Source organism: Telmatherina bonti, assembly GCF_933228915.1.
Source record: "Telmatherina bonti genome assembly, chromosome: 12".
Lineage (NCBI taxonomy): Eukaryota > Metazoa > Chordata > Actinopteri > Atheriniformes > Telmatherinidae > Telmatherina > Telmatherina bonti.
Window position 1 is genome coordinate 3,340,582 of NC_136610.1, and position 72,089 is coordinate 3,412,670.

The following is a 72,089-nucleotide window of genomic DNA, read 5'->3' on the forward strand; positions in this document are numbered from 1 at the left end:
ACGTCTCCAGTAACTCCAGTAACGTCTCCAGTAACGTCTCTAGTAACTCCAGTAACGTCTCCAGTAACTACAGTAACGTCTCTAGTAACTCCAGTAACATCTCCAGAAACGTCTCCAGTAACTCCAGTAACGTCTCTAGTAACTCCAGTAACGTCTCCAGTAACTCCAGTAACGTCTCCAGTAACTCCAGTAACATCTCCAGAAACGTCTCCAGTAACTCTAGTAACTCCAGTAACATCTCCAGTAACGTCTCCAGTAACTACAGTAACGTCTCTAGTAACTCCAGTAACGTCTCTAGTAACTCCAGTAACGTCTCCAGTAACTACAGTAACGTCTCTAGTAACTCCAGTAACATCTCCAGAAACGTCTCCAGTAACTCCAGTAACGTCTCCAGTAACTCCAGTAACGTCTCCAGTAACTCCAGTAACGTCTCTAGTAACTCCAGTAACGTCTCCAGTAACTCCAGTAACGTCTCTAGTAACTCCAGTAACGTCTCCAGTAACTCCAGTAACGTCTCCAGTAACTCCAGTAACATCTCCAGAAACGTCTCCAGTAACTCCAGTAACGTCTCCAGTAACTCCAGTAACATCTCCAGAAACGTCTCCAGTAACGTCTCTAGTAACTCCAGTAACGTCTCCAGTAACTCCAGTAACGTCTCCAGTAACATCTCCAGTAACTCCAGTAACGTCTCCAGTAACTCCAGTAACGTCTCCAGTAACTCCACTAACGTCTCCAGAAACGTCTCCAGTAACTCCAGTAACGTCTCCAGTAACGTCTCCAGTAACTCCAGTAACGTCTCTAGTAACTCCAGTAACGTCTCCAGTAACTCCAGTAACGTCTCTAGTAACTCCAGTAACATCTCCAGAAACGTCTCCAGTAACTCTAGTAACTCCAGTAACATCTCCAGTAACTCCAGTAACGTCTCTAGTAACTCCAGTAACGTCTCCAGTAACTACAGTAACGTCTCTAGTAACTCCAGTAACATCTCCAGAAACGTCTCCAGTAACTCCAGTAACGTCTCCAGTAACTCCAGTAACGTCTCCAGTAACTCCAGTAACGTCTCCAGAAACGTCTCCAGTAACTCCAGTAACGTCTCTAGTAACTCCAGTAACGTCTCCAGTAACTCCAGTAACGTCTCCAGTAACTCCAGTAACATCTCCAGAAACGTCTCCAGTAACTCTAGTAACTCCAGTAACATCTCCAGTAACTCCAGTAACGTCTCCAGTAACTACAGTAACGTCTCTAGTAACTCCAGTAACGTCTCCAGTAACGTCTCCAGTAACTACAGTAACGTCTCTAGTAACTCCAGTAACGTCTCCAGTAACTACAGTAACGTCTCTAGTAACTCCAGTAACATCTCCAGAAACGTCTCCAGTAACTCCAGTAACGTCTCCAGTAACTCCAGTAACGTCTCCAGTAACTCCAGTAACGTCTCTAGTAACTCCAGTAACGTCTCCAGTAACTCCAGTAACATCTCCAGAAACGTCTCCAGTAACTCCAGTAACGTCTCTAGTAACTCCAGTAACGTCTCCAGTAACTCCAGTAACGTCTCCAGTAACTCCAGTAACGTCTCCAGAAACGTCTCCAGTAACTCCAGTAACGTCTCCAGTAACTCCAGTAACGTCTCCAGTAACTCCAGTAACATCTCCAGAAACGTCTCCAGTAACGTCTCTAGTAACTCCAGTAACGTCTCCAGTAACTCCAGTAACGTCTCCAGTAACATCTCCAGTAACTCCAGTAACGTCTCCAGTAACTCCAGTAACGTCTCCAGTAACATCTCCAGTAACTCCAGTAACGTCTCCAGTAACATCTCCAGTAACTCCAGTAACGTCTCCAGTAACTCCAGTAACGTCTCCAGTAACTCCAGTAACATCTCCAGTAACTCCAGTAACATCTCCAGTAACTCCAGTAACGTCTCCAGTAACTCCAGTAACGTCTCTAGTAACTCCAGTAAGAGTTGCTAGATTTGTCGCTGGTCACTTTTAACAAACAAAAGTCGCCTTGGGGGTTTGCGAAGTCACCAGATTTAGCCAGAAAGCTGCCAAGTTTTTTCCTACCAGCCGGCATCTGCGTCACGTGGCGTAAGGATCCGCCGTTGTCGTTTGTTGAGGGAGAAAGAGGGAGCGCTTGTTTTGATGCAGGTGATGTCCCAGTTGGAAATGCCGTACATTCGTGGTCTTTTTTTTTTTTTTTTTTTTTTTAATTGTTGTCATTTGAAAATGAGATTGTAGGACTCGAGATCATAATTTTTTAATAATTAATTGTGCAGCTCTAGTCAATATGCTTGGGCAGCACTTCACAACAAGCTGTTGAAGAGAGCCATTGATTTGAATCAGGTGTATTGGAAGAAAACATCTAATTAATGCAAGAACACAGCCCTTGAGGACCAAAGCCAGACACTCCTGATGTAACAGAACAATACGTTTTAGAAACATTTGAGAGCAAAGTTTGAGAAAGCAACTGAACATGATAATTTTCTTTCTTTTGATGTCTTTTTTCGTTTGGTCTTGTGGCCTCATTTACTCTGCTGCTACTCTACTGTCATTCTATTAATGTTAAGCCTGCCCTGATTTGGGTGATAATATTTATTAAACTACATATGGAAACAACTTTTCGCTCTGTAACAATGTAATTAACAACTCGCTGCCAAGTTTCTCATTAAATATAAAATAACCAGGCTCATTGAACAAAAAAGCCAGCAGTATTCCCACCCCCTCTGAAGACTATGCTTTACATGAAGTATGAATGGGCCAGCCCGACAAGACTAATAATAATAATAATAACAATAATAATCATTTTAAGATAGCATACGGTTAACTGCAGGGTACTTGTAGGCAGGGTAACCCTACTTTTCCTGAACATCACTTTTGTTTCACATTTATGTTATTTTCATAATTTTGTTGTTGTCTATGTTGGATGGAATTACTTTTGTTTTACTTCTATTAGTATGTTATATTTACTTCTCTTCGTATATCCTTAATGTCAGTAATGTTATATTAGTGTTTTTAATGTTGCTCAACATTTTTAATTTAATTTATTATTTATTTATTAGTATAGATTTTTTATTTATTTATCATGTTTTAAATTAACTTTTCGTTTTAGTTGACTTTTATTTGAACTTTTATATGATTATAACAGCTCTGCCTTTCGCCCAAAAGACTGCTGGGATAGGCTCCAGCTACCCAGCGACCCTGAATCGGACTAAGCGGTTAGGATGATGAATGAATGAGTGATTATAACAGACTCATGTAAGTAAATTACATATTTATATCAAACTCAGGTTCAGATAGTTACTTTGCCATCTGTCCATGTTTGTGTGCGAACACACACTCAAATTTCTAACTTTAATCACTCAATACTGATCATATGACCAGAGGTGGACCGGCACAAAGAAGTGTCCTGGGAACATTGTACCTGACTGGCCCACTCAGGAGCCGGGGGAGCAGATGATGAAGCTGAATGATGGTGAAGGTGTGCAGTATTTGTCCTCCTCATTGCTATGATTAACTTCACTCCAGGTAAGACAGATTCACAATCTTAGGAAGGCACTTAACAAAACAATATATGTGACACATTAAATAGTACAATTTACTAGTTGTACACAGTTATTATGTATTCATCATACACATTTTTTTTATTCATATCTCTAGATTATTTATTCTTATATGTGATGTATATGCCTTTGCCTTGTCAAGTGTTTATTGCCCGCTCTCCTCCCTGTCACTTTCACTCTGTTGGGATGGTGACAAGAGATATGACAATAGATATTTCCCTCAAGTTTGGAGAATTCACATAAAAAAAAAAGCAATATAGCTACAGAAATTTGTGGTTAAACAGACAAGTAGACACAGGTAAAAGTAAAACATACTTGAGAATCAACTGTACTTGGTTGAACTCAAGTACACAGGGGTCTCTAAAGCAGGTTTAATAAAAGTGAGCTTACTTTATTTGAGTCACTAATAAGTTGATTTTTTTCTGCACATGACTGCATAATCTGTATCCCTCTTAGTTAACAGTAAATGTGTTAGAAATGTTCACATTTACATAACATGTACATTGACGTGTTGTTTGATAGCTACGTTTTCTAGCTTTACAGCGTACATAGTTATAGCATGAGACAGGTCACGCTTGGTTATGGAGTTGTTCCCAGGCCAAGTTCATATGCTGTGCAGAAAACACTGTAATACTCTTTGTGGAATAAGTTTCCATGTTCTTTGAAAACATGTGATCAAACTAGCCTAGTGTTATTCTGTCCATGGATTTATAAATGACCATTGGACATAATAATCTCCAGGTTTCCTGGACCTGGGAACATTCGGGGCTGAGCCCACAGCTTCGTAGAGGAATCTCTGTGAACCAACGCAATAAAAAATGCTTTTTATTTAAGCTTAATAATCTGTTCTGTCTTCTCTGTCCTGGTTCTTTTTAAGATTTGCCAGATTTGTTTTCTTTTATCATAATTAATAACACCAAAAGCTCATCTTAAGAGGGAACTGACCTTTGCAACATATGCTCAAAAACACAGTTTAATAATGAAATATGCTACTCAATGTTTTAAATGTATTCAATTAATCCTTTCTGGATGGTTGGATATTATGTCTACATGCAAATATTTGTGTATATGATAAATCTAGAATGCAAACGTATTAAAAACATTTTATTCTTAGAGTAAATCTTGGAAATGCAAAGCGACAGGACAGGTCACTCAGTTATATGATAGTTAAGCATTCAAAGTGAATCACATTATTAAATTAAATGTTGACTATTTCTATCAGGAAGCCTCATCTTAACAAACAAAAAGAAAAATCCTCTCACACTGCATGGCAGGACCTGTGTCCAACTGGACAGGTAAACAGTAAATACCATTATAATAAAGCAGACCTGCAGGTAAACAGTAAATAACATTATAATAAAGCAGACCTGCAGGTAAACAGTAAATAACATTATAATAAAGCAGAGACCTGCAGGTAAACAGTAAATAACATTATAATAAAGCAGACCTGCAGGTAAACAGTAAATAACATTATAATAAAGCAGAGACCTGCAGGTAAACAGTAAATAACATTATAATAAAGCAGAGACCTGCAGGTAAACAGTAAATAACATTATAATAAAGCAGACCTGCAGGTAAACAGTAAATAACATTATAATAAAGCAGAGACCTGCAGGTAAACAGTAAATAACATTATAATAAAGAAGACCTGCAGGTAAACAGTAAATAACATTATAATAAAGCAGAGACCTGCAGGTAAACAGTAAATAACATTATAATAAAGCGGACCTGCAGGTAAACAGTAAATAACATTATAATAAAGCAGACCTGCAGGTAAACAGTAAATAACATTATAATAAAGCAGACCTGCAGGTAAACAGTAAATACCATTATAATAAAGCAGACCTGCAGGTAAACAGTAAATAACATTATAATAAAGCAGAGACCTGCAGGTAAACAGTAAATAACATTATAATAAAGCAGACCTGCAGGTAAACAGTAAATAACATTATAATAAAGCAGAGACCTGCAGGTAAACAGTAAATAACATTATAATAAAGCAGACCTGCAGGTAAACAGTAAATAACATTATAATAAAGCAGATACCTGCAGGTAAACAGTAAATAACATTATAATAAAGCAGACCTGCAGGTAAACAGTAAATAACATTATAATAAAGCAGACCTGCAGGTAAACAGTAAATAACATTATAATAAAGCAGACCTGCAGGTAAACAGTAAATAACATTATAATAAAGCAGACCTGCAGGTAAACAGTAAATAACATTATAATAAAGCAGACCTGCAGGTAAACAGTAAATAACATTATAATAAAGCAGAGACCTGCAGGTAAACAGTAAATAACATTATAATAAAGCAGACCTGCAGGTAAACAGTAAATAATATTATAATAAAGCAGACCTGCAGGTAAACAGTAAATAATATTATAATAAAGCAGACCTGCAGGTAAACAGTAAATAACATTATAATAAAGCAGAGACCTGCAGGTAAACAGTAAATAACATTATAATAAAGCAGAGACCTGCAGGTAAACAGTAAATAACATTATAATAACGCAGAGACCTGCAGGTAAACAGTAAATAACATTATAATACAGCTGAGACCTGCAGGTAAACAGTAAATAACATTATAATAAAGCAGAGACCTGCAGGTAAACAGTAAATAACATTATAATAAAGAAGACCTGCAGGTAAACAGTAAATAACATTATAATAAAGCAGACCTGCAGGTAAACAGTAAATAACATTATAATAAAGCAGACCTGCAGGTAAACAGTAAATAACATTATAATAAAGCAGAGACCTGCAGGTAAACAGTAAATAACATTATAATAAAGAAGACCTGCAGGTAAACAGTAAATAACATTATAATAAAGCAGACCTGCAGGTAAACAGTAAATAACATTATAATAAAGCAGACCTGCAGGTAAACAGTAAATAACATTATAATAAAGCAGAGACCTGCAGGTAAACAGTAAATAACATTATAATAAAGCAGACCTGCAGGTAAACAGTAAATAACATTATAATAAAGCAGAAACCTGCAGGTAAACAGTAAATAACATTATAATAAAGCAGACCTGCAGGTAAACAGTAAATAACATTATAATAAAGCAGAGACCTGCAGGTAAACAGTAAATAACATTATAATAAAGCAGAGACCTGCAGGTAAACAGTAAATAACATTATAATAAAGCAGAGACCTGCAGGTAAACAGTAAATAACATCATAATAAAGAAGACCTGCAGGTAAACAGTAAATAACATTATAATAAAGAAGACCTGCAGGTAAACAGTAAATAACATTATAATAAAGCAGAAACCTGCAGGTAAACAGTAAATAACATTATAATAAAGCAGACCTGCAGGTAAACAGTAAATAACATTATAATAAAGCAGACCTGCAGGTAAACAGTAAATAACATTATAATAAAGCAGACCTGCAGGTAAACAGTAAATAACATTATAATAAAGCAGACCTGCAGGTAAACAGTAAATAACATTATAATAAAGCAGACCTGCAGGTAAACAGTAAATAACATTATAATAAAGCAGAGACCTGCAGGTAAACAGTAAATAACATTATAATAAAGCAGACCTGCAGGTAAACAGTAAATAATATTATAATAAAGCAGACCTGCAGGTAAACAGTAAATAATATTATAATAAAGCAGACCTGCAGGTAAACAGTAAATAACATTATAATAAAGCAGAGACCTGCAGGTAAACAGTAAATAACATTATAATAAAGCAGAGACCTGCAGGTAAACAGTAAATAACATTATAATAAAGCAGAGACCTGCAGGTAAACAGTAAATAACATTATAATACAGCTGAGACCTGCAGGTAAACAGTAAATAACATTATAATAAAGCAGAGACCTGCAGGTAAACAGTAAATAACATTATAATAAAGAAGACCTGCAGGTAAACAGTAAATAACATTATAATAAAGCAGACCTGCAGGTAAACAGTAAATAACATTATAATAAAGCAGACCTGCAGGTAAACAGTAAATAACATTATAATAAAGCAGAGACCTGCAGGTAAACAGTAAATAACATTATAATAAAGAAGACCTGCAGGTAAACAGTAAATAACATTATAATAAAGCAGACCTGCAGGTAAACAGTAAATAACATTATAATAAAGCAGACCTGCAGGTAAACAGTAAATAACATTATAATAAAGCAGAGACCTGCAGGTAAACAGTAAATAACATTATAATAAAGCAGACCTGCAGGTAAACAGTAAATAACATTATAATAAAGCAGAAACCTGCAGGTAAACAGTAAATAACATTATAATAAAGCAGACCTGCAGGTAAACAGTAAATAACATTATAATAAAGCAGAGACCTGCAGGTAAACAGTAAATAACATTATAATAAAGCAGAGACCTGCAGGTAAACAGTAAATAACATTATAATAAAGCAGAGACCTGCAGGTAAACAGTAAATAACATCATAATAAAGAAGACCTGCAGGTAAACAGTAAATAACATTATAATAAAGAAGACCTGCAGGTAAACAGTAAATAACATTATAATAAAGCAGAAACCTGCAGGTAAACAGTAAATAACATTATAATAAAGCAGACCTGCAGGTAAACAGTAAATAACATTATAATAAAGCAGAGACCTGCAGGTAAACAGTAAATAACATTATAATAAAGCAGAGACCTGCAGGTAAACAGTAAATAACATTATAATAACGCAGAGACCTGCAGGTAAACAGTAAATAACATTATAATACAGCTGAGACCTGCAGGTAAACAGTAAATAACATTATAATAAAGCAGAGACCTGCAGGTAAACAGTAAATAACATTATAATAAAGAAGACCTGCAGGTAAACAGTAAATAACATTATAATAAAGCGGACCTGCAGGTAAACAGTAAATAACATTATAATAAAGCAGACCTGCAGGTAAACAGTAAATAACATTATAATAAAGCAGAGACCTGCAGGTAAACAAATGAGTAAATATGATAATAAAGTTGTTTGTTTTCTATCTACATCTGAACTGAAGTTGCATCTAGAAACAAAACTTCCACACTGATGTTAAAGTTGTTTTCATCTGCAGCAACACGACGCACGCACGTGCACACGCGCCCGTGCACGCTCCCAGCAGCTCCTCCTCCTCCTTCGTGGTTTTGGGAAATTCGGGACGTTTTCCAGTCTCACACACACTTTCCACCGGATTTAATGCAAATGTGTGTAACAGAAAAATACCAGGCTAACAGTTTAGCATAACTAGCTTAACCTAGGAAGTATCATTAATGTCAGGAATTATCTGCCTCATGTTCATGTTATTTTGAAGACATACAGGTTTAAATGTTTGTTTACCTGCTTCATGTGTTGCCCAGAGACTGGCTCTCCGCTGGCAGCTAAGAGTTGCTTCTTCTCCTCTCTAAAAATAAAATATGTATTTTAACCGCTGATGAGTTCAGGTTAGGACTAAAACTCCGGGCTGTCAGCCAATAAAACACGGAGGTTTTCCCGCTTCCATAAATCTCTTCTGTGATTGGTCACACCTGTGTTGCATTCACTGAAGCCAGGAAATTACAAAGCTGTCTTCTTATTAACGTCATACGGCGGCACAGTTAATGTAAGCTTATTTCTTCTGGGCTGAAAATCATTCAGGGGTTGATGAGAAATGTCCGGGGCTCGACCCCGCAATGCCCAGGCCAAGCGACGCCAGGACCCCAGGAAGACTACCTGATGCCTCGTCACCACGTCATGGGGATCCTGGACAGACGGACGGATGGATGGATGGAAAGAAAGAAAGAAAATGAAGAGATAGAACAACTGCATGTTCTTAATACTGAGTAAATATAGCCTAAACTTTATAAAACGAGAATAATAAGACTACAGACAAATATAGGTAAGATAGGCAAAACTATAGAATAATAGACTAATGTACATAATTCCCTTATAGAAAACTCTCAATCTATATATCACCCAACAGTACATACACAAAAGAATAAATATAACATGAAGTGTAATGTTAAAGTCTGCATTTCAGTTTTTAAGATAACAGTAGTGAGCTAAATGCTATCCTTCAGTGAAAGACTAAGAAGATTGTTAGATTTCAGCCATGATTTAAAAAAAAAAAAGGCTAATGGGCACCGACTGGGCCTGGTCCACACACAATAATGATGTTTTAAAACCAAACTATCCTAAATACTTTGTGCTAAAAGTTAGCAAGCTTGACAAATAATGTCATAACAGTAACCTAGTTAACCAGCATCCTTTTCCAGTCGTGTCCACCAGACGTCGATGTGCCGAGGATGAGCATGATGTAGTTGCAGAAAATACATTTGACAGTGTCAAACACTTGGCTGCATCTGCTTGTAGTGCGTTGCTTGCCTTTTTTTTTTTTTCTTAACTTTTTGCACGCCCCCTCCACCCTGACAAAGATCAAAGATACTTTATTTATCCCCGAGGGGAAATTCAAGGTTCAAGCCAGCAAGGTTTGACATCCAGACATGTAACATTTATGACAAGTTTACAGAACCAAACTGAAGCTCAGGCCCTGCAGCCAGTTTTACCGGCGCCGCCTTATAAATGAAGAAACGATGACATGAGGAAGGATAGGTGGGTGTTGGAAAAAAAGAAGTATCTCTACACTTCACCTAAAGGGGGAAGGATAAAGATGCAACACAAAAACACACCTCTAAGCATAAGCACATATTCAGACTATAAACAATACACAATATGGGAGGGGGGATGGGGGGTCTCACAGACAGCCAAGTGAGGTCGCAGCCAACCAAGCAGCGCGCCCATCCAACTAGCCGTCTGTCAGTGGAGGGAGGGGCGAGGTCCGGAGAAGGCGGTGAAAGACAGGAGATTGTCTGTAACAGTAGTGTGAATGTGTGTGTGTGTTCAGAGAGTAAGTCTGTGAATTTTCCCCAGTTCATCTGTTCCACCTGATGTAAACGCGGCCTTGAGAGCGGAAAAGGGAGGGGGGTTAGGAGGGGACTGAGCATCAGACAGCATTTACATTCCAGTATATAGTCTATATATATATATATATATATATATATATATATATATATATATATATATATATATATATATATATATATATACTATATCTAGTACAGTCCATCACAGATCTTCCAAAATTTGGGACACACCAGGAAAATGCACACACCAAACAGCAGAAACCCAGTTATCATAAATCCAATTGTGTAGAAATCCTCCACAGAAAGAAGCAGCAGGCATTCCATCAGGACTTTCCCTTCGCAGCAGGTCAGAGTGGGAACGGGAGGGAGAGAGAAAGTGTCCGTCCTCTCCCAGAGCAGGAAGTGCTCCATTTCTGCACTGCTGATAGATCCATGGGGGCCTGTACCGCTTGGTTTGTCTTTGGTTGTGATTGGCCAACAGCCTCATGACCTTTGTGTGTGTAACTGGCTTAAAAGTAAGTGATTCCGTTTGACTATTGTACGTTCACTTCATTTGATAATAGAAGATGTTTGAACCGTACTTGGAAAAATGACTATTAGTTAATGTTTACTTCCAGCTTTTTAATTTACACATTAATCTGTAAAATAATTCTGTTTATTCTTTATCTTACATTATAATATGTACATGTATACATTTAGTATACATAATATAATGCACATATGCACGTTTATTTCAGTTTGGTGTATTGTTGCACGTGAAAGATATCAAAGCTTTATTGTTTTGTCTGATGCACATGGAAAGATCCTGTGTGTCTGCTGGTTGTATTCGGCCACTAGATGGCAGTTTTGGATCGCATTAGTGGAAGGAAAGCAAAGTCAGGTTGAGATGCAGATTTGAGAGTTTATGAGAATATGTTCCCTGCCACACGATGCAAGTTCATATTCTAAACATATTTGATATTATTGTAAATATTTCTTATTTATCTTAATTTCAGACCACATGCACACATACTTAACAAGTTGATGTACACATAATTTGTATCTGACTATGCTCTGCTGTGCTGTAATAAGTCTTAGTAAAGTAAAACATGAGAACGCATAAACCTTGTGATTCCTCATTTTCTGACCAATACACCAGGGGTACACCCATTTCCAGTACAGTCCATCCTAATATTATAGTCTTAGCCTGAACTGTTCAACAATAAAGGACTTCATACTTATACTGTAACCACTTTAAATCTGCAGATATTCAGACATTGTTTGTGTTGGACATCCACACTGTTCTAAAGTTTCACTCCACAAACGCACAAATGTTTGCAAGTGGTTTGAATTTTAGCTGACATATTTATACCCTCTCAAATTCTGAGAATTCCCCTGAATTATACACATTTTTGTAGATTACTAGACAATAATTTATTTATGAATGAATCTCCATATTATTTTGATACATATTATTTTGACATATTGTTGGATTTTAAACTGTTGTGGACCTTTGCTGAATTCTGATTGGCTGGAAAAAGATGAAGGTAAGTATTATAGTCCCTCTCCTGTTCAATAAGAGCTGTGAGGTTCACATCTGGATTTTTTTGTTTGTTCTGGGTTTGTTTTAAGTAAATCTTTAGTTTTTCAGATTTAGTAAAGAAGATGTCATATTTCCTTCTGTGTGATTTCTTTTTTTTTTTTTTTTTTTTTAAGTTTCAGCTGCAGTTTTGTTTCACTTGTTTCAAATATTTCTTCTGTTTGTTCATGTGTTTGCTGTGCTGACCATCATCTTCCCCAAGGTATTCTGCTGTTTTACCAGAACATGTTAATGAAATAACAAATAAGCTGTTTAGGGAATCTCCTCAGTTCCTGAATTTATGTTATTTCCTTTTTTTCCTGTAGCAAGAAGGTTCAGGAACCCTTCGGTAGGTAATCTCACAGCATCGGTCCCGGGGCTTGTTCCAGAAAGGAGGTTTAACAAACTCTGAGTCCACTCAGAATCTATGGGTTAACCCAAGGGCGTAACTTTGGGTTCGCACTCTTTGCCTGTTTTTACACTTGTTTAATTATTCACATTTGCAAAACGTGTCCAGGTAATTTGGAGGGTTTGTATAAGAAATGTATTGTGGTTACTGTGATTTATTCCATTCTAGATTGTGCCGTCTGCTGGCAGCAAATTGTAGTAGCTCTGACTTGCTATCTTGATTTTTTTAAAAGCAGAAAGTCTTCTCACATAAATATTACCTCATATTTTTTCTGAGGATTTCATGCCGGTTCGGAGGGTGTGCTGCAAGGAAGATTTTTTTTGCATATTTTCGCTCTTTCAAAACTTGTTATGATGCGTCTCCATGGCAACGAAAGACTTGTTTACAATCGGGATCAACTGATTAAACTCTCCCAAATCAGGATTATCAGCGAAACAACACATCAAATCCCGAGGGAGAGTTGAAAAGAAAGAGAAGAGGATGCAGAGGGGGAGTCAGACAGAGGAGAAAGAGATGGAGATTTAAACTGTTTCTCCCGACCGTCGTCATGGGTAATGTGAGATCGCTTGCTAACAAAACGGACGAGCTTGAGATGCTAACAAGGTCTCAGAAAGAATACAGAGAGTGCAGTATTATGTGCTTCACCGAGACATGGCTCCATGAACACATCCCTGACTGTAATGTGTCTGTACCGGGCTTTAAAACGGTCCATGCAGACCGCAGTAGACAACACAGCGGAAAGCTAAAGGGTGGTGGAATTGCAGTGCTGGTTAACCAGCGTTGGTGTCATCCTGGACATGTTACTGTCAAGGAGAAGATATGCACAAGGGACATGGAACTGTTAGCTGTGAGCTTCCATCCATATTATTTACCCAGAGAGTTTACCTGTGTTATTCTGGTAGCAGTTTATATAATACCTGGTACCGCACCAGACACAGCCTGTGACGTCATCAGCTCCATCGTTGCTCGGCTACAAACACAGCATCCAAACTCATTCATGGTGATCTCTGAAGACTTCAAATACGTCTTCGTCTCTGCAACTCTTCCAACATTCCAGCAGTTTGTCAGCTGCTCCACCAGAGAAAATAAGATGTTGGACTTATTTTATGCAAATATGAATAATGGATACAGTTGTTCTGCCCTGCCTCCTTTAGGAAGATCTGACCATAATCTGGTTCTTCTCACCTCCACCTACAAGCCCATCGTTCAGCAGCAACCAGTCATCACAAAGACTATCAAAATCTGGTCTGCTGAAGCCGAAGATGCTCTTAGAGGAGGCTTTGAGGCTACAGACTGGAACGTCCTCTGTGAACCTCATGGAGACGACATCAACGCCATGACTGAGTGTGTGACAGATTACATAAACTTCTGTGTGGACAGCATCGTCCCAACAAGAACAGTGAGGTGCTTCCCCAATAACAAACCCTGGATCACCAGTGACCTGAAAAAGCTGCTGAACATCAAAAAGAAAGCCTTCAGGGATGGAGACAGGGAGTTATTGAGGGCAACACAAAAACAACTTAAAACACAAACTAAGAAGTGCAAGGAGGACTACAGGAAGAAGTTAGAAAGTCAGCTCCAGCAGAATAACCTGAGGGATGTGTGGTCTGGAATGAAGAAGATCACCGGCTTCAAGTTAAAGGAGGACCAGCCTGATGGAGGTCTGGACAGAGCTAATGAGCTGAACATATTCTTCAACAGGTTCAGTTCACCCCCTACCTCCAGCCCAACAGACCACACACCCTCCATAAGCCCACTGCTTTCCTGTCACGCCTCCAATCTGTCACCCTGCAGCTCAGTCATGGACCAGAACACAGCTTCATCTCCCTCCACATCAGGACATCCTGAGACCTCCACCTTGTTTGTCTCCTGCAATCAGGTTAAGAAGCAACTTGAGAAACTGCACCAGAACAAGGCTGCAGGTCCAGATGGTGTCAGTCCCAGAGTTCTCAAGACCTGCTCAAAACAACTATGTCCGATTCTCCAGCACCTTTTCAACACCAGTCTGAGACAAAATAGAGTCCCAGTGCTGTGGAAAACCTCCTACCTTGTTCCAGTGCCTAAAAAAACCCAACCAGCTGAACCAAGTGACTACAGACCAGTTGCCCTGACATCTCACATCATGAAAGTCCTGGAGAGACTCTTACTGGCTCACCTCAACAAGCAAGTAAACACCTTTCAGGACCCATTCCAGTTTGCATATCGTAATGGACTTGGGGTTGAAGATGCCATCATATACCTGCTCCAGAGAGCACACTCTCATCTGGACCATTCAGGCAGCACTCTGAGGGTCATGTTCTTTCATTTCTCAGTGCTTTTAATACCATTCAGCCTGCTTTGTTATGTGAGAAGCTCCATAAATTCCAGGTGGATACCTCCACAACCACCTGGATCTATGACTACCTCACAAACAGACCCCAGTTTGTGAGACTGAAAGGTTGTGTGTCTGAGATGGAGGTCAGCAGCACTGGTGCACCACAAGGAACTGTACTCTGGCCATTCCTCTTCACTCTGTACACCTCAGACTTCCAGTACAACTCTGAGTCCTGTCATCTGCAGAAATACTCTGATGACTCTGCAGTTGTGGGGTGTATCAGGGATGGACAAGAAGCAGAGTACAGAGAACTGGTCAGTCAGTTTGTTAAATGGTGCGGTGACAATCATCTCATATTAAATAGCAGCAAAACAAAAGAGATGATTGTTGACTTCAGGAGGAAGAAGAATAAACAAAGCACTGTTTCCATCCTGGGAGAGGAGGTGGAGGTGGTGGAGGAATACAAGTATCTTGGAGTTCAGCTGGACAACAAACTGGACTGGAAATGCAACACTGACTACATCTACAAGAAAGGTCAGAGCAGACTGTACTTCTTAAGGAAGCTGAGATGGTTTAACGTCTGCACCAAGATGTTGCATATCTTCTATAAGTCTGTTGTGGAGAGTGCAGTCAGCTTTGCAGCATCTGCTGGGGTAGTAGCATCAGAACCAGAGACTTGAAGAGAATCAACAAACTGATCCAGAAAGCTGCTTCTGTGCTTGGAGTAACTCTGGAGCCGCTGGAGCTGATTGTCCAAAGAAGAATGCTGCACAAGCTGATGAAGATGATGGAGGATTCTTCACACCCTCTCCACAACACAGTGATGAAACAACAAAGTGTGTTCAGTGAGAGGCTTCTTCAGGTCCCATGTAAGACTGAAAGATACAGAAGATCATTCCTGCCAGCAGCCATCAGCCTCAACAAGACATCCTCAACATTAATTTTTCCAGATAAAGGAAGAGGAAGAGGATGGTGAGGAGACACTGTCTGCTGGGATCTAGAGAAAACCAATTTCTACCATCAGACATATGTGAAGACTTTCCTGAAGACTCTGAACACTATTGTCCTTCTCAAAATGTTCTGTGTTACCAATGTTACAAAGAAAAGTCTTGTTTACAAAAGGAATGATCACAGTGTAAAATACAAATGTTTGTGATGTAGTTGTGGCGTGAGCCAAAGGAGAACCTTGAACCACAGGCCCAAATCAATACACCACGGTACACGGATTCATTACAAAGATACAACAATGTTTCATTTAACAATTCAATAAAAGTATTTTTTTTTTAAAAAACACCCTTTTTGTACACAGGCACAATTAGCTCGGCTTGGGTAGAAAAGAAAGTCGGTGTTTGGCCACCTCCCGACGAAAAGACTCAAAGTAATCATCTCTGCTGGGTCCTCGTTTGGCTGGATCATTCTGTCACGGTGGCGGTGAAGGTGTGGACCCAAACACAGAGATGCTGTGATTAACTGATTTAATCAAAACCGAAAAACTCAGGGGACAAACACAAGGACCCAGCAACTCAAGACGAAAAAAGTGAGGGGTATAAATACACAGAACACAACGAGACTCAGGAGAAACAAATTAACTGAATAAACCCTGCTGAACTACTGAACACAGACAAAGGAACAACCTACAAAATAAAACAGGAAACCAGGAACAAAGGACACAGGAAAACATAACCTCATGACAAGTGGGAGGAGGAAAATAAACCAAGCTGGGTTGGTTTCAGCATTTTCTCAAAATGTATATACAGAAAATATATATGATTTCCAACATACTGAACTGTAGATAAACGAAAGGTGAGAGGATGTGTGAGCTGGGTTTATAAACCCATCTATCCATTATTGTGATGAGCAATGATGGAATTGTCAGCATACTTAATATGCTACAGTAACTACCTGAAGGAGCATGTCTTTTTATGACCTTCATTATGTTGTAAATCTAAAGCAGTCCGTTGCTGCTGTGGAACATTTTAACACGAAGCACATCAACTCCAACATAAAGCCTCACTTGTAAAAGCTGAAATGTTTGGCATGAGAAGAGACAGGAAAATATCTGTGATTTAGTGGGATGTAAAAAAAAAGGTGGCATCTTTTCCCATCACTATACAATCCTTAAAGTAGCTATATTATGCACATTTCAGTAAAATAGTTTTAATATGCAAGTCTCCAGAAGGGCAGATGTGCTGCGTTTCCTGCAGCACATCTGTTTTTGTCAGCTGCTTGTTGACCAGTTGTCTAAAGGTTAAAGGTAATAAAGTAATATAGTGAGTGATTGATGCTTAGTGAGCTCAGTTTAGCCTCGGAGGAGAGAATGATTGTTTTCTGTGGTCTGCCCAGCAACTAGGAGGAGTTAGGCATGGTTTATAATCGGGTGTTACTTCAGCATCTGCAGAGAGAGTTCTCTCTCCAAGCTCCAGCACGTGCTTGTATTAGTTTATAATAAAATGCTCATTGTAAGAAGACAGTTGACTCTTAGATGTATTACAACTTCTCAAGACCAGAGTATTTTCCACCACAGTTTTTGTATTGATCCTCTCAGATCAGCCTCTGCCAGAAACAAACGAACAGAGAAAACTCCGCCCTATGCCTGCGTCTGATTGGTCAACTGCTAGGAGTAGTTGTCGGGAGCGCACATCGGCTGTTTTCCTCCCAGAGACACGGACAGAACTGGTAAACAAACCATAGTAGCTACTCAATAATGCTACCACCAAACAAACAAAGGTAATGATGCTATTTGCTAACACTTTCATGCATTTCTAGCTACAGTTGCTAAGCTAATCTCTTGTGTGGTAAAACACTGGCTGTTTGAACGTCTGCACTATTCCCTGACCCAGCAGGCAACTCCAGTCCTCGAAGGCTGCAGTCCTACAAGTCTTGGGAGTTTCCCTGCTCTAACTCAGCTGCTGCAAATCAGTGGTTAATTATCAGACTAGTGCAGCTGGATGTCAAGCTCTGCAGCAGTCTGCTAATTAAGTCTGATGTAAGTCAGCTGTGTTGCAGCAGGGAAACTCCCAACACTCGTAGGACTGCGGCCCTCGAGGACCGGAGTTGCCCACCCCTGCCCTAACCCCTCAATATATAGTGTAACACTATATAGCAGACTATTTAGTGAACTCATTCTGGTGGTAATTCGGACTAGAAGATAAAGAAGACTTTATTCTTCCCACAGATCACATGACTACAGGCTGTCACCACGGTGTTCCAAATCCAATCTGAACTCCTGTGTAAATATATTATTACTAGATATTGTTTTTCATTCTTTGTTGCACATTTTTTCAACAAATATGGATAAAAAAATGAAAGATCAACAGATTTTCTTTTTACCTGCTTTGACATTTATTCTTTGAGCTCCTGCCTGCAGTTCATTGTGATTCATATTGACCTGTCCGGTGACCATGCTCACTACTTGTCAAGATGCATCATGGGTAATTTTGAGTGGCCTCTTATACTGAGCACTGAGGTCTTCTGGAACTGGAACCTTCTTCAGCTCCTCGACAGATGCCTCATCAGTTCACTCACATATCCTAAAAATAAATAGTTTGTAATGCTGAGTGCACTTTGTTTACTCATTTTTTCCACAACAATATAACTTATAAAAGTAAAAGTTTTATAATATATTTAAATAATATAAAGTATTATAAGTATTTCTTTTTTAAAACATTATTTTACTCATTACAGCGTTTGTCAGTGAAATCTATGATAAAATATTCATTTATTACCAAAATGTAGGTTCAGTTTATACAGATTTGGCAACTGGCAAGACACACCCAATAAAGGAGTGGTTCTGCAGGTGGAGACCACAGACCACTTCTCAGTTCCGATGCTTTCTGGATGATGTTTTGGTCTGAATGCTGGCGGTGCTTTCACTCTAGTGGTAGCATGAGACGGAGTCTACAACCCACACAAGTGGCTCAGGTAGTGCAGCTCATCCAGGATGGCACATCAATGCCAGCTGTGGTAAGAAGGTTTGCTGTGTCTGTCAGCGTCGTGTCCAGACCATGGAGGCGCTACCAGGAAACAGGCCAGTACATCAGGAGACGTGGAGGAGGCCGTGGGAGGGCAACTATCCAGCAGCAGGACCGCTACCTCCTTCTTTGTGCAAGGAGGAACAGGAGGAGCACTGCCAGAGCCCTGCAGAATGAGCTCCAGCAGGCCACAAATGTGCATGTGTCTGCTCCAACAGTCAGAAACAGACTCCATGAGGGTGGTATGAGGGCCCGACGTCCACAGGTGGGGGTTGTGCTTCCAGTCCAACACCATGCAGGACGTTTGGCGTTTGCCAGAGAAACACCAAGATTGGTAAATTCTCCACTGGCGCCCTGAGCTCTTCACAGATGGAAGCAGGTTCACACTGAGCACATGTGACAGACGTGACAGAGTCTGGAGACGCCGTGGAGAACGTTCTGCTGCCTGCAACATCCTCCAGCAGGACCGGTTTGGCAGTGGGTCAGTAATGGTGTGGGGGGGCATTTCTTTGGAGGGCCGCACAGCCCTCCATGTGCTCGCCAGAGGTAGCCTGACTGCCATTAGGTACCGAGATGAGATCCTCAGACCCCTTGTGGGACCATATGCTGGTGCGGTTGGTCCTGGGTTCCTCCTAATGCAAGACAATGCTAGACCTCATGTAGCTGGAGTGAGTCAGCAGTTCCTGCAACACGAAGACATTGATATTATGGACCGGCCCGCCCGTTCCCCAGACCTGGATCCAGCTGAGCACATCTGGGACATCATGTCTCCATCCACCAACGCCAAGTTGCACCACAGACTGTCCAGGAGTTGGCGGATGCTTTAGTCCAGGTCTGGGAGGAGATCCCTCAGGAGAACATCCGCCGCCTCATCAGGAGCATGCCCAGGCGTTGTAGGGAGGTCATACAGGCACGCGGAGGCCACACACACCACTGAGCCTCATTCTGACTTGTTTAAAGGACATTACATCAAAGTTGGATCAGCCTGTAGTCTGTTTTTCCACTTTCATTTGGAGTAGAACTCCAAATCCAGACCTCCATGGGTCGATATGTTTGGTTTTCATTGATAATTTTTGTGTGATCTTGTTGTCAGCACATTCAGCTATGGAAAGAACAAAGTATTTTATAAAAATATTTCATTCATTCAGATCTACAACGTGGTACTTTAGTGTTCCCTTTATTATTTTTTTTTAGCAGTGTACATATGTATATACACTAAAATAACAATAAACTAGTCAGTAACCTTAAAAGAAAAAAAGCAGAAAAAAATAAAAAAGAAGACAAAAACCAGAAATAATGAACTCTATTTTGCCAAAGGCTAAACAGGTGGGTTGTAAAATGAGTTTTAAAATTTAAAGGCTATTTGCAGACTGTACATACAGTGGTAATGCGTTCCATAATATAGGACCCAAAACTGCAAGGGCTCTGGAGGGTTGATGAAGCTTAACAAGGTCTGATAAAAACTACGGTGTCAAGCCATTCAGAGACTTAAAAACCAACAAAAGAATCTTAAAATCAATTCTAAAACTAACCGGCAGCTAGTGAAGAGAGGACAGCACTGGCATTATGTGCTCACATTTCTTTGTCCCGGTTTGGAGACGAGTGGCTGCATTCTGAACAAGCTGCAGACCAACTTCAGACTGGCTGATACCAGCATACGGGGAGTTACATGGCTCCAACCGCCAAGTGATAAAAGCATGGATAACTTTTTCCAGATCATCATCAGACAAGGTGTAACTTTCGCTAGTAGCTAAAGCTGAAAGAAGCCAGCCTTAACCACTGAGCTGATTGTTCTTGCTTGTCCAATTTAAGGGCCCCATAACACCAAGATATCTGGCCTGTAATCTTATATGGGGTGCTAATGGGCCAAATGAAGTGGAAAGAACCCAGACTAACTTGTGGCAACCAAACCGGGCAATCTCTGTTTTATTTTTCTATAATTCTAAGAAATTTATGTCCATCTATGTCCTAATGGCGCTCATTCAATTTAACACAGCATTAAGAGATTCATTAGAATGGACATTTAATGGCATGCTTCCTAAATACTGACCCAAGGGACAGAGAGAAAAAAGCAGAGGGCTCAAGACTGACTCCTGGGGAACCCTGTAGGTCAGCGGGGCCACTGATAAAGTAAACTGCCCCCGCTGCACACAGAAAGACCTGTCAGTGACGTACAATTGAAACCAGTCTAAAGCAGAGCCTTTAATACTTACACAGTGGTCAAACGTGACAGAAGAATAGAATGATCTACTGTGTCAAACGCCGCTGTGAGGTCTAAAGGAATTAAAAAGGCCCAGTTACCAGAAGCAAGGTATAAAAGAATGTCATTAAAAACCTTGAAAAGAGCCATTTTAGAACTGTGAAAACCTTAAAACCAGACTGAAACATTTCACCAATGTTGGCCTGTTTCAAACCTTCTTAGGGTTGGTTAAAACCAACTTTCTCTAAAAGCTTGGAAATAAAAGGTTTGAAATTGGCCTAAATTAGACAAAACCAGGGGATTCAAACTACATGGCATGCTAAAGAGAGGACGGCACGCGTTTAAGAACCAAGACACAAGTATAAAAGAAACAATAAAAGACCTAAGTGAGCTGAAAACCTTTTATAACAGATTAGATAGGAGGCTGTCAGATGACCACATTGCTAAAAAAAAGAAAAAAAGACAATCATTGCTGACAATAAAGAAGCCTACCTTATGTCAAATTATGCAAAAGAATGATTTATGACCCCTGTCATCCAATGAGAAGCTGCCAAGTCACAAGTGGGCGTGGCTTAATGAACCAGAAGTCTCACCCTCTCCTGTGATCCGATGAGAAGCTGTCATAAGTGGGCGTATCTATGCTGTCCCTGGACCACGTGATGTCCGGAAATGACGTATGTCCGTACGCGGCGTTGCTCCTCCCCCTTCTCTATTTTCCACGCATGTGCTTGGCATTCACCCGGACATGTCCGGACGTGTCTTCTGGATGTACATCATGTCAGGGCGGCGTGCCTCAACATGTTAGGAGCATGTCCGAACGAGTCTAGAGGTATAATGAGGGGTGGGGGGTAAAAGAACCCAGAATTTTTACTGGGGTGGAAAAGGAAAAGAAAAAAAAAATGGAGCAGCAGCAGACAAGAGAATCAGCTCTTTGGACCTACAATATGGCAAATGAAGAGAATCGAATCAGGCTGAATGCTACATCGCCGCCGTCTGTGATTAGCGAGACGGCAGTGACCGTCTATGAGGACAACGGTTTAATTCCTCGAGCTCCTGCGAAAAGTATTGTGTGTGTCCAGCGGGTCCAGCTGCATTCATTCAAATCTCTGCGGGATGAATGGTCTCTTTCTGCATACGTAGTGCGTGGAAGCTGGGGGTATGTATTCAAGTATGAAACTGGTGAGATCTGTCTGTACCAGGTGTGCGATGGAGAAAGTTCTGGGCCTTTATGGATTGTCGCTTCATTGACATCAGGAGACTGGGCTGTCTTAAAAATGGTGGTGCCGCGCAGCAGCTCAGAGATTGAGCGGGATTCTCTGGTAGAAGAAGAAGAAGAAGAGGCTGACTGGGCATTCGCTACTCCGTCCAAACGACCGAGAAGGGAATTATTTCCAGAGAGACAGAGAATCCCTCGTTACTCCGGGGAGCGCACGGGTCAAGAGGACTTTGTTTTGGAGTCTTTCAATTCAGAATGCGGTGTTTTTAGACTGGTGTTTTAGACCCTGCGCCAGAGGCGCCTGACACCCATGCTCTTGAAGCCGACCTCTGCAGCCACCGTGAATGACACCGGGGATGAGGTGGAGAGTCCTCCAGAGTCGGCTCCGTCGAGTGAGATGGAGCACCAGAAGCCACACCAGCCCTCCGCGGAGGATGAGCCCTACGCGGAGGACCTGAGGGGCGCTTTGGAGGATTCAGTCTCCACGGATGAGGGGTATGAGGACTCCCAGCAGGCGGGTCCTCTGGCTACGTGGCTGAGTGAGTCAGTACTCACACCGCCGACTTCCCCGACCCCGTCCGAGGGGAGCACGGATGGCGACGATGATGAGCCGGACGGATGGGTGTTTTCATCCTTCATTAAAGCTGTGAAAACAGCAGTACTCCATCTGCTCACGATGACCCTTCACAAGTTTCGCCGAGCTAACTGCTACGGTTGCGAGATCAATCATCCTAGCCAGAGAGAGCATCCTTGTCCAGAGGCGGTGGAGGACGACTACTACCGAGACAACTTTCACGGCATCATAAGAGGGCTATGCACTCCTCGTTTCATTCCATCCAGCATCTGTTGACCCTTCGCAACATTAATTCTGATGACGGCAGAGTAAAAACTGCAGCGGAGACTATTTTATATGAACTGAGATCGGTGAAGAAGATTGAGGACCTTTACAGCATGTTAGACGGTCTGATTGAGCAGGATCCTGTCAAAATAGGACAGCTCTTAATGTTGAGTGAGTATTGGAAAAGTTAATAAAGAAGGTGGAAAAATATGGGAAATTACTGGAGGAAACTAACTAAATATGCGTGGGAGTGCGTCATTGACTATCGGCTCATGGAAGTTTTGGAGCAAGTCATCGAAAACAGAGTTTTAACTCAAAAAGGTGCGGAGAAGTTTACCGTTAAAGTTAGAAACTCAAAGACTGGAAAAGATTTTACACCAAGTCCGTTCTCACTCTATCCTGACACCCTGGGAGACGATTGTACAATGTACCGCGTGTATCGATGCATCTGGGATGTCAGAGACTTTTGAAAACATTGTCAGGGAATGGACAAGAGTTTGTTTTGTTGTATCACCTATTCTTTTATTTACCCTTTATGCTTTGTTTGTCGATGTGATGTGTTACTGTGTGAAAAACAACGTGACTGTAAATATCACGTCTGAATTGAAAAGTTTACAGCATACTATTCATCGTCACTTGGAAGACGCCATTATAGAGCAAGTCTTCACCATCATTTCTGCTTAGGTTTTTTGTGTGGTTTTTTTATTATGATGTTGAATGGGGAAAAAAAAACAAATAAAGAAATGGCATAAAGAAGAGCTCTCCTGACTTTTTTCTTTTATTCAGTAAAAACTTAGAGGACAGGATGGTTAAGGAGAAAAGGATCATGAAAAAAATGTATTACAACCCTGCGCATCCAGGCAGCTTCGGAGGAATAGAACGACTTAGACGGGGTGTGCAAGATGAAACGGGAGAAAAAGTTGGAATTGATATTGTCAGAGATTTCCTATCCGAACAAGACGCTTACACTCTGCATAAACCGGCCAGAATCCATTTTACCAGAAATATCGTTTTTGTCCCACGGGCTTTGAACCAATTTCAAGCAGATCTTTGCGATATGTGTGCCTTAGCCGAACATAACGACAATTTTAATTATTTATTAACGGTCATAGATGTGTTTTCAAAAAAGGCTTACGTACGTGTCTTGAAGAGGAAAACAGCGGTGGAGGTGATGAGAGCTTTTGAATCTGTATTTGAAGAAAGCGGCGTACCTAAAAAGTTAGACGGATTCTGGTAAAGAATTTTTCAACAAAAGTTTTGTTGAAGAAACACGGAATTACACATTTTGCCACAGCTAGCGATCTCAAAGCATCGGTGGTTGAACAATTCAATCGCACTTTGAAAGGAAGAATGTGGAAATATTTTACCGCCAACAACACCAAACGTTACATAGACATCCCATGCAGGTGACTGATGAGACCGCCTCTGTACGGAGCGAGCTATGCTAAAAAAGCTAGCAAGATGAAATTCAGGAAGGGAGATCTGGTTGGAATATCAAAGCTGAGAGGAGTGTTTGATAAAAAATATGAGTTTTACGGATGAGGTTTTTTCGGTAGTAGAGTGCATTCCACGCACCTCGCGGGTGTACAAACTCCAAGATTACAACGGAGAGTCCATCGATGGGTCCTTTTATGAAGCCAAGCTGCAGAAAGTAAAGATGGGTAATGACAGAACATATCAGGTAGAAGAGGTTTTAAAACGGCGAACGATCGGGGGTGAGAAACAAGTTTTAGTACGATGGAAAAACTGGCCGGAGAAATTCAATAGCTGGGTTAAAACCTCAGACCTGACGAATGCCTAAAAAAACCAGCGTACGTTGAGGTTCATGCATTCAGCAATATGGATCTATTACATCAGGACGGATTCCACGTGACGCTGCCGTCCAACGCTTCTAAGGACGTGTTTAAAGATAACACTAGTTCTAGCTATACGGTCGATTTAGCAAAACTCATTGAGCTGAGTGGTGAGTGGCTCGTACCACACGTGGTATAATCTCCAACCAGATGCAGCAGTTTTTGAGCTCATGAAAGTGTCGGAAGATGATAAGATGGAGAAAGGTTCCCGAAAATCACAAACGCAACCGCAAACGTTGGTGAGCGTAAAATTTAGCCGAGGAGGGTATTACGCACGGCAAAAAGAGCTGCTGGAAAGCCTCGGGAATTATGAGCTATAAAAGTGGATCCGTGGTACATCGGTCTCCTGGCGCAATCCAGACCGTAAGATTCCCATCAGACACCCTTCAGCGTTTTGGTACAGACTAGAAATGGTACGTGCTGACCCTGTGCGTTTATGAATGTTTCAAAGTCGTAAAAAATCAGATTAGTGTCCTGCCTCTTATCCTGGGTTAGTGGTTGAATGTAACACTGATGCACATCAAGGTCTGACTTAGCCGCTAATTTTTCGCCGCATATGTTGCATTTCAGTTTAGGTGTGAGAAGCCTTCCCTTTGGCCACGCGGTACGTGGTGTGACATTTTTTGCAGCTTTTTATCAGCAGTTTGAGCAGAGGAGCAGGGTTTAGTTTGCTTATGCCGCAAAAAACAGGCATGTGTACGACATACTCTGTTACAATCCGTACAAAATTCAGATGCCTCCTCTTCCTGAGTGCAGGAAGAAACGTTGCATACCGAGCAAAACCCTGGACAGGTGTGCGTATGAGTTTTTGTAAGATTTATAGCAAAAGTGGCAAATGTATTTACCCCCTATAAATCCTCCAATATTTTTAATCCCGTAATAATGCTTCTGTGCGAGAAAAAGAAACAACGGTTTTGTTCGGTCCGGGAAATCTGTTTGAAATTTAGATAAGGGACGCTGATCGTTTGTTCTGTAAAATATTACAATTTTACGCTGGACAATGTCCTCAAATCTACGAATGTCGCTGAAGTTGACGGGCGAATTAGCATTCAGACCTGCCTGAAGCTGCTGTTCTGTACCAAACGATGCAGCCTGCTGATCTGTGCAATGGGGGGAGATCAGAAAGGCTAAGCATTGTGATTTGTATCATTGATCAGTTTATTGAATGAAATCTGTGTATTCCCCGCAAGAACAAAGAGGCTGAACCACCTACATCTTGGTAGGGTCAGTTGCAAATTTTCCAGAAACATTTTATTATGACTAATTTTTTCCTCATGCTGTTGGTGTGGTCACCGTCACAGTGACACTCTGACCTACTTCTTTCTCATTACTCTCTTTCCCCTTGGTAGGAAAGTATAATGTTATGTCTCAGTGCTCCCCCATCCCATGGGACTATAACCAATCTGTAAAGTGCTGTCCCCTCGCTGAACCTCTTCGCTCTCCATGCCACCCCTCAAACTCCTGACCTGTCACCTCCCCATTATCTCCCAGCAACCAGTGTGCAGGGTAGTTACTAAAAAAAAGTATTTAATTACTTCTGAAATTGGTCATGATATTACTAGTTACTGTCTTTAAAAAATAACATCACTTCTTATGACTTTATCTTTTCTGAATTTACCTTGTAGATATGAAGCATGCACCAATCAGACACGAGCAGCCTGCAGAAGAAATATGCCTCATTGAAAAAAAAAACCAAACAGGATGAAGGAAGCCATGATAAGATCATGCTGCACTGATAAATGCCAGTAGAAATTACAAAAAATGTTAGGGGGAAGTGGGGGAAGATGGTAACAGCAGAGTAGGTTGTGTTTGACATGGCTCCGGCTTAGCCATGACCGTAACAATTCCATCCTTTACAGACAACATCTGAGTTTTTTTTCTTTTCCCTACAAAGGACACAGAACAAAATGTTAGGCTGATAAAACTTATAGATGAAGTGTAGATGGTGACTAACCTGCGGAAATTTAAACATACTGGCAGCAATGCTACTAGACTCAACACCTCTACAAATTGAGAGTACGTTACTATCTTCCCCGATTACACTGGCTACACAGAGCCAGAGCATTTACAGAGATTGAGGGGCTCCTCCGCAGTTGCAAAGGAGTCCATTATGGTTCACTATTCATCAAACATAGAGGTACGGACAAGGAGTTAACGCACAGGTGTCAAACTCCAGTCCTCGAGGGCCGCTATCCTGCAGGTTTTTGTTGTCTCCATGCTCCAACACACCTGCCCAACATTCATAAACAGGTTGACAAGAAGCTGCTGGATCCATTTGATTTGAATCAGCTGTGTTGGTAGAGGGAAACAACAAAAACCTGCCGGATACCGGCCCTCGAGGACTGGAGTTTGACACCCCTGAGTTAACGGATCCTGGGAAAGCTATGGACTATGTGAAAAAGAAGATTATTTTAACTTCAGATGAAGGGAATTGACTTTAGAGCCTTCATACCTCTATACTGTTATGTTCTGGTAGTAATTTTTTTCTTTGGCTCAACCTTTGTTTCTCTATTACCTGGAAGTATCAAAGTTTAGTTAACCATAGAGGCACTAATTTTATTTTATTGAGATGTTTGTGTAAATTGTGTATGGGTTTTGTGTGTCCAAAGTCGCTCCTCAAGGGTGGGTGTTCTGCAGGTTTTCCATGTCTTCCTGTTCCAACACACCTGGCTTCCATTAAATGAATCCATCAACCAATAAAGTGTGTTGGAGTAGGAATACATAGAAAACCTGCAGAGATGTTGAGGACTGGAGCTGGACACCCCTGGTTTAAGTGAATGATATTAATTCACAGATTATATTCCAGATATGACAGATGCTCTATCCAAAGAGGACTAACTGCCGTCTCCTCTAATAAGACCAGGTTTCACCCAGAAAGCTTTCCAGCAGGACTTTGCATTACAGCTTGGTATGTATAGCGTAATTGTGTGGTAATTTAATGGTAATACAGATTAAATAATTGCAATATTTGTTCATACTCCATAATTGCCAGTAGTAATAACCAGGTAATATTCTCGTACATCACAGTAACAACAGACTAAACCTGAAATTAAATGGTAATAAGTCTCCTATAACCTACAGAAATTAAATGAAATGAAATTAAATGAAAAATAAAGGGAAATTCAATATTGTAGTATATAATAATAATTAACTAGAGGAGGTCTTGTTCCGGAGGCTGATGGCTGCTGGCAGGAATGATCTTCTGTATCTTTCAGTCTTACATGGGACCTGAAGAAGCCTCTCACTGAACACACTTTGTTGTTTCATCACTGTGTTGTGGAGAGGGTGTGAAGAATCCTCCATCATCTTCATCAGCTTGTGCAGCATTCTTCTTTGGACAATCAGCTCCAGTGGCTCCAGAGTTACTCCAAGCACAGAAGCAGCTTTCTGGATCAGTTTGTTATATGTTGTTAAATAGGAAAGTAACAAATTTAATGTGAAAGTGAAACTATTTGGTAGGACTATATTAATATCATGGTAATTACCTGGTAGCTTTCTGGTAGTTTTCCCATTTAAAATACAGAAATAGCAACTCCCTCCTGAACCTTTTTTTTTTTTTTTTTCTAGTGTGAGTTTCCGAGTTTCATACCATAGCAGTGCAAGAAGTGACATATTTGAAACTGAAAACAGGACAAAATCCACATGGGTTGTTGTTAATTGGAGGTTTGAAATATTTTTTATGCAGACAGCAGTTTTCAGATCTCATGTTACAAGGTTTCAGAAGATTTTTTCAAACTAATATTGTGGGATATATACATTTACATATTTAAAACTGAACATATTGAATTAAAAACAGCAAGGGTCCAACAAGAGATTTGAATCTTTGAATATTGGAGACTGAAACTCCAAGTTGCACTTATGAAAACCTGAAAATTCAATTGCAATCCCCCGCTTCTTGCCTGATGATTTCTGGAAAATATCTAATGAGGCTAACCTGTTAATGTCAGTTTGGGTCATACCTATGATCCTCTTCCATTCAGCTCTGTTCTCATTCCCTCAATCACACTCCTGTCCCCCCACCTATCCATCCCTCCCTCTTTTATCCATCCTCTCTTTCATCCTTAATTGCATCTCAACTCTTTATTATCTCTCTTCAAGTTATTCATTTCTTTATTTTTCAGGAACCATCTTAAGTCGGCTTGGCTCATTGAAAGAACCCCTATTTAGACCCCTATTAACGTTTAAAATACATTACAGTGAGTCAAATCTAAACCTAATGTAGTAATGGAGACAATGAGAGGAAGGCGTAGATAGCTGTACTATACATGTCTTCAGACCATGGTCTGGGTGAATACTCGATTCTGATTGGTTGCAGGGGTTAAAAAGTGATACACCAGTTAAAAACAGTTCTGTCAAATAATAATTCTAAATCATTCTGCTGGCTTGAACGCCAGTTGGCAACAGAAATGTTAGCGACAAATGGACAAAACAGAAAGCATAAAGAATATCTGGAAAGACTATGCCAGACATTCATTTGTAACTAATGGTTACAAATGAATGTATCTTATCTGTCAGTTTTTAAGGCTTTTTTTTTTTTTAGGTTATTTTGGACCATCGGTTGAACCATAACCAGAGTAAAAAAGGAGGAAAGGAAAAAAGTCTTCCAATCCTCCCTATCTCTCAGTACTGTGTTATGTGGATGTTCTACCGAGATCGTTAGTTGAAATCAGCCACTGCAGATAAAATATCTATTATCTATATTGTGCGTTTGTTTCTCTGCATTAATGCTCCAGCAATTACGCCAATTTCACAGCGATGTGGTGGTGGTGTCCATTATCAGAAATTAATGAACGATGCGGAGGTGTGAACCTTACTTGATATACTTTGGCAGGAGAGATATGGAATCAGATTTGTTCCTTAATCTCCAACCAAAACTTTTTAAAACTCAAGCAAGAAAAAAAAACAAACAATTAAAACCAAACTTTCTCAAACTTAAGTAAAATAAAAAATCTCAAAATAAAAAACTATCAATCAGCAAAAAAAAAAAAAAAAAATCCGAAGTTACAGTTGTGAAAAATGAAATGGATATTGACTGAACCGGTCGGTACGTTCAGTGTTCAGCTGCCGGCCGGTCTGCACCCAGATAAGCACACACATTTTAACCACACGGAATTTCACGAAGCTGCGCTTTTTATTGAGGTTTTATTTACCGTCAAGTGTTTTTCTAAATTAGCTTAGATTTCCCGTTTTAGCCAGGAGTGTGAAAAATGTCGTTATGTCAACATGATAGATCTCTGGTTGATGCAACCACTGATGTGGGCTGCTGTGTAACTGTACAGATAAATAACATGAAGTCAGATATCTTGTATCACTGATCAGGCTTCCTGCTGACTAATATAGACTTGTGTTTTATATATTCCAGTATTACTTACCATCTATTATGTTGGTCTAATTGTTTCTGTTAAGCTGCACATGCCAACAGAAATAGACAGCAAGATATTATTACTGTGCTTAGAAATTAAAATTTCTCTTTTCAGGTCCTTAGGTGCTGAGAAGGATAAAGCAGGTCCAAACTCCTCCGTGTCTGACCCAGCATCCTGGCGTGGAACCAGTCTGTTCAATGCTTTTTCATTACAAAATGCAGGAAATATTTATAAGCAGGATTATGTACATTTACCTGTTGGAGGGAATGACAGGCAAGTTTCTCTTCAATACCCAAAAATTCAGAAATAAAGCTAATCAAATGGCAAATAACTGTAAAAGGTGATTATATATGTTCTTGCCATTTCATATAACATATAACAAATAGTAACTTTGCTGCAGTCACTTAGGACAATAGCAACTGAATTAAAGTAAATACACAACTTTACCATATACACATTTATGCATCTGACTTCTGAATATAAAATGTAAAGCTGAAGTAAAAAAAAAAACCACAGCTATTTAAAACACAATATCTTTATTAGTGTACAGAAATAAAACCAATGCTCATTTTTAATGTAATAAAATAAAAATGATTATTTTCACTCTTAGTTATTGATTCTGTTAAGACAGTAGCTGAGTTTTCTGGGTTTTATGTGAACTCTCGTGGTTCTGGAGCCGGATGAGCAAGCCTCCACAGCACTCTTCATCATCATCATCTTCCTCCAGACTGGCTTAGATGTTACCTTCACTGCTGTCGTCTGGGTTCCTTTTCTGCATAGAACCAGATATTGACTTTAGAACAAGCAATAAAAGTGCCTCTTAGCTCCCATTAAGAATGTATATGTGTTTGATTTATTATCATTTTTTGTATGTAAAATTAATCAGACGACAAACCTGTATTTCTGAAGAGAGGGTGGAAAGTCCTTGATGACAGCTGTGTTCCAGTTGTTGCCTGCATTGTAGGGTCAGTCTGCTCCAACATCAACTTTTAGACATCAGTAGACCGCTGGTGCTGCGCATGGCGTGAGATGTGCTGGACTAAAATCTGCAAATACAAGTTATAAAAATATCAGATCATCACATAAATAGATTGTAGGTGTAAATAGCTGCAGTTTAAGAGTAATCAAGTATTGTAATACAAATAGATCAAATAAAACTTTATAAAGCATTTTCATGTCAAAGGCAACAAAAAGTGCTTTGCATACTTTTATTTTTAAAAAGCTGATTAAATAAATCAGGTTTTCACACTGAAATATTAACATAGAATATCAAAAACACTCATTTTATTTCACACAGTTATACACAGACACAATTTCCCCTAACCTCTGTGTCTTCACTGCATGTAGATAAAATAAAACATATCTTTCAGATCCATCATACCAGGAGTCAGACCTCCACATCCACAGAGGCTGCAGCTGCAGATATTAATCCTGCACAGCTCCCGTTTTACAAACCGGACGTGAACATGTCAGAAATAAAAAGTTTGCATTCTGGTTCGGTGAATAAATACGAGGATTGGAAATAAAATATGCTCCCTGCTGATATCCTATTGGTGCCAATAACAGACTACATGATGGTCACCTTGTTAAATAATCATTATGATTATTACAGCTGCATGTCATGTTGGGTAGAGCAAGCTCCATCCATCATGAGTACTTACTGTGTGGTAGCAGGCGTGAAAAATTATAAATAGAGATTAAATATTAAATAAAAAATAAATATTTACAAACATTTACGTGGCAGAGCACAGGATAGATAGAAGAAAATAAAACCTGGGGCTCATTTATACGCCGCAGGAGGTTAAACCTTCTGGCTCGTCCCGTTAGCATTGCCGTTAGCATTAGCATTATCACAACAAAGCAGAACTTTATAGCACTAGTGACACTTACCGACTGCATTGATGCTGAGCCTCTTAAAGTTGCCCCTCTTTCCAACCGGGTTGATGCCGTCTTCCTTTGGTATTTTCCCAAATGTCCGCAGCCGGCAGAGATACAGGTGCATTATCAGCAAAAAATAATGTAATCCATCTGTCCCTGGTAGTTTGGTCCGCTGATGAAGGGAGAGAAAAAAACCTGCCGATGTTGGTTTTGCTAACAGACAACCGAGCAGTGGACATGATCTCTGCTCGCACGTCTTCACACAGCTTTTTGCTAATAGCAACTGAGGCAGGTCCAGCAGGTGTATTTAGGCTGGAAAAGAGGCAGGTTAATGCAAATAGCTCCCCGGGATGTCGAAATCCCGGGGAGAAAATAAAAAAAATGTGTTTGAGAGACTTCAGTGTTGTGGGCAGATCTGCTGCAAACAAAGCGTCCAGACGTATAAAACCGGCCGTCTTCTACAGAAAGGCTTCCGGGGATGTTACCACTTCCGCCCAACACTAATACGTACGTTTTAAGTCGAAAAAAGTGCAATTTCCGGGTGATGACTCCTTTAAGGCTGCACTACATAAGAGGAAAAAAATAATAAATATAAATGGCAAATGGACACTTCAATAAGTTAATGTCACTTCTCTTTAGTTTACTACAACTAATGTGCTCCCTCAAACAACACAGTGACAAATGCTTACCTTAATTATTGAAGAAGTAAAATCCCACTTTGAGGCCGCTGTCCTAAATCCTTGCTGGAGTCCGCCGTCTACAGAGAGCCACATGCGGTCAGAAGCATAGGGTTTGAACATCCGGGCTACAGCCGTGTCACTCCAAAACTCACCAGCCAATCGGATTGTGCTCCCGAAAGAGCCCGCCCATGAAAGGTTTGTGTCAGAAATGAAACTAAGAAATCGAGAATCAAAACCAAAGTGTGTAAAGTACAATCATAATAGCGAGAAGGGAGAAAGAGGAAGAGGAAACTGCAAACAAAACTACTCAATTTAACCAAATAAAAGCCTAATAGTTTTCAGCATGATTGATACTTTATTTTGAGATTATTTATTTTGCTGAAGTTTGAGAAAGTTTTGGTTTTAATTGTTTTTTGCTTGAGTTTTAAAATGTTTTGTTTGGAGATTAAAGAACAAATCTGATTCCATAGGGAGACAGGTAAGGAAAAGTGGAGAGTAGAGAGAAAGGAAGGAAAATCTATAGATAGAAGAAGAAAAACGAGGAGATGAGAGGGAGAGGTTTGTGTGTAATATAAGCTGCTTCTGTTTAAATAGATGTTGGTCTTCACTTTGGAGCCTTTATATATGTGGACAGTATGGAGTGGTGGTATTTCTAAAAGCCTGTTATGGTTGCTGGTGCAGTTTCATGACTTTCTCAACATCTGTGTCAGATGGTTTACATTGAGACAACATTTCCTTAACTCCACATGGTTTTGTTTCATCATCTCATTCTGAAATAAGACAACACAGAAGATCTGTGAATGCCACACCATGTTGAGAAAACTCCAATCTGCCTCTCAGACTGCCTGTTTATAAGACATGGTTGAAAAACCCAAGTTGTGAGTCTCTGGGAATTTATGGCTCATACACATTTCAGCAAGCTGTTGTCTTTCTCTATCTAAGGCTTGTGTCACGGTCAGAGACCGGGGTGGAGGGGTGGACCCAAAAGCAGAACGTACAGATGAAGAGGTAAATGAAGTGTTTATTTAGTACTCAGATCCTGTTGGTCTGGTCCAGGGAAGAACTTCTCAGATAATTGGAATTCTGATGATAGTGGAGGTTGCTGGGGGGGTGGTCTCTGGTTGTGGTGGTTGGCCTTGGTTTGAGGCAGAAGCAGGCAGGCATATGCAGTTGGTGAAGTTGGCTGAGGAAAAGGATCCCAATCCAGGAGGATGTCTGTAATGGTGTTGATGTGCTGAGGAGGCAAAGAAAAACAAAATGAAATCTCTAGCGATGAGCCACAAGGTAAGCACTGGAACTGGCCTGATTACCACGCAGTAAAGAGAGACAGTCTGGCGAAGACTGGAGCTCCAGCTTGTCCTTAAATAGCAGGATAAATCAGGAAGATGAGCTCCAGGTGGTTGTAATTGAAGCTCCAGACTCCGCCTTGAGTCCCCATGGCAACCTGCACAGACTCAAACAGCAAACCATGACAGCTTGTCTCTTAGCATCCACTTTCTTTTTATTTGTAACATCAGCAAATTAACGGTTTAGGCTCTCAGAAAGACCAGGAAAAACTCGTTGATACAGTCATCTCCAGTAGACTGGATTACAGTAATGGTCAAGATTTCCCAAAAAGAGCGTAAAACATCTGGAGCTCATCCAGTGCGGCTGCAAGAGCTTTAACTGGGACATAAAGAAGCAGAGCGCTTCGATCCAAAAACTCAGGCCAACTAGTCCAGACCAGGGTCCAGAGCAAAAACTAAAGATGGAAAAGCAGCATTTAGCGTTTGTGCTGCTAACAAGTGGAACAAACTACCAGTGGACATCAAACTTTCACCAAACATAGACACTTTCAAATCCAGGTTAAAAACATTTATTTTCTCATGCATGAAATCTGCATGGTAACTTTTAACTGATCTTGCTTTTAATCATCTTAATTTAATTTGTTATTTTATTGTGATTGTTGCTATTTTTGGTGTTTATTCTTCAGTGCTACCCTGTACCCTGTAATGCTTTTGATGTTTTTATGTAAGGGACTTTAAATAGTTCTATACATGAAATGTGCCATAAAAAATAAACTTGCCTTGCTTTGCCTTGAAGCTCAGTTACTTTTGTTAAATTTCTCTTACTGAGAGTCTCCCTACCTCTGTGTCTGTCTCTGGTCTCTGCTGGCAATGAGTTCTAATAAGAAAACACAGGAGATGAACAGAATTATCAGGTTAACGTTAATTTGCATGCACCTCTCCTCTATCTGTCTGCATGTGAACACACAATGCGTGTGCAGAGGACAAATTACCTTAATGTCATTATTGCTGAGACGATGTGTGTGTACTGTACACATAGAGCTATTATTCTGTGTATGTAGGGTGCTGTGTGAGATAGCCTAAACACACTATTTCTCCAGGAACTAGCAGAAAGAAGCCATTACTGTCAGACTCATCTGTCTCTAATTGGCTGTGATTGGAGCCCATGGGCTGAAGAGGGAGGGGCCTTAGGTTAAATTAAATTGTGTAATTGGTCCCTTAAATATTTCATGTTGAGAACTATAAAAATCCAGGATGACACTTCTGGAAATCAAGCTTGGTCAGTTTAGGTTTTTTGCGTACAATATGAACAGTGTACACACCTTCAACTCCATGCAGTGAGAAAAGAGCCACCAGATAGATAAATACAGAACTGAATAAATAATTAAATCATTTGGTTCATAGAGCTGGAGGAAAACAAGACCAGATTAATAAATATAAGATTAATTGAATCTAAATAAAATTCATGTGAAAACCTATACCTATATACCCTTTTTTGACTAACAGGTTATTTCACTATATATCTTTTATTTTGAAAGATATATAAAATCTACAATATAACTGAGTTTACAAATATATCATTGAAAAATTACTTGTTTGCTTTGATTTTTTCAATTAATTATTTTTGTAAATGTAAATGGATACATATGATCAAAATTATTTTTTTTCTCTGCAGTCTTCAGATTTGTGAAATATTACTGAGTGTTTTGTAATGTGGCTGATGTGATTTGGGTTTCTAGAACCCCATTCAAGACAGTTGGGAAGCCATTCCAGGTTAAAGCCTCATAAGGCTGATTGACAGAATGCCAAGATTGTGCCAAGCTGTCATCAAAGTAAAAGGTGGTAACTTTGAATAATCTAAAATATTAAAACATATTGTGGTGTATTTACCACTTCTTTGTGAAATACATAATTCCACATGTATTCCTGCATAGTGTGGATGGATTTAGTTGTCTTCTACAATTTGGAATATAAAAAGAAAGGAAGAAAGAACCCTTTGAATGAGAAGGTGTATATATATATATATATATATATATATATATATATATATATATATATATATATATATATATATATATATATATATATATGTGTATATATATATTTATTTATATATACACTACTCACAAAAAGTTAGGGATATTCAGCTTTTGGGTGAAATTTCACAACAAGCCTAAAATGCATTCAAACCTGTACAGGTGAACTTAATGTGATCTTCTCTAAGCTTTTAAATGCACATGTCCAACTGTTAAATGTTTCAATAAATTTTGCACAAGTTGCTGTTCTCTAACAAGGAGCTTAACGGCAAAAATCACGGCAGGTGTGTGATCCTTGAATTGACCAATAAATGTCCTGGTTCAATTAGAGCTGGTGTTTAAACAGTTGTCCTCATCATGCTGTTCACATTTTGACATCATGAGACCAAGACGACACCTAACAATGGAACAACAGTCCCTTGCCATTGCCATGCTTCAAACAGGACGTTCTCAGACAGAAGTGGCCACTGAGCTTGGAGTGTCACAGAGTGTCATCAGCAGGTTGCAACAGAGATATGGAGAGACTGGAAGAGTCACAGAAAGGCCTAGAAGTGGACGTCCTTTGGCCACATCCCGTGCTGATGACCGCTACATTGTGAACACTGCCCTGAGAAACCGGATGATGAATGCCACTCAACTCCAGGCACGTTTAAGAGAGGTGAGAGGCACCCAAGTGTCACGTCAGACCATTCCAAACCGTTTCCATCAGCGTGGTCTGCGTGCTAGACGACCTGCACGGGTACCTGACCACACCGCCAGGCACAGGCATCATCGTCTTGCATGGGCCAGGGAGCATTTACGCTGGACGAGGAACCAGTGGGCCTCAGTGCTGTTCTCTGATGAAAGTCGATTCACACTGAGCAGAAATGATGTTGGAGACGTCAGGGAGAGCGCTATGCATCAGCCACTGTTGTCACCAGGCCAGCTTTTGGTGGTGGCGGTGTTACAGTGTGGGCAGGGGTGTCCACTTGGTACAGAACTGCCCTACACTTTGTGAATGGTACAGTGACAAGCCCATACTACCTGAATAACATCATTAATCCAGTGATTGTGCCCCGACATGAACAGCACAGGCCTAATTTCATCTTCATGGACGACAATGCTCCTGCTCATCGAGGCCGCATCATCAGGGAACGGCTGTTGGAGACTGGTGGACCTCAAATGGAACGGCCTGCACTCTCTCCAGACCTGAATCCCATTGAAAACCTGTGGGATCAGCTGAGCCGTCGTGTAGAGGCTCGAGACCCTGCACCCCAGAACCTCAATGACCTGAGGGCTGCCCTTCAAGAAGAGTGGGATGCCATGCCTCAGCAGGCAATAAGTTGCCTTGTGAACAGCATGAGACGTCGTTGTCAAGCTGTAATTGATGCTCAAGGGCACATGACCAGATATTGAGACGTTCAAATTCTTTGTTGTGGTGTAACTACCATTGTTGTTACCTTTTGTGTTGAATGAATTTTTTGAGATGAGGAAATCAGTAGTGCATCCTTCTACTTAAATGTCTTACTTTTATGATATTATATCACTGTAGCATGAACAAATTGCATTTTCCATACATTTCACCTGAAAGCCAAATATCCCTAACTTTTTGTGAGTAGTGTATATATATATATATATATATATATATATATATATATATATATACACACACATATATATATATATATATATATATATGTGTGTGTATATATATATATATATATATATATATATACACTGTATATATATATATATGTGTGTGTGTGTGTGTGTGGTGTGCATTTATTAACAAGATATAAATGCATAAATTGTATATATGAAATGTTTTTTAAATTAAAAAATGAATTTATTACTTTTAAAAATATTTGTATTGCGTCCTTTTTATTTGCATATAACATTTACTCTCCATATTTACTCATTACATATTAATTTAATTTACATGTGCATTACAATTTACAAGGTAACCTAAGTTCATTTTCATTTGTACAGTACATTTCTTGTCCAAAATAGTTTTGCTTTACATAAAACATTGAAAGCATTACAGCTGGTACAAAGGAAGCATTGAAAAGCAGCAGAAGGCAGGAACAAATAAAAATCATAATTAAATCACAAGAAAATAATAATTTTAATTTAAATTATTTAAATATTTAAAAGTTACAGTGCATATTTCATTATTACATTCATGAGAAAAGGTAACAATGTATCTATAAAATAAATATAATGACAAGAATCTGTAACTAAAAAAGCACATTATAATTTATTTATTTATTAATTAATTTATTTGAATGTTTTAACTCTCACTTTTAATTAATGAGTATTTAGCTCTTTAGCCTGTAATTAGTTATTTCTCTGTGACACTTGTCTACCTCCATATACATGTCTGTGTTTTATGTGTTTTGATTTGTTCATGTTCTGAAATGCTGCAAACAAATCCTCATATTTTATTGTGTGCATGTGCAAATGTGAGTGTGTGTGTGTATGTTTGTGGGTGAGATGTGAATGTATGCATGGACAGTTGGCAGCTAAATTTGCTGCATGAACACATATTTGTGTGTCCCAGTTAATCTGGCAGGCTCAGGGGAAAGTGGCTGGAGCCATCAGAGGCTTTTCTCCTCATTCAGCCAGCACCATTACACTAACATGCTCACACAACGTCACCACACATACACCATCGTTGTCGACAAACAATCAGCAAGACAAGCAAAAAGGAATGAGAGGCTTGACTCTAAAAGCCACTTCATGATTGTAGTAAAAATAAAGATCCAGATATCCACAAATACTAAGAAACTGGAAATACTAAGAGAGAAAAACAAAGAAAATTGGAGAGAACAAAAAAACTAGATCTAAAACTTTTTGCTTTCAAATGCTTCCTCATTTGACAGGTTGATGTGCAAAAAAGTGGGAAGGAGGGAAAGAAAGATGGCAAAAACATAGAAAAAGGCAAAAGTTGAAGGGAGAAAGGGCGACAAAATATGTTAAAGAAAAATTAGGAAGCAAAGAAAGGACCCTTCCTTTCTCTTTACCTCCTACTCTAAAAGAAGACTAGATGGAAGAACAGGAAAAATAATTGCTTGGTGGATATCTTTTGCCACTTTGGAAAGAATCTCAGTTCCACTGTACGTCTTAAAATTTTATCAGGTAACGTTTTGGAGGCAAAACAGCAAAGGTAAGACAGAATACAAAATGATGTTTTTCAAATGTGAAGCATAAATTCAGCCTTCTTTTGACTCTGGTCAAGTGAATCTTGGTCATAGCGAAACTGGTGTGTTTGGATGCTGTGGGATGTGTGCTTTCAGTAGATGTGTTATTTGTTCGTTCCCATGGCGCTCTGTGTTTCAATTGTTTATTGTCCGGTCTGTATTTAGTGGTTATGGTAATGAGTTGAGTTTTATGAGCTTTTAGCTTGTGTGTGGACTTTCTGTGGATACCACACGTCTATATTTGTATTACTTACACGGAGTTTACACCCGTGAAAACGGGATGTTTACTCCTCACTCTGAAGCACTGGGACGAGGCAGGATGTCTTCCATAGTCCTGGGATCCTCTGAAGATGAAGGCTCTGGTTGAACAGGTGCCTGGAGCAGTTTTTCAGCGCTTCTGAGCTAAAGCCGTCTGGTCCGGCAGCCTTTTCCTGGTTGAGCCTCTCCAGCTCTCTCCTCACCTGGCTGGATGTTATATAGAATCCTGACAAGGGGGTTGGGGACATGATTGAGTCTGTGTAGGGTGTCAACAGGGGGAGGGGGAGGAAGTTGGCAGAGGCGTTAGGAACCCTGGGAAGTGTGAAGAATTCCCATTGGCTGCTTTGGCCGCCCTTTCCTCTAACCTTTTCAGTACTTTCGCGCATTCAGACAGATCGGAACTTAGGGACCACGACCCTTAGTTCCAATAACCATTTCAACTTCCGGGTCTTTCCTGGGTTCTTTAGAAATGCATCAGATGTAGTTGGTTGGCTTGGGTGATAGCTACGCCGTCGCACTGAGCACCACAGCCACATCTTCAGAACCTGCCATTAAAAGCCACTGTTTACAGTACTGCAAAAGAATGGAAAATGCAGTGGATACGTGGACCAACAAGGAGGTCAAAACGCTGCTGGCAGTTTTTGCATCCGAGGACATCAGGAGGGTTTTTTAAGCATAAACATAATGATTTTCACGAAGAAAAGTGCTGAACTGCAGACAGCAGGGATTTATCACACAGTGTAGGGAGAAGATAAAAAATCCAAAACAGAACTACAAGAAAATAAAAGACCACAACAACCAGAGTAGAGCGAACTGGAAAACCGGTAAATTGTTGGAAGCGTTGGACCTGATCCTCGGCCGCTGACCAGCTGACTCCGGTAACTCCAGAACAAAAAGACTGGTGTCTGTTGAAGGGGCTTGGTCGTGAAAATCTGGCACATTCAGAAGAGCTTGAAGGTTAATATCTAAATAGGTGTACTGATATATATCAACATCACTTTGTATTTGATATGTCTCACAGGGTTCTCTGCTGTTACCAATGATGATGGCGACGTCATTGGTTTGTTTAAAGTGGTTTATTTCCAACTCCTCCCAAGTTAAACAATATTTACAGTGATCCCGAGTGATATGTACAATATTTACACAATATTTACAGTATTTTTTCCATTCAACATTGCGCTGTCTGATGGCTGCAAATTGTAGTAGCTCTGACTTGCTATCTTGATTTTATTTTTAAAGTACAAACTCTTCTTACAAAGATATTAGCTCAAATTAGGTCTTTTTTACTGAGGATTCTTAGGGTGTGCTGCAAGGGAGATTTTTCTGCATATTTTTGGCTCTCTAAAGGCTTGTTATGATGCGTCTGCATGGCAACTAAAGACTTGTTTACAATTGGGATCAACTCATTAAACTCTCCAAAATCAGGATTATCAGCAAAACAACACATCAAATCCTGATGGAGTTAAAAAGAAAGAGAAGAGGATGCAGAGCAGGAGTCAGACAGAGGAGAAAGCTATGGAGAATTTAAACCACATCTACCAACCATCGTCATGGGTGATGTGAGATCGCTAGCTAACAAAACGGATGAGCTCGAGATGCTACACTGAAAAAACAAACTTTTTTGTCTAGTAAAATAAGTTTAATTAGACCTTATAATATCTACACCATAATATCAAGATTCTTTAACAATCAAAATAAAAAAAGTAATATTTATTCGTTTTATGTGTTTAAGAGTAATGTTTACCACATATATGATCATGCATGCGCACAACACACCACTATTTTGGTAAACGAGCAATCCGGCAGGACAGGAAGTAGGACTTTGTCGGAGCAGCTGCTGAAGACAGTAACGCCTGGTCGGGTTATCTCTTGTTTAACGTAAGTATTTTTAAATTCTAATATCAAACAAAACCATAAACATTTTAGCGGTGTGACGTTCGTTAGCTTAATAAAGTATAGCATTTTCCGTTTTTACTTTAACATTGGTTTTATCCGCACAGTTTCACTAAGTACCAGCTAGCTGGCTAACTAACAGCACGAGGTCGATACTTTCGTTAACAGCTGTAGTGGGTTAGGGTTGAATTGTAAGTTTGATTGTAATTTTACGGACCTGAGTCTGAATAATGAATTTGAATTTGAAAAATCCTGCACTTGGGAAATAAGTTATAAGTGGTTTTTCTGTCATATATTTCCCACACTTTAGCAGAATATTTGTATTGTTTTTTATTTTTTAAAGTTGTGCTGCATTATGTTTTGAATCATATACTTATCTGGTCTTGCATGCATGTTCAGACTATATTTGAATTGTTTCCTATTGAGTCTAAGATTAATTTTAAAATAAAATTGATATGTCAAACTGTTCTAATGAAAGTGAACTTGGTTGACAGCAAACCAAAAGCACCACAGTATGTTTTTAGATAAACTGTGTTAAATAAGGTAGTCGAATGTTAAAAAAGTAAGCTTAGGTGTGGAAAAAGAGGGTGTGTGTGTGTGTGTGTGTGTGTGTGTGTAATAAAACTAAGTAATTATCCAACAAGCCACTGCTTCTTTATTTGTTGTGGTTTTCATGTATGTATATTTCATATAATGATATGTTGATATATTTCATATATCAACAGGAGAGTCTGCAGTTGTGAATTTGGACAGGCTGCACATGTACATCACGTATAACTGCATTAAACAAGACTAGTTTTATTGAGGCAAGTCAAATCTGATTGCACAATTTACTTTCATTACATTCATTGGATGCTTAATTTAAAGTTCTCTGAGTTATTTCTTTATGTTAATGTATTGCATTGTCTGTTCTTTTCTTTTTCAGGGTGGCAGTACTGTGGAAAGTTCAAGAGTAGGGAGGAGGACATATTAGCGTTCAGCTTTGGTTTCAACAGGGAAAAACAGTAGGCATATCATGTTATGAGATGGTTGTGCAAAATTTGCAGCTTCAGAGCATCAACACGTTTAGAGCATTATAGATTGAAACATTTACATTCTAGTAAAGGTCAGGGGTTACCGTGCTTATACTTGGGGTGTCCTTGTACATTTAAACGTTGGGGTGCACTTCGTGCTCATTTGTCTCGAGATCATACACAAACTGAGCAAGTAGAGCAAAATATTCATTTTTATGTCTTCACATGGTTTTGACACAGAGAGGCAGTACTTTGAACACATTGGAATCCATCTAAAAAAATTTGAAACAGTGTGTTGCATTTTCAAAAATTGTGATTACAGTACTAACATATATTCAACTTTTTTTTCACATAAGAGTAGAAAGCACAGTCCTCACTGCCTTGAAGATTTTAAACCAACTGTATTTCAGACATTTTCACAAGCACCTGCACCCTGTGCACAAGTATCTGAAGACAGTTATAGTTTGCTTGAGAGCAGTGACATTAATTTAGAAGAGACGCTGGTCAAAGATGGTGAAGATCTGGTCAATGTAATTGTTGATCAGCTTGGTTCCCTATTACTCAAATTAGAGTGCATTTTCAATGTGCCTAATAGATGTATAGATGAAATTGTTGAGGAACTTCAGTTTATTGTTTGTTCAGCATCTGCACCTGTTATAAAAAGAATAGTCTGTGACACCTTTGAAAACCATAACTGTACTGTGGAACCAGGAGTGATTTCAGATTTGGTTTATGGTATTTGCCAGTTAAATCCTCTTAGTGTAGCCTTTAATCAAGAGGGTCCTCTCAGCACAGCGTACCAGAGAAGTAGATACTTCAAAGAACATTTTTCTATTGTTGAACCTTTAGAATACATCTTAGATCCAAAAGAGGGCAAAACATTTCAATATGTGCCACTTTTACAATCTCTGTCCGAAATTTTAAATAATCTTGATATTCAAGAAAAATTGTTTTAAAAAAACACTGTGGTTTGTCATATTCAAGTTTTCGTGATGATTCCCACTTTAAGGAAAATAGTTTTTTTGCTGGAGAAGAATTAAGACTACCTTTAATTCTCTATTGCGATGATTTTGAGATATGCAACCCTTTAGGTCACCTGTATCTATTGGGTGTTGGCTGATATTCCAGCTGAATTAAGGTCGGCATTATCATCAATTTACCTTGCTATTTTGTGCAAGGCAGGTGATGTACAAAAATTTGGCTACACTCAGGTGTTAAAGCTGCTATTAAATGATCTGAATAGATTTGAGGAAGATGGTCTTTTTGTCCCCTTCTTGGGAAAAATAATAAAAGGATCTGTTTTTGCTGTGGTTGCAGATAATCTAGGGGCCCACTCCGTTGGGGGTTTCATTGAAAGCTTCAGTGGTTCTTATATTTGCAGATTTTGTGTTGGAGAGCGATCCCAATTTAAGGAGGTTGAAGTCAGGTCAGGATTGTTTCCTGTAAGAACCAAAAGGCAACATTTATTACATGTTGAAGCAGCGTTGGCTAGTAATGCTCATAGCCATGGAGTGAAAAGACAGTGTGTAATCACTCAAAAATTACAGCATTTTAATGTAACAACAGGTTACCCACCTGATGTTTTACATGATTTACTTGAGGGTATTGTGCCTCTAGAATTGGCATTGTGTTTAGACATCTTGATAAAGAAAAAATATTTCTCACTTCAGGAGCTCAACACAATCATTAAAACATTTCCCTATAAGTGGAAAGACAAGACTAATTGTCCACAGAGTGTACCACCAACATTTGCTTCCCGTAAGAATATTGGTGGCAACGCACATGAAAATTGGTGCCTACTGAGGCTACTTCCACTAATGATTGGCTGCAAAGTACTAGAGGAGGAGCAAGCATGGCAAGTGTTGATGACTCTTGTCATCAAAAAAGATGTGGTTGAGTTGGTTATGTCACCTACCCACACAGATGAAAGTATTGGTCACCTGGATAGCCTAATTTCTGATCACAGACATAGATTTGTTAGTTTGTTTCCTGAGGAGAAGTTGATTCCAAAACACCATTTTGTAGAACATTACCCAAGTCTCATTAAATCTTTTGGTCCACTAGTCTCCTTATGGACAGTGAGGTTTGAAGCTAAGCACCACTTTTTTAAGAAGATGGTAAGACAGACTGGTTGCTTTCGGAACATTTTGAAGTCTATGGCAAAAAAACATCAGTCCATGATTGCCTTCCACCTCCATGGATCAAAAGTCTCTGCTCTCTCTGTGTCAAAAATATCTAGAGTTCCATTAGAAGTTGTGAATGAAAATCTGCAAGAATTTATGGCACACAAATTTCCTGGAGAGAAGATGGTTAAAATGGTCAGCAAAGCAGACTATCAGGGAACCAGTTACAGTAATGGTATGATGCTAATTTATGGTTCCACGGGTGGGTTGCCCGACTTTGCCGAAATACTACAAACAGTTGTTGTTCATGAAAGTTTGGTGTTGGTAGTGAAACTGCAGAGTGCCTGGTACTGTGAGCATTTAAGATCATTTAAGTTGGAGTCCATGAGCACTGTCAAAGTTATTGAACAGTCACAACTCAAAGATATTTACCCTCTGATTACCTATTCTGTGAAAGGTGATCGAATGGTTTCTCTGAAAGACCACATCAGCTTTTAAAACTAGGTAAAGTATTTCACTACAAATTTGATAGTAATTTATTTGATTTGTTTCCTTTTCATGAACTTTTAGTTCAAAATCAGACTATTTTTAATCTATATGCATTTTGTACCCAATAAAGGATCTTTTTTAGATGTGCTAAACTAGATGTGCTAAACTCAGCAACACTTGTGGGAGTGATTTTCCTTTAGTGGATTGGTAGTTCAGTTCCCAACCCCTCAAAATGTTAGTGACACTTAACCTAGATACAATTAATGATGCAATGGACATACCTTTTACTGTTTTTGTGTATAACTGGGATAACTTCTTTTGGGTACTCTAAAGGTTTAAAATCAACATTTAACCAAAAAATACATTTTTATGGCTCTAATGCATACAAAAGCTTGCCATTTTAGAATGCAAGGACATTGTTCACCAAATCCAGACCTTTTTGAGCCACAGTTGGAACTCAAATAATTGGTCAACTAGAGCAGGGGTGGCCAGCTCCGGTCCTTGACAGGTCCAACACGGCTGAAGACATGCTGAACTTCATTGGCTTTTGTATCCATTTAGTGGAAGCCAGGTGTGTTGGAACAGGGATACATAAAAAATCTTTAGGACAGTAACCCCACAGGACCGACTGTGGCCACCCCTGGTTTAGAGGCTTGTACAGAGCTAAACAAGTGCTGCTTGAAAACTACTTTGTTTGAATCATTGTGTCTGCAGAGACACGTGAAAAATTTGCAGGGTACTGACTTAAAAAAAAACAACAAAACTATATTTGGTTATCCTTATGCTAGGATTTGTTAAAAGAGAGAAGTTTCATGGAAACATGTTTGTAATATGTCTGCTACACAGAAAAAGTTACTGAAATTCTGTCCGGTCATGATTTTATTTTTTCTAAATCATAAAGGTGGTGTGAGGCTGTCCAAATTGTGCTAACAAAAATGTTTTTTTTGTTTGGTTTTATTCATGTCTTAGTATATTAGTCATTACTGTCTCTTTTTCAGTCTTTTGCAGCCCTACTTGCCAATTTGGTAAAGATGTCTGCTTCTGTTCAGCTACGGGTTATCCTCGAAGAAACTCAAGTTCACAAGTTACTCCTACCAGATGGAATCCCAGACACAGTGGACCAGCTGTTGGCAGCTGTGCAGGATCACTTTCAACTTCGGGGGGGATTTTGCTATCATGTACATGGACAAAGATTTTGATAACCAGTTCTTCACTCTAACATCCACAAATGATGTTAAGGACAAAGACACAATAAAGCTAGTGAATAGAGATCCACCTGTTATTCTTACATTGACCTCTGTCAGTGAGACTTCTTCCTCCTCTCAAGTTCCACTAGACGACTCCTCCCAAGAAGACCGTTCTTCAGGTAGTTCATCAGACACTATCATTTTATCGCAGTCTCCCGAGCTACGGTCACAAACTTGGCCAAGTAATTTTGAAATACCTGTCTTTTCCTATGCTGCTGAGTTGCTCCTACAGGAAGGAAATGATGCATACGAAAAAGAAGGCTCCCTCCTTCAAAATCCATCATTGAAGTCTGATATTCTCGAAAAACTGCCTGAAGCAATATTCCAATACACTGCTTATCCTTCTGGATTGCAAATATTGGCAGTCATTGAAGCCTTGCTAAAAAAAAAGCATCCATGTTTACAGGAGCCGGGAACCTCATTTTCTGGCATGTATGGTTGGCAGCAGCGTCTTAAATACAAGATGGCCAATTTCAGATCCAAAATCAGAAAGCGTAAGATACCATGTCCTGAGCTTAATATCAACTCACTGGATGGAAAATCATCTGACAACAGAAACCCTGCAAAGAACTGTAAGAAGCCAAAGAGAGCAGAGGTGAACTATCTCCCTCCACATCCAAGTGGGGAAACCAATGACAGTTTGGAGATTCTAAGACAGGAACTTCTTAATGATGTTAAGTTTATGGGCAATACAAAGGTAATACAAGAAAAGATGGCCAGAACATTCTCCTATCGACGACTTGAAGTTGTGAGTGGCAGTCCAGCAGCAAATGACTTGAAAGAGAGATGGCCTGCTCTGTTTTCTGAGGCCGAGGTAAAATAATTTTCAAAGTATAATTTGTTTGTTGGGCAAAAAAAGTGTATAAGAACAGTCCATTTACTATTATAGCTCTTTTGATTAACAAACACAAGCATGTGCTTTTATGCAGAACAATGAAAATGTGAAGTTTATATAGTACGCGTTTACAATATGTATTTTTTTTTTTCATTATTCAGATCAAACAGGAATTCAGTAGAATCACCACAAAATCACTAGTGCAGACCTTTATGTTGAAGCTGGACCAGTACACTCCAAAGATCATTGCCCTGATGGAGACAAAGGGAGGAGTCACTGGGGCCAAACTTAAGCCATTTCTGCACAAACTGAGTCAGGTGGGTTTGCACAGAATGGTACTTGGTCAACTTTTATTAGGGGTGGGAAAATCGAATAGAAAATTAGGATATTTAGTTCATCAACTCTCTTGATGAACTAAATGTGTTTCTGTGTTTCAAGCATGATCCACAGTTCTACTTATTGGGAAGTACTCAGAGCACTTAATGTCAGTCCTGAATACTCGTGCGTTTCTAACTTGAATAGATAATGGGACAATATTAACATGGTAATCTTTTTCCAGAACCAGACCATTGAAATGAAGCATGAAACTGTGATTCATGGACTCATACTGTACCTTGGCGAGAAACCTGAGGAACTCTTTGAGGAATGCCTGGTAAATTATTATTGTTTTGACTGATTTCAAGATTTCCTCTAACCAGAAAAGCAGGCAAAGAAAAAAAAGTTGAATCAATATTCTCACTTTTGTAATCTGAAAGACCCCCAAAAAATATTTGTACATTTACAAGTGAATCAAAAGATTTTTATTAGACAATAGGCTTTAAACTGGAGTTTTAAAACTATTGCTTCATGCCACTGTAAAAGTACTTTAAGTCGCATACCTTCTTCATTGGATGAGGTCAGCATCATTACCCTCATTAACGGAGGTTCACAGTTTCTGTACTGTTGGTTTAGTCTGTTGGCATCAAAAGGTGTGGACAGATTTGAACAAAATTTACATAAAATGTCAAAGAGGAAATGAACAGCTGATTAGATGGCATTATGCTAATTACAATTGCTTGGCTGAGATCGTCACTGAATGTTTCTATTTTTAAGGGGTAACAGACTTTTTTGACACACTTTAATGTTGGATTTAAGGTTAGAGTGTGACCAAACTTTTGACTGCTACAGTCTTTGAAAAGCAATTTTGTGGCTTAATACAATTAAAGCAATGTCTGTTTTGAATGTAATTACAGGAGGACTGCCTAAGTGATGCATCGGATCACATCCTCAAGATACTGGTTGTTCATGGTACTGATGGAGAGGATCCAGTTAAAGTCTCTACTCTTCTTGATGGCCTGGAGGTTCTGGCAGAATGTGGCTGTACTGCTAAGGCGTGTGCGCTCCTCATGGGGCTGATTTATGCTCTCAACCTTGCATATCCCCCAGCACTACGTTACACTTTTGAGGTATTTCAGAAACTCTTTTTGGAACTTGATGGCATCAAGTTGTCCTCAAAAGTAAATGCATTCAAGACAAAGCTGCTGACTTAAATCTTATGGAAAATGCATTGCTGCTGCTGCCACAACCTAAAGCACTTTTACTCAAGATTGGTGCAATTTACAATGGGACTGTAAACTGTTTGCGTCTCTGTCATACATCAGTTTGTTTTGTTTTCTAAAGCCACCTTTAGTATACTATAAGTAGTATACTATAAACAGACTTATTGTGTATCCTTTTTTTTCTAAGACTGATGTGGTTAAATATGGCCAGGACCTTTCGCTGCTGTAAATGTGAGGTTATTTAATGTTTTGTGCTTCACTGTTAAACCATTGCATATGTCAAACCCTGGGACTCAAACCACAAAAAGCACTTGACAGAAAAAGACAAAAAAACAAAACCCTAAGTATTAGGAATGTTCTTCTTCAAACATTGAAAATATGTATAACTTCCATAACTGAGTAAAAGCTCAGTTTTATGGCATTTCATATTTTCCATTGTTTTTCAATTTGTTGTTTGAGATCAAGGTGGTAAAAAGTTTATTTTACAATTTTTATATGTAATGCTCAAGTGTTTAAAGGTTTTAATATTGTGTTTGAATTATGATAGTTTAACCAGCCAGTTAGAATACTTCTAACTGAGCTATTGTCCATGTAACATTTTAGTTCCTTTCATCAGTAGCACTTACATATAAAGGGAGAATATCCTAAGTTTGGAATTAAAACAGTTTTCTGTTAGAATAGGTAATGAGCAATTTAAGTTAATTTTGAGGTTTTATTAAGTTAAAAGCCCAGAACAAATTAATATTCTTTCAGGAAATTGTTTTTCCCATTTACCCTAATTTTGTTTTTCTAAAATCACAAATTTAAAGTACATGGACTTGTTTTTAGTAGTTGTGCTACTGTTTATATTTGTTGCTTGTAATGTTTACAACTGGGGTGGAGTGACGGTAATATGGCACGAATTCTGGTTTTGTTGACACTGCCTGAAAAGTGCTTTAGTTTGACTGAAAATGTAAATTTTTCTGAAAAATTATAGTTTTTTTTATTTTTAAAATTTTTGTTTTGTAAATAATCTGACCTTTACATACATTTTCACATTGTCTTACAACATGCTGGTGCCTCCAATGAAGGAAATGCAATTCCAAAAACCAACTTATGTAGATGGTCAGTAGATGCTTTTTTTTTTTTCTTCTAATTATCAGACACTTTATTTTTGTCCCTGGATGGTGTTTGGCCTGTGTGTCAAAATAAAGAGTTGAACTGTGAAATGAATGGTTTTGATCATTTTATGAATACTAAATCCACAGAGGAAATTTAACATATTTAGTAACATTTATTTAAATATGTTGGAAAATTTAACTTAAGAATGGTGCATAAAATATACTAATTAAAGTCCTATTTAAAACTGCTAAGATTTACTTAATATTTTGATGACTTGTATAAATATATATATATATAGAGAGAGAGAGATTTTACTTACTTAGTTTAAGTAAAAATAACTACAAATTCAAAATTAAGCAAGTACTATTTACACAATACAATGATAAAAGTGATTTGTATAAGATGAGTAAATTTTACTTGGTCATTACCAGTAATTTGTATTTGTCATTACAATAGTAAAATTTACTTAAACATTTCTTGTGCAAATTGTTACAAGGATTTTTAAAGTAAATTCTATGAGTTGTTTTTCTCAGTGTAACAAGGTCTCAGAAAGAATACAGAGAGTGCAGTATTATGTGCTTCACCGAGACATGGCTGCATGAACACATCCCTGACTGGAATGTGTCTGTACCGGGCTTTAAAACGGTCCGTGCAGACCGCAGTAGACAACACAGCGGAAAGCTAAAGGGTGGTGGAATTGCAGTGCTGGTTAACCAGCGTTGGTGTCATCCTGGACATGTTACTGTCAAGGAGAAGATATGCACAAGGGACATGGAACTGTTAGCTGTGAGCTTCCGTCCATATTATTTACCCAGAGAGTTTACCTGTGTTATTCTGGTAGCGGTTTATATAATACCTGGTACCGCACCAGACACAGCCTGTGATGTCATCAGCTCCATCGTTGCTCGGCTACAAACACAGCATCCAAACTCATTCATGGCGATCTCCGGAGACTTCAGCGTCTCCCTCTCTGCAACTCTACCAACATTCCAGCAGTTTGTCAGCTGCTCCACCAGAGAAAATAAGATGTTGGACTTATTTTATGCAAATATGAATAATGGATCCAGTTGTTCTGCCCTGCCTCCTTTAGGAAGATCTGACCATAATCTGGTTCTTCTCACCTCCACCTACAAGCCCATCGTTCAGCAGCAACCAGTCATCACAAAGACTATCAAAATCTGGTCTGCTGAAGCTGAAGATGCTCTTAGAGGAGGCTTTGAGGCTACAGACTGGAACGTCCTCTGTGAACCTCATGGAGACGACATCAACGCCATGACTGAGTGTGTGACAGATTACATAAACTTCTGTGTGGACAGCATCGTCCCAACAAGAACAGTGAGGTGCTTCCCCAATAACAAACCCTGGATCACCAGTGACCTGAAAAAGCTGCTGAACATCAAAAAGAAAGCCTTCAGGGATGGAGACAGGGAGTTATTGAGGGCAACACAAAAACAACTTAAAACACAAACTAAGAAGTGCAAGGAGGACTACAGGAAGAAGTTAGAAAGTCAGCTCCAGCAGAATAACTTGAGGGATGTGTGGTCTGGAATGAAGAAGATCACCGGCTTCAAGTTAAAGGGGGAGCAGCCTGATGGAGGTCTGGACAGAGCTAATGAGCTGAACATATTCTTCAACAGGTTCAGTTCACCCCCTACCTCCAGCCCAACAGACCACACACCCTCCATAAGCCCACTGCTTTCCTGTCACGCCTCCAATCTGTCACCCTGCAGCTCAGTCATGGACCAGAACACAGCTTCATCTCCCTCCACATCAGGACATCCTGAGACCTCCACCTTGTTTGTCTCCTGCAATCAGGTTTAGAAGCAACTTGAGAAACTGAACCAGAACAAGGCTGCAGGTCCAGATGGTGTCAGTCCCAGAGTTCTCAAGACCTGCTCAGAACAACTATGTCCGATTCTCCAGCACCTTTTCAACACCAGTCTGAGACAAAATAGAGTCCCAGTGCTGTGGAAAACCTCCTGCCTTGTTCCAGTGCCTAAAAAAACACAACCAGCTGAACCAAGTGACTACAGACCAGTTGCCCTGACATCTCACATCATGAAAGTCCTGGAGAGACTCTTACTGGCTCACCTCAACAAGCAAGTAAACACCTTTCAGGACCCATTCCAGTTTGCATATCGTAATGGACTTGGGGTTGAAGATGCCATCATATACCTGCTCCAGAGAGCACACTCTCATCTGGACCATTCAGGCAGCACTCTGAGGGTCATGTTCTTTCATTTCTCAGTGCTTTTAATACCATTCAGCCTGCTTTGTTATGTGAGAAGCTCCATAAATTCCAGGTGGATACCTCCACAACCACCTGGATCTATGACTACCTCACAAACAGACCCCAGTTTGTGAGACTGAAAGGTTGTGTGTCTGAGATGGAGGTCAGCAGCACTGGTGCACCACAAGGAACTGTACTCTGGCCATTCCTCTTCACTCTGTACACCTCAGACTTCCAGTACAACTCTGAGTCCTGTCATCTGCAGAAATACTCTGATGACTCTGCAGTTGTGGGGTGTATCAGGGATGGACAAGAAGCAGAGTACAGAGAACTGGTCAGTCAGTTTGTTAAATGGTGCGGTGACAATCATCTCATATTAAATAGCAGCAAAACAAAAGAGATGATTGGTGACTTCAGGAGGAAGAAGAATAAACAAAGCACTGTTTCCATCCTGGGAGAGGAGGTGGAGGTGGTGGAGGAATACAAGTATCTTGGAGTTCAGCTGGAAAACAAACTGGACTGGAAATGCAACACTGACTACATCTACAAGAAAGGTCAGAGCAGACTGTACTTCTTAAGGAAGCTGAGATGGTTTAACGTCTGCACCAAGATGTTGCATATCTTCTATAAGTCTGTTGTGGAGAGTGCAGTCAGCTTTGCAGCATCTGCTGGGGTAGTAGCATCAGAACCAGAGACTTGAAGAGAATCAACAAACTGATCCAGAAAGCTGCTTCTGTGCTTGGAGTAACTCTGGAGCCGCTGGAGCTGATTGTCCAAAGAAGAATGCTGCACAAGCTGATGAAGATGTAAAAATGAATGTAAAACTCTGGCTTTGTGCAAGGTGTTAGGTTGCCCTGTGTACACGTTCCAAAATTAACCTTTTCCATCAACAACTGCCTGTAAAATTATAGAAAACCACCCCTGCCAGTTTGAAAAACTTTGTGGTACTCTGGGGGTGCTAAAATAGAAATGTGGGCGCTCCAGTCGACAGCCCCAACACACTGTGGCACGTCCCTTCTCTGCTTTTCTAAATGGTAACAGCAACTCTCTTTTCAAGCTGTACAGCAAGGCTATAAGTTGTGTCCAGTCTCTGCCGTGCAGGCTTGAGGCGGCGCCACATGTACTTAAATGTAGCACTGGACATGCGGAAGTTCTCTATCCACTGCTCTTCTGTAAAACTGGAAACAACTTTTTGCAACCTGTCATCAGCTCTGCTTCGGACCCAGATGGATGGTGTTATAGAGACAAGTTGACACGCCAAATACTGGAGGGCGCCATTGTCCTCCGCAAATGCATTACACTTCCGCCGGAACGCCCATTGTTCACCGGTATAAATAAAACCTCGAGGCTAGCTTCGTCTGGACACATATCTCTCAAGATTCGCTGCTTTTTTTGTTAATAATGTCCTTACAATGGATAACATGGATCTACCACCTTGACTGGAGAGTTACTCTCATCCGAATTCAGTGCAGAACTGGTAGGATAACGCGACGATGTGGCCCAGCACAACGTACAGCAAGAGTTGGCGGTAGATGGAAAAGCATTGGAGAATATGGAAGCCTCCGAGGCATATCAATATCTGCACAGCAACAAAGTCGGTTGTGTCCTGTCATACAAAAATGATAGTTTTGTCTTTCTGAAAGCAAGTGTAGAGCCCAGTCAGTGTTTAAGCAGTGCGTGGCATGATGCTTGGGTACTGGTACCTGAAGCTGGAAAAGTGAAAACTGCGGGATCTACGTGTGTTGCTGGACCAGGAAGAGCTTATTCCCACTCAGCTGCGATCCTGTGGAAAGTAACTAATTATTTGACCATTGTATCCTCAGCCTGTATGTCTTTTTTATTTGTTGTCTCCAAATAACATAGCTACTTGACTAGAGAGTGCTAAGTGTGCGTGTGCGCACCATGATGATAATAATAACACAGTATATTCATAAACTGCATGTCTTTAAGCCCAATGTTCTGTTTATTCATTTTAGGCCATGTTTGCTATGCATTGTATCATATAACATATAACATATAATATGTGAGCACTGTTTTGACTGTTTCTCTGTAGGTTGAGAATGCTGTGAGACAAGAAAAAATGGGCTTGGCTGCACAGATGAACAGGAGGTGAGACTGTTTAGGACCCATGACGAGTGGAGGAAGCACGCACTTGCCTCACCAATGGCAGAACTTTTCAGATTGCCCTGGGAATAGCCTCCTGCAGCTCTGCTTTAATGTGGATACCTCCCCCATCACCGATCCAAGACCAAAACTGGCCACATCGTAATCGACGTACCCTACGACCAAGACTTTGTCCAGGGGCATATCACAAGGCTGCGCACATTTTACTTTTCCCACATGCTTCCAAAAATTGCTGAGATTGTTGAGGGAAGGTTCCAGTTCTGCTGAAAACGTCACATAATTTTACAATTACACTAAAACTTGCAATGTATCAGTGTGCCTTTACTGTTTGAGAGAAAATAAAGTTTGATATGTCTTTTCACTATTGCTCTGAACTTCAGTCATGTCTACCTTGTGTTCCTTTGTGTTACATTTTGTGTTACTACAGTTCATCATTCATAATAAGCTCATACTTTACAACTATGACACATAATAAACTGTTTATTTATTCTGAAGAAATGAAACAAAAGGCTTCAAAAAGAAAGATTATGTGTTTAATCTTCACAGTTATTAAAAAAGTAAAGTACAAAAGCAGTCCACATCACTGAAAATCATGCACAGTACAGATGAACGCACATGAACACTGCCTCTTTGTCGCTGGTTTGTGGTCAGAGCACTCCCTATCTAACCACTCGTTCAAGCACTTTCTTGAATTTGTACAACCAACCACCGCACACGTCGTTCCCGAACCAAAGAGCTCTAAAACTTGTCTATATATATATATACATATATATATATATATACATATATATATATATACATATATATATATACATATATATATATATATATATATATATATATATATATATATATACATATATATATATATATATATATATATATATATATATATATATATATATATACATATATATATATATATATATATATATATATATATATATACACTGCCTATCATCTACCAAAACCCTTCACTTGCTTCCACCCACTCTGATGGAACCTGAACATCTAATGTTGGGAATCCTTGTAAATGTTTCCCCTGCTCATGTCAGTTAACAGAAAGAGGCAGGAAATCAGAAGTCAATCCTTCACTCCTTCCTGAGTGACAGCATGGAATCTCTAACCACATCGGGACCACTCAAACTGTATAAAGACTACTGTATCTTTGATGATTTGAGTCCTATTCCACCTGTTTTGTCTGGAAGGTTCTATTGATCTGGACGACCCCCCCTGTCTATGATCTCAGAGGCTAGGCCCCGTTAATGTTCTCTGGCAGACGATCCATTACTGAACGCAGCAAGAGATCTAGGAAACCTGTCATCCCGTGGAGGGGGTTTTGAGGTTGCTCACTGTACAAGATTCCCAGAGTAGCAGGAAAACAGAGCCTCGGGCCTCTCATGCAGCTCATCACCCTTCCAGCCAGATGACCGGAAATAGAAATGATGAAGATGGCAAACTTGGCAAAAAATTCCTGTCCGAGTAGTTTCCACCATGATTATCATGATGTTAAACATCCATCATGTGTTGCACAGCAGGGAAGTGCTTAACAGCACAGATTTCTAACCTGTCACAATACAGCAGTTGTGTCCATCCTGAAACAGAAGAGGGAAAAAAGAAAAAAAATAGAGACAGAAAGCTTCTTGCTGCCCAGACAGGCCTTTGCATCAGAACTAGAAAAACACCAGAGAAACAGAAAGAGACAAGAAGAAAATTGGTGCCTCTGTACAAATGTGTGATAAAGTTATGGATTTGAAAAGGGTAGAGAGATACAGACAGGCAAGGGAGAGAGAGAGAGAGGCAAAGAGAAACAGAGAGTTAAGACTGAAGGCAACTTTGTGTTGTGATGAACAGAGATCAGTTTAATGAAACAACCTCTGTTGACTTACCTCATTGAATTTCAGTGTTCTGAATACCAATACAGAAAATAATATTTACTGTGCAAATAACAGAAACGGGGTTACACACTCCTGAGCTGCTTGTGTGTGATTACTGCAGCAGTGCCCGTGCCAATTATTAGCTTTCTGTGACTACACAACACACTACAGAAAACATTACGATCATGTATTCACAGTTATTTCTGCATTATTTACATCTGTACACTTCATCAGTCGCTCAGAGACATTCACACACATCAGATGAACAGTTGTGTTTCAGTGAGATCTGCTTGTCAGTGGAAGTGTGTTTGTGGTTGTGTACATGTGGTAATGTGCTGCTGCTCGGTCGTTTAGCTTGTTGACACTTTGGGGTCAGAACCATGCAGGGTGAATGGTGTTGGCTGACAGTGTGGAACCTCTTCATTATCCAGCCATAATGTTCTCATCGCCGTTGGCTTCTTGGCTCCCTCACATCCCCCTTTCCTTTCCTTCAGACACAAATGCAACCCATACCTTTGCCCTTCATCATTCCTCTTCTACGGTTTCTCTATCCATCCTTCCCCTCCACACCTGGCTATTTCTCCCCCTGTGCTGTCAATTCATCCTCAGGTCGCCTTCCTGTCTTCTCTGTCTGTTTCTTTCTCTCCTGCTCCATTTCTCTGACCTCATTTCATAGTAGTTATTACTTTTTCACTCTTTCATGCTTTCCGCTCTCAGGACGTTAACATTTATTTCTGAAAATATTTATTTTTTATTGGCTTGCTGCTAGTACTTTGACACACAATACCAATACAAAAACAGGTTTACCAAAAAATTAGTTTACAGAAAATAAATCTTGCTGGGATATAAAGAAAAATACAGTAACTGAAAAACAGATGCATGAAAAAAGTAATATGTAAAGCCTAACAAAGCTAAAGTCCAAAACCTGACAAAAAGTCTTTAGAGTAGAAAAGATAAATTTGCATGTCCAATCAAAAGAACTGGCATCGTACAGTTTTACAACAGAGACCCTGCCATCAGAGAGAGCAAATATCTTATTTTTACTGGACATCATCTTTTGCAGAAGGGAAAAAATACAAAGAAGTTGTAGGAAATGTTCAAAATTAACCATCCATTTTCTTAATATTTGTTCCAATCAAGAGCCAAGGGGAAGCTGGAGCCTAAACCGGCCATCATTGAGCTAGAGGCAGGGTCCACCCTGGACAGGTCACCAGCCCATCACAGGACCCAAACAGAGAGACAGACAACCATCCACGCTCACACTAAGTCCTAGGTACAGCTTAAAGTAACCAATTAATTATTGAAGCCACATGCTAGGCATCTACATGTACTGCTGGTATGGCCAAGATAAAACAGATGACCTGGTGAGAGCACACTCTGTTGCCAAAGAGGACAGGAGCAGGCCAGTTTCTATTCAAAATAATCAAATAAAACAAGAAAAACAGTTTAAAAAAAAATAAAGTCCAATTCAATGAAGTATAATGACTTAAAGTTCCATTAAAAAAAAAAAAAGGGCTAAAACTAGTTAAAATAACAAAGTAAGTGAAATGGCGCCATCCAGGCGTCCAGGTCCACAGCAGGTAGAGTCTTGTGAGATGCTGGCTTGTTCCTCGCTAGATCTGCAGATCTCCCGCAATCACACACAGCAGGCCACCCAAAAGGATAAAAACAAAACGTATGTCAGCATGGAGGATACGACACATGGAGGCTACTTGGGTAGGGCGTGGCTACAATACTCACACGGCAGGCAGAGTTCTCCTCTGCCCTTGTGTTCCCCATCACCACAAACTTTCACTTGTGCGATCCCTCCGGCTGGTCCGATCCTCGTCGCTGGCACACTGGGAAACCTAATCATAGGAAACAGGCCACTGCGTGTCAATTGCCTCGTAATGCGTACTGTCCCAGGCTGTGTCTCAATCCAGGGTCTGCACACTTCCCAGTGTGGATTCATTGGCTGCATACGTCATAGTGGCGCGCCAAGTTATGTCCCAATTCAAAGGCTCCTTCCAGTCCTCCTTCCCAGTCGGCACTTCGTTTGGCTCCAGATTACCTTAAAACGAAGGATACAAGAGACGTATCCTAAGCGCCCTCTCCTATCCCAGAATTTATTGCACGCCTGGTAGAAAAAAATGAGCAGATCACCGGTGTAGGTACCGCACCAACCAGACCGTTTATTGATGTATTTTTATGTATATACACACACATACAGGGCGGCTGTAGCTCAGGAGGAAGAGTAGTCGGCTTGTAACTGGGAAGTTGGGAGTTTGATTCCAGGCTTCCCCTGACTGCGTGCCGAAGTGTCCTTGGGCAAGACACTGAACCCTAAGTTGCCCCCTAATGTGCCTATCCTGGTATGATCATGTATGTAAGTAGCTTTGGATAAAAGCATCTGAATGACTGTAGAATAGAACATTTGTCCCAGAAGACAAGCTGTAGGACAGCAGCATTGTGTCCAATAACCACAAATGAATTTAATTACAGTCGTCCTCAAATGCCTTCGTCCCCTTTCATTAAAGAAAAGGTTGAATTTATTAGTCACTCAGATAACTGGAGACTGAAAATAGGAACAATAACTAAACATGTGCTAAATTATAATTCAGCGATATAAGACACTGTTTTGTCATTTAATTGAGTTAAAGAAAAAGAAATGGGTCCTGGGCCAAATTAGATCATTTTTCTGATGAACAGTGGGACAAAATACCTGTCAACAGGTGCAGAAGTCTGACTGGGAGGAACAGAAAACACCTGCCTGGAGCGGAAACATTAAATGATTGTTCTACTAAATATTCGTTTATGACTGTTGGAAGACTTATTGTTTTTTTTATTATATTGCTTTGCTTTTTAAAAAATCTTTCTATTGAACCATAATTAGAAAATAATGTCATGATTTTCATAAAACTTTTATTTATTATGACTTTAGTCAGTTTCATCTTATTTCCCAGGCAGCAGTTTTTCTCCTTCTTTAATGGGAGGGTATGAATACATATGAAGACGACTGTATATGTGTCTAACAAGGAGTATTTTCCACTGAAGTTAACATCAGCTTGACAGGATGAGCTCGTCTAAACCGCCTCATGTTGCTCATTTACACACAAAGGTAAATGAAAATAAAATAAAAATGACTGGCATCATTTTGTGTCATTTTAAAAAATATTTTTGTGTTTTTTGTGGAAGAATGGAATCAGTAATTTGATAAACTTTGCAAATGTAGTTGCTAGGCATCGAAGGACTGGAGCACTATGGGTAATTCCCGTACACTAGCTAGGCCGTCTCATTTTACTGACAGTAAGTGCACTTAGTAGAAGACGTAGAACACTTCGTAGCCTACATAGTCTTCACACTTGGAAGTGTGCAGACCCTAAATTGAGACGTGCTTGTGGTGCCCAGTGCATGCACCTTCTTCCTCTAGCCACTGGTTATCAGCTCGGCTTCAGTGCTGCAGCCTTCCCTTTTCATCCCAGTTTCTTTTCAATCTGCAGCAGGCATGCTGCCACCACCGTGCAACATTTGGTAAGCCTGTATTATCTCATTTAAAAAACAATCTGTTTTTATATAAGATGTGAAGTCCGAACACAGGCCAGGTGATAGATCCAGGATGGACCTGGGGATGAGCCAGGGAATGTTTCAGGCGACAGGGGACAGACCACGGAGTCGATAGGAGAATAGGCCAGGGGATGGACCAGTGGGGTGGACCATCAGAAGAGCCAGATGATAGGCAAGCAAAATGTTTTTCTTACATTTTCCTTGGGATTTGAAGTGTGTTAGTGTCATTAAATGGGTTTTGTGCGGAGTCTTAAGTTCTTCTTTTCTGTTTTATTTATTAGTGGTATTTTCTGTGTAGCCTCATTTCCCATCCATTAACCTGGGTTTGCTTAACTCATCAGTTACACTGTGTCTGGTTTTCTCTGTATTTATAGAATTTGGTTTCTCTTCTGAGTTGCCGGATCATTGTCTGTAGTCGCCTCTGTTTGTCTATTTGAGTTTTAAATTAAAATGTCCTGATCCCTGCCTCTCCAACCTGATTTTGGGTCCACGTCACCACAATTTGCAACAGAATGAACCAGCCAGCCATGGACCCGGCACAAGAAACGATAACTCTCTTTAAGTTTCTTTGTTGAGAGGCAACAAAGAACCTCACAACCAGACAACAACCATTACCCATGCCTTTGGCGTCCCCACTAGAAGAAGGAGTCCGTCCAAGCTCCATGAGCAGAGACACCCAATGAGCATTATGTCCATCGAACTGGTGGGAATACTACTTGGGCTGGACCCAGAACCAGAGCCGGATGATCCAGTCACATTTCTTATGGAACAGGCTTGCTCCAGGGTCCACGTCTCGAGCATTGCCACCTTCTTCACGATCCACGTCTGGTTTGTCGCTTCCATCTCCACGGCGCACACCTCGGGTGTTGCTACCTGCTCCACGGTCCACGCTGGCACCCAGGTTTCAGCTGTCATTCAGGTTTCAGCTGATGCTGCCGCCTCCCACACCAGCGCCTAGGTCCTGTCCGGCGCTGCGGCCTTCCATGCCTCCATTTGAGTTTTAAATGAAAATGTCTTGACTCCATATCCGGCCTGTCCTGTCTGCTTTTAGTCCACATTGCTCCGATTTCTAGAGATCTTGGTCAAATCTTTTCTCTGAGTTTCTCCCTGTCATTTTGCTTCTGAACTCCTCATATCACATGTTGAGGGGGTAAAGGGGACTCTTGTAATAAAGAAGTTATGCTGGCCTGTGACCATTATTTCTGTTGTGAACTTGTGTTGTTGTTTTCAAACAACTACATGACACAACTTGAATATCAAACATCTCAGAGTCAGCTCCCCTCAAAAAATAATTGCAATCTTTTATTTCGATGGTAATATTTTTCATTTTTCTTGCCTCCTTGTACAAAAAGATTTCACGGAATCGAAAGAGCATTTAAAGTTCAATTGCGACTGCTGTAGCGAAACAATCCCAATGAAAACCAATTAGAACTAGCTTTCAATTAAGGTTAAAACTGACAAAAGTAACATTTAACATTAAATGTTAAATGTAACATCAAATGTAATGTAAACATCAAATGTGTCCCCCTACCATGCTCAGCTCAAGGTGTTTCTTGACACTAAGACATTTCCCACATTGTCCAAGACAGTGTCTACGATGAAAGATCTTGGGATCAAGGTGGAGGAAGACCAACTGGAAGTCTTGCAGAGACGATGCAGAGTGGCTGAATCACCGCAACAAGACAGAGGGGAAAGAGAAAGCTGCCACACATCACCAAGGCAGATCTAAAAGCTCTTATCCCCTTTTCACAGAGTCCATGTGCACTATGTTTCTGTTGTGCTGCAATTTTGTTCCAACCTCTGCAGCACATCAATTCACACCAGGAGTGTCAGACATTGAGTGCCTACCGGTGGGCTCTGTTCAAGTGCATATGCAATATCATGAAATTGTGTTTTTTTTTTTTTTTTTTTGTGTAACTTAATTGCTGCGTACTGATAGTTTACCTGACTGATTGGATAAAGCATTAAAAAAAACATATTCATATGTTAATAAGTGTGTGAAACGCGGCATCCTCTCCCAATACTGGTAATGAAGTACCATTGTATGGTTTTGAAATGAGAATGCAAACCATACAATATGTTATGATATTGCAGATCATAAACCAGTGTCTTACTTTTTTGAGTGAAAAAAATTTAGTTTCAACATTGTTATGTACTGTACATGTGGCCATATCACTTAGCTCTAGAATATATCTTCACACATGCTCTGTTGGGAGATTGTCAAGCTCAAGACTTTGAACTCAACCTCAGCCACAGCTTGTTCAATGGCACCCATTATCTCTGATACCCTGACCTTTGTTGTTGCTACTGTGGCCACGGCAAGTCCTCCAATCCCTGCCCCCCCAAAAAGGAATAGCAAGAGAAAGTTTGCTGTCCGGACATTGAACATCTGTCCGCTGGTTTTCGAGCGTACAACATGCCACATTCCATACGTCGTCGTTTTGGTTTATATTCCCTCCGGAGCAGGGTTGACAGTGGCATGTGCAGTAGTGTCGGACACAAAATCAACACCCAGTGGCGTTCATTGTTATTACGGGCGATTTTAACCAAGTCTCTGACTTCCTGAAGAAAAATGAAAAACAAAAGAATGAAAACTGTGTATGAAGTGAGCACCGCATGCAGCAGATAAATCATGGATGGCAGGGACTGACCTTCTTCTCCTTTGTGTAGAGTTGTGCCTTTGGTTAGTGGCGGATTTAGGAGATTTGGGGCCCCAGGCAAAGACAGGCATGGAGCCTTATGGTAAATATTGCACTTTCTACTTCACTAATGTACATTATTTGCATTGCTGGTTACATATTTCAAACCCTTCCTGCTCAGTGGAAATCAAGTGTCCCAAAAATAATGATATGTGGTAATATTCGTGATAAACTGAAAGAGTCAAACTTGGAGGGGTGAATTCTTAAGCCAAAACTCTAAGTATCATCTTGGCCCTGCTGGAAAATGCATCATGAAACAGATTACATGTCACAGGAAAAAATACTGATGCAAATATATAAGAAATGCTTAAACTGCTCAACAGTTAATTAATTTTGAATTAACTCAAATAACAAACATCTACAGCAGTAAATGTTAATACACAATAAAATAACATTAATACAAAGCTATAAGATTGATAGAAATCAAGAATGTGTTGTTAATAAACTGGCCAATCCAAGATGGATTTCTTGATGTCGATTATATTTGGCAGAAAAATATTTTAATTTGATTTAATTGAAAAATTAATTTAAAACAATAAAATTACTGAATAAATGGCCCTGTGATGGGCTGGCAACCTGTCCAGGGTGTCCTCTCACCCAATAATTACTGATAATAATGGGATAAGATCCAGCTTCCTGTGACCCTGAATTGGTCTAAGTGGAATATGGATAGATAATGAATAAAATAACATTTTGTCTCTTGACTTTTACAACAAATAAATGATCAAATATAGCCTTAACATTTTACTTAACTTTACAGCAGGGAGGAATTTTTAAGTACAAAAACATGCAACAACGCATCAAACCTCTGGCTGGCAGCTGCACAGCGGGATTTATCTTTACATTTAGACCAGAGGTGTGTGCTTTATGTTCAGTCTGTGGACAAAAACATTTTGTATGCAGCCCTCTAATGCAGTTTAGTTAAATTATATTTAACTAAAGGGCATTATATTTTAAACATGCCGTCTTTGATCTTTCGATTTACATTTTGAATATATAATAGTCACAAATAGTCCAAAACTAGGGTTGCCACCCATCCTGTAAGATACAGAATCATCCTTTAATTGACAGACAAATGTTGTGTCGCGGACTGAACTAATAGCTGTCAGCTAATGCTATGCTAGGTTAGCATATGTCACGGGGTAATAACCTCCAAGTTTGGTTTGTAAGGGGAGCACTTTATATGAATAAACATGCAAGAAGAGATTTAAGTTTGTTTGCCACTAAGTATTTGTTGCCACTAAGTATTTACAACCTTTGCATAAAAAAAAAAAAAACTAAAAAACTAAACTAAAACTAAAAACGTCCCCAAGGTGTGAGCTAAAAAGGGTCGTCAACTATAGTCCTTTAGTGGCGTCTCTTGGCGATGTCGCTCCAAATTCCATTCCCTTGACGTGTCTCCGAGTCAAGCCAGAGATGGACAAAGCTGAACTTTGGCCGCTCGACGCGGGGCGTTAACCAATCAGAGCGATCAGCTCGCAGCTCCTGGAGGATTCCTGAGGTGAACCCAGACACGGGGCTGAGACGCCATTACTCCGTGCAATATTTAGGATAACCATTCCTTGCTAAAAAGCTGAATGAAGTAGTGTCTATTAAGCATGGAATCAATATGTATTGCATCAGAGATCCAGTGACACTGAGGGAAAGAGTCGTTCACAGAAACCTCCTTCTCCCTGTGAGTTTTCTCCCTGCAGCGGGAGTCTGTGATTTGGGCTTAAGTTGCTCATCACTTTATGAGATACAGTGTGAACCGGACATTTCTGCCAATGTACAAGACAGCGAGACAAAGACAGGTGACTGGCTGGTGCGACTGGATGAGGTAGGTGACAAGGACACTGAAACCAACCTAGTTGACTAGTCTCCTAGTGCAGCATTGGATTTCGCTCCTACAGGGACTGTGGTGAATTAGGAGGATGGACATCTGAGTACCCCTGGGCTTCCAGTCTTGGGACATCTGCCTTCTCCCAAACCCTCCCTTGACTGTTGTGTGTCACAGATATGCAGTGCCCCTCCCCCACAGACAAAGCTATTGATGTCACTTTACCTAGCCTTGCCATTAGCACCAGTTTGGACACACTTGCTCAGGCTGATGTTTTTTTTAAACAGCCTCCTCCTGTGTATACAAGGTTTGGGAGACCTGAAAAACTTCCTTCCTGTTTGCAATCCTCCTCTTCCCTTTTTCACAGCGATTTGCATCTTGGTTTTCAACAACAAGGGGTGACCCCTTAGCTTTGCAGTTGTAGTTCTTTGCCTGACGAGCCTGTTCTGTCCGGCTGTTCTCACAGGCAATGCGAGAAGCCTCGGACAAGTCACATCTCAGCTGTGACACAAAGTCATTGTGGTTAATAACAGCATTGTTGTTGAGAACATGCTGGAAGACTACATCGACTGGCAGGCACGGTATTCTCCCAAACATGAGAAAAAATGGGGCAAACCCTGTTGTCTCATGCTCTGTGCAGTTGTAACAAAATGTCAGCAGTCAGAGCATCTGAGGCCATTTGGCTTTGGTGCTGGGAGGCAGCACTCTTATTATGTTCCCAAGAGTCCTATTAAATCATTCCGCAATCCCATTTCCCATTGGGTGATCCAGAGTAGTGTGTGATTTTTGGAGACCAACCAGTTCCAGTAGCTCTCTAATGAGTTGACTCTCAAAGTTGGCTTCCTGGTCAGAATGGATATATTTGGGAAATCCATACACACAAAATATATCATTCCATAGGTGCCAAGCATCCTGCTTCGCTGACTGATTCTTGCAGGGAAAGGCATGTGCCATCTTGGTAAAGTGGTCTGTGACCACTAAAACGTCAACACATCTCTTATCAGTTTGCTCCACCGTCCAAAAGTCAATACAGACCAACTCCATTGGCTCAGAGGTGCAGATGCTTTCAAGAGGAGCCCGGCCATTAGGCTCGGGAGTCTTTCCAACAACACAGCGAACACAGTTTTCAACATGATTAGTGACGTTCTGTTCCATTCCAGTCCAATAGAATCACTGCCTGAAGAGAAACAGTGTACAAGCCTGCCCCTGATGACCAGCTGCATCATGAAGACCACAAAGGATTTTAGTCTTCAAGGAATCAGGAACAACAAACTGATGAAGTTTCATGTTCATGTGTTTGTCCTTCTTTGTCCCATATAACACACCATCGCTGAGTGTGAGCAACGTCATTACTGCATGAGGCTGACGCCGGATGTAGACCAGAGCTTTGTTCAAAACAGCATCCTGTTCTTGGAGGTTAGTAAGCTCACTAACTGACAAAGGGTCAGAGTGTTCCTCACCAGAGAACTGAGGAATGGCTGGATCTATGCCCCTCACTTGACCAACACCCCCAGAATTGTGTGCCTCCAACACGGCTGAAATGTCCTGTGAAGATAGAAATGGCTGCTCAGGGGTTAGGGGAGCAACAGTTTGTGGTGCACTTAAATGTGTCATGCACAGTTTTGTCAATGACACCATTCAGTTGGTGCAGTAATGACACATAAGGTTCAGACATGAGACGGCTACTTATGCATGACTGTACGAATGGTTCTCTGCTCAGTGCATCAGCAACAACATTCTTCATGCCGGGGACATATTTCAGATCAAAACTATATGCTGCAAGTCACGAAACTCATCGTTGTTGACATGCATCCAACCTGGGCTTGGTTAGGATGTAAGTCAGAGGATTGTTGTCCGTCCAGACTGTAAAATGGTGTCCTTTTAGACAGTGGCTAAACTTGTCACAGACTGCCCATTTAAGAGCGAGAAACTCCAAACGGTGTGCCGGATAATTCAGCTGGGAATGAGATACTGTCTTACTGGCAAATGCTACAGGTCTAGCGACTTTTCTATCCGGAGGTAGCTGTGAGAGAACAGCACCCAGACCATAAAAGGAAGCATCAACTGCTAGGATAAAAGGCGAATTAAAATCCGGGTGGGCCAATGTGACGCTGTTCACAAGTTTATCCTTTAGAATCCTGAAAGCTTCATTACACTCACTCGTCCAGTCAGTGGAGGACAATTTCACATGACCTCTCTTAATCTTTGATCTGTGGCCTTTTCCTCTCTTCCGCAGTGTAGCGGGTTCAGCCACAAGATCAAACAGTGGCTTAGCTTTAATAATCGCTCAATAAAGTGGTGGTAATACAGAACCATGCCTAAGAAAGATCTGATTTTCTTGACAGAGGATGTTACTCCATCAGACTCCATCAAGTCAGTCTCTTGTACATCCTGTTTAGTTGCCACTTTACTAGGGTCTGTCTGCACGCCATCTTCACAAATGATGTGCCCCAAGAACTTCACAGATCGATGCGGAAAGTGGCACTTCTTAGGTGAGAGTTTAAGATTATTTGCAGCCAGGATTGAAAAAAAACATCTGAAGTCTCTCAAGGGCTATGTCCTCAGAAGGGCCAAATAACACAGCAGACTTGTGCAGTTTTTATCACCAAAGATGGATGTCATCATCTGCATGAAAGTTGCAGGACTGTTTGTCAGACCTTGAGGCCTCCTGTTGTATTCATGGAGACCAAATGGGGAGGAGAATGCTGTGTATAATACTATCAGCTAGCTGTTGTCCTATCTGCAGCACAATATTGCTCATCTGGTCAGCCAGTCTCTCATCATGGGGTGGATCTGGAATCTCAGTGTTTGTGTCCAGTGGGGGGGGTCCTCCGACTCCCCACTCCCCAACTTATGGCCACTGAGGGAGAATGGGACAGGTGTGCTGTGTAAACCCCCACCTCGTCCAAAGTACAGAGGAGTCATGTTGGAATCATCAAACCGTCTAAAGCTCATAATTCCCACAGTTACAACAGGTCTCCAAGACGGTCACCTGGCAGTATTGTTGAAAGTCCAAACAATACCAATAAGATCAGACAGTCCATGAAGAGAACGCAGATTCAGAACAATGCAGCGACGAGATGACACCGACCTGTCATCAACGAGTCACGGCACCAATGTAACTGTTGGTGCGCTTCTCTCGCTGACAAAACACCTGAAGTTGTTCTGGATGGTTTTAACAGTCCTTTTATTTCCAGCAAGTGAGTAGAATCGTAGTGAGTAGCATTTATGACAAGAGAGGAAACAGTGATGATCCTTCATCTAATGTGGACTCAGTAGTTTCTGTCTCGTGGTGAATCCCCATGACAGTGAGGATTACCCATAATCCTTTTCCATATTTAATAATTTGATAAACATGTCAAATTTAGTTGTGATTACAATTAGGCTATTAAAAAAAAAAAACAACAAAAAAAACACAGCTTAAATCACAGGGTTAAGAGCTGAATATATAAAACATTTATGTGAAATCTTCTCTGAAATAGACTGTTACTATTTAAGTTTTTTTTTTCTTTAGACAGAAGACTGCATGATTCATTAAATATAGGTACAAGAATATTTGACCAAAGATGACCACCACATCAACATACTGCATTTCAGAACATACCTGCATTTATGACAAGAGTGGCAACAGTGATGGTCCTTCATCTAGTGTGGACTAAGTAGTTTCTGTCTAGAGACATGGTTACATGTTTCTGTTAGCTGGCTAAGCTCACAGTTCTACAACAGCAACAGAACATCTGAAATGGAAAATAACTTATAAAAACATTGCAAAGTTTACTACACATGTAAATAATCTCCTAATCAGACCAACTTTACTTTTACCGTGCTTAATGATAAATCCACACATTTGTCCACACAGTTATGTTACCTCATGGTGAGGATTACCCATAATCCTTTGCCATATTTAATAGCAATGTAGGTACGTCCACAGACCAAGAGGTGGCACTATTGTGCCATTTAGCAGGATTTTATCCCGAATTATTCTAACTCTGTTACACATATACAGAAAGAAATGAAGCAAAGAGATCTGCTACTTGCAGATTTTACTGGAGATGACAAACTTGAACTTTCTGTGCTGATTGGCTCTGACTACTACTGGCAGGTCGTCACAGGCTGAGTGGAGAGACTAACAGAGTCTTGTTGCATTGAAGAGCAACTTTGGATGGGCAGTTCAAGGTCCAGTACCAGTCTCCAGTATGTCTGACACCACCTGTATGCAGGTCTAACTAAAGCCTGTTACATCCTCCTCCTCTCGAGGCTGCAAGAACAAGGAAAAACGTCTTGTTCGGCAGGTCCATACATACTCCACGAGAAGCAGGTCTGCAGCGGGGAGGGATCACTGCGGGGGGCGATATCTGCTTTCTGTGCAATGAACCCGGTTGTTACCTCCGCCGAGGAGGTTGTTTTCACCGGCGTCTTTTTGCTCAAGATAACTTAAAAGGTTACGGACGGATTTTTATAAATATTTCAAGAGTTGTTGCAAATGTAAAAATGAAGAACTGATTAAATTCTGGTGGTGATCAGGATCACCGTTTGGATCCAGGAATGTTTTAAAAGGATTCTTAAACATTGTGCTTGGTGGAGGTTTCCGCTCTCCGAGTTTCTAGTTTCATATTTAATGAGCAGCTTCGTCCGCGGCAGGGCGGGTCGTTCTCTCTAATCTGCCACTTCTTTACGCCACATGTAAAAATGTTGGTACTTTCTCACCACCTCGATCAGCTGTTTTATCAAAAGAATCCGTTTTGCCAGCAACAGCAAACACACGGAAGCAGCAACTCCGCTTCTCTGTGTTAACCACGCCCACCTCACATGTCCGACCAATCACACGATACTTCTCGCAGCCCCGCAAGAAAAAAAGTTCTGCCAGCCCGGTGTGTCAAGAAGTGTCCTCAAACACGTCCGCGAGAACGAAATGACGTCATTTTCTTCTCGGAGCCTCGAGAACAAGAAAAAAGTTCTCGCTTCTCGTGGAGTATGTGACAGGCTTAAGTGAAACCGTGCAGCTTGAAAAAACAGCTGCATGCATTCTGAGAGCTTGAGTCACTTGGTTTCACGTGAAAAAACCAAGAGTCTCCAGAATCAAGAATCTCTCCAGCAGCTTGAGGAAACCCTTACCTATACGGATGGACGTTATCAAGTGAAGCTGCCAGGGTGCAAGACCATCCTCCTCTTATGGACAACTACCGCATAGCAAGAAAAAGGTTGGAAGGTTTGACAAAAAAGCTAAAGGGAGATGTTGCCCTCTACAGCAGATCTACAGCAGATATGATGATGTGGTACAGGACTACTTAAAGGAGGGAATGGTTGAAGAAGTCCCAAAGGACCACGCAGTATCGTCAGACAACCATGTATACTACTGACCTCATCATGCCGTACTAAGAGAGGATAAGTTAACAACCAACTGCACATGTTGTATTTGATGTCTTCACCCATGAATATGGTCACTCAATGACTGTCTCCTGACAGGACCCAATCTGAACCCAGATTTGCTGAATATTTTGATCAGATTCAGACTGCACGAAATTGTATTTGTGGTGGACATCAAGAAAGCATTTCTGCAGGTGTCAAAGAATGGGACAGAGATTCAGTTAGATTTCTGTGGTTCAGAGGCTCGCCAGCTGAAGAGAAAGAGAAACTGCGAGAGCTATGAATGACACGAGTTGTGTTTGGTGCCTCCCCGAGTCCGTTCCTACTTGCAGCCACCATAAGAAAACATCTGGAACAGTATGAACCAGATCACCCGAAGGTGGTAGAAACCATCCTCACTCCATGTGGATGACTTTATTGCAAGTACAAGGGAGGCACCAGAGGCTCATTCACTGACACTAACAGCAAAGAACATGACAAACTCTCCAGAACTAAAGGAAAAATGGCAGGAGAGCCAACTGGACTGTACTGCTGAGCATTAAGCTCATGGATCAATCCTGAAGGTTCAGAGACCAGAAACTGACGACTTTGTGTTTGATCCCAAATGTGTGCTCACCATCTTGAAGCAAAAGAAAAACACAAAACGAAGCGTCCTGCAATCAGCTGCTCGAATATTTGACCCTCTTGGATTCTTGACCCCTTTCACTGTCAGAATAAAGTGTATTTTCCAGGGAATGTGGGAGAGAGGCCTGAGTTGGGACGAAGAGCTACCACCTGACCTGACAAGGAAATGGCAACAGTAGTGCTCAGAGCTTCCTCCGCTACATCAGCTGTCATCTCAAGGTGGTACAAGCCTTTGTCCAATCCCAGAACAGTAACACTTTAAAGTTGCATGTGTTTTGTGACTCAAGTGAAAGAGCTTACAGTGCAGTTGCATATCTCCAGGGAGAAACGAAGGATGGAGAAATGACAACAAGCCTAGTTGCTCCACTCAGAAGAATGACACTTCCACGTCTGGAGCTGATGGGAGCTGTTATAGGAGCCAGGCTAGGAAATAGCATAATGAAATCACTGCACCTGGACCGGACCCAAATAAGACAATGGACAGACTCAACATTAGCCCTGCACCTAATATGCAGTTCTGCTCAGAAATGGAAACCCTCTGTGGCAAACAGGGTTATGGAAATTCAGTCTCTATCATTTCTTATATGTCGTAAGCTTCTTCTCCTGGCTCCCCTCCTCCCCCTCCTGCAGTAAATACCTGATAGCCACACCCTGCATAACAATAGTGTGTTAGATGAAAATAGAAAGTAATAGGGAAGAAACTCAAAAGGCAAAGACGTCTGAGAAAATGTGGGAACGATTTACCCAACCCAGCTCAGTTTATTTTCCTCCTCCTGCTAAACAGAAACCACAGGCGAAGGAACCAAGACAGGGTGCCACTTTCAAATCTTGCTAGCTCCCCAACATTACCAACCCCAGCTTCAATCGAATTTAATTGAAATAATATTACATTTCTTAGACTATTTTGTCTGCACAATTCCTCAGAACCATCAACTAACCACTGTGAAGAGTCACTGGTTTTCATGGCAGATCCACCACGCGAGGCAAACCAGCCCAATACTAATCGAGGACATCAGAATAGAAGTTAGAAAGCGAGTGAAGAACACCATCAACAGGATGAGGAAGTGTTTATGCTCTCACACAGAGACTACTGGACATTCCCTCTGAGATTTATATATAAAATACATACATACTCACAAAAAGTCAGGGACCTTTGGCTGAATCAGTTAAAAATCTATAATAATGATTTTGAATGCAGCTGTACTAATTATGCAACATGCCGTTCTCTAATAAGGCAATTATTCTAAAAAAGAAAAAAAAAATTGAACCATAAATCATATTCATCTTTAACTAGAGTTTATATTTAAACACTTCTTCCTAAGACAATACCTGACACATGATAAGAGAAACGTTGACATTTTTATGTTGTGGTATGACCATTGATAGTTTTAGTTTCAATAAATAGTCTGATTTGAAGGAATTAGCATATCATAATTCTACTTTATTGCATTATGTAAAATGTACAAAGCTGATTATTGGTGTAGTATCAGCTTTTTACATTTTTTTTTCTACATTTTACTCAAAATTAGAATATCTAGCTTTTTGTGAGTAGTGTATAAAAAAACATCCCACCAGCAACTCAGAGGTGTGTCTCAGGTTTAAAAGTTTGAAGTTGAAGTTCAAAATAACTTTTTGTCATTGTAAGACTACATGCAGGTCCTGGGCAATGCAGTCAAAGTACAGAATAACCAAATTGCAAAGTGGTTGTTCGTCTCTGTGTGGCCCTGCGATGGACTGGCGAGCTGTCCAGGGTGTACCCTGCCTGTCGCCCAAAGCCAGTTGGGATAGGCTCCAGCTTCCCCGCCACTCTGAATTGGAATAAGCGGTTCAGAAAATGAATGAATGAATATATATATATATATATATATATATATATATATATATATATATATATATATGTATGTATAAATAAACAAATATGACTTTTGGAGAAATGCGCCCACAAAGTGTGATGAAAAAGCCAATAGACTGAGGAAATAAAGGGTGTCCCGGCAGGCCTCGTTTAGATGCAAATGAGGCCTGCCAGCGGTAGCTGTAGTGTGTGAGGGGGCGGGGTTTTGTTGAGCAGTCTGACGGCCTGTAGGGAGAAACTGCTTGTCATTCTGGTGGT